At 41.3% G+C, this 60,948-nt stretch overlaps 7 protein-coding genes across 10 annotated transcripts; 3 read left to right on the forward strand and 4 right to left on the reverse strand.

Annotated features, from left to right (window-relative positions):
- The first annotated feature begins 1,996 nt into the window (after nt 1-1,996).
- Nucleotides 1,997-4,514, forward strand: LOC116045662 (myocilin-like). The gene is made up of 3 exons (XM_031293439.1): nt 1,997-2,634; nt 3,148-3,252; nt 3,387-4,514. Exons 1-3 carry the CDS (start codon nt 2,142-2,144, stop codon nt 4,187-4,189), a joined length of 1,401 nt encoding a protein of 466 aa, XP_031149299.1. The 5' UTR covers nt 1,997-2,141; the 3' UTR covers nt 4,190-4,514.
- Nucleotides 4,515-7,999: 3,485 nt separating this feature from the next.
- On the reverse strand, nt 8,000-11,184 carry LOC116045679 (phospholipid phosphatase 6-like). Its single transcript, XM_031293491.2, has 2 exons — nt 10,348-11,184; nt 8,000-8,860 (listed from the first exon to the last, which is right to left on the reverse strand). The coding sequence occupies exons 1-2, from the start codon at nt 10,724-10,726 to the stop codon at nt 8,439-8,441; spliced, it is 801 nt and encodes a 266-aa protein (XP_031149351.1). The 5' UTR covers nt 10,727-11,184; the 3' UTR covers nt 8,000-8,438.
- A 118-nt stretch (nt 11,185-11,302) lies between these two features.
- On the forward strand, nt 11,303-13,849 carry LOC116045692 (peroxiredoxin-6-like). Its single transcript, XM_031293506.2, has 5 exons — nt 11,303-11,432; nt 12,080-12,236; nt 13,070-13,219; nt 13,353-13,499; nt 13,639-13,849. Exons 1-5 carry the CDS (start codon nt 11,341-11,343, stop codon nt 13,765-13,767), a joined length of 675 nt encoding a protein of 224 aa, XP_031149366.1. The 5' UTR covers nt 11,303-11,340; the 3' UTR covers nt 13,768-13,849.
- A 1,315-nt stretch (nt 13,850-15,164) lies between these two features.
- fggy (FGGY carbohydrate kinase domain containing) lies at nt 15,165-31,049 on the reverse strand. 4 transcript variants are annotated; one of them, XM_031293474.2, is made up of 16 exons: nt 30,925-31,049; nt 30,404-30,597; nt 29,005-29,116; nt 28,282-28,433; nt 27,942-28,030; nt 26,619-26,734; nt 26,373-26,501; nt 24,825-24,928; nt 22,329-22,436; nt 20,612-20,673; nt 20,070-20,232; nt 18,233-18,307; nt 17,982-18,102; nt 17,651-17,745; nt 15,918-15,979; nt 15,165-15,391 (listed from the first exon to the last, which is right to left on the reverse strand). In XM_031293474.2, exons 2-16 carry the CDS (start codon nt 30,584-30,586, stop codon nt 15,310-15,312), a joined length of 1,653 nt encoding a protein of 550 aa, XP_031149334.1. In that variant the 5' UTR covers nt 30,587-30,597; nt 30,925-31,049; the 3' UTR covers nt 15,165-15,309. The 4 variants fall into 4 exon arrangements, with proteins under 4 accessions (XP_031149334.1, XP_031149314.1, XP_035861145.1 ...); XM_031293454.2 differs by having other exon boundaries at nt 30,987-31,025; XM_036005252.1 differs by lacking the exons at nt 29,005-29,116; nt 30,404-30,597; nt 30,925-31,049 and having other exon boundaries at nt 28,275-28,420.
- Nucleotides 31,050-34,178: 3,129 nt separating this feature from the next.
- LOC116045703 (transcription factor AP-1) lies at nt 34,179-36,300 on the forward strand. The gene has a single exon (XM_031293533.2). It carries the CDS (start codon nt 34,562-34,564, stop codon nt 35,522-35,524), a length of 963 nt encoding a protein of 320 aa, XP_031149393.1. The 5' UTR covers nt 34,179-34,561; the 3' UTR covers nt 35,525-36,300.
- Nucleotides 36,301-36,663: 363 nt separating this feature from the next.
- On the reverse strand, nt 36,664-45,639 carry tada1 (transcriptional adaptor 1). The gene is made up of 8 exons (XM_031293518.2): nt 45,509-45,639; nt 44,309-44,400; nt 44,152-44,217; nt 43,780-43,874; nt 43,366-43,578; nt 41,095-41,246; nt 40,779-40,935; nt 36,664-37,983 (listed from the first exon to the last, which is right to left on the reverse strand). Exons 1-8 carry the CDS (start codon nt 45,580-45,582, stop codon nt 37,831-37,833), a joined length of 1,002 nt encoding a protein of 333 aa, XP_031149378.1. The 5' UTR covers nt 45,583-45,639; the 3' UTR covers nt 36,664-37,830.
- Nucleotides 45,640-50,016: 4,377 nt separating this feature from the next.
- Nucleotides 50,017-60,648, reverse strand: angptl1b (angiopoietin-like 1b). The gene is made up of 5 exons (XM_031293564.2): nt 60,429-60,648; nt 56,147-56,985; nt 54,201-54,394; nt 52,832-53,102; nt 50,017-52,455 (listed from the first exon to the last, which is right to left on the reverse strand). Exons 2-5 carry the CDS (start codon nt 56,946-56,948, stop codon nt 52,268-52,270), a joined length of 1,455 nt encoding a protein of 484 aa, XP_031149424.1. The 5' UTR covers nt 56,949-56,985; nt 60,429-60,648; the 3' UTR covers nt 50,017-52,267.
- Nucleotides 60,649-60,948: the final 300 nt, after the last annotated feature.

The following is a 60,948-nucleotide window of genomic DNA, read 5'->3' on the forward strand; positions in this document are numbered from 1 at the left end:
TTTTGCATCTTTAAAATTCGGCGTATTGCATTATGGGATTGTTTGCAGTAAGTAGTGTACATGCCATGGACACAACTTTGTTTCATTCTATTGTGGAACTGTTGAAGGCACTATATAGTGGATATGTTTACACTTTGAGACTTCGGACACTCAAACAAAAGGTGCTTTCCGACCGGATAGTACTTGTACTTTTACAGGAAAAGTACACTTCTAAGCAGTTCTAAGAACTACTCTCCCCCAAAATCTTTTTTTCCCGTTTGCATTCCCACTGGCCAAGTGACCATAGGGACTGGTAGGAGGGGTAAGGGAGCGACGCAAGCACGGCAACGGCTTTTATAGCATCGTCACTAGACCTTAGCGTCACATACTACAACAACAAATGATACTAATACTTGTGTACTTTTCCTATATTAAATGCACGTCCATTCTCGTAGTAATTCACGTAATGTTTTGCTCAACACAGACGGGCTTTATTATACTCGGAACAGACCCCGCCTCTGTGTGTGTGTGTGACTGTGTGTGTGTGTGTGTGTGTGTGTGTGTGTGTGTGTGTGTGTGTGTGTGTGTGTGTGTGTGTGTGTGTGTGTGTGTGTGTGTGTGTGTGTGTGTGTGTGTGTGTGTGTGACAGCCGGCGAGCTGCAGGACACGCTTGTGGAGTTTAACTCCGAAAAGACAGTCAACCACAGGTTCCCGTTAATCTTATGATGGACATGTGTTGTGATATTTAAACAAACGAACCGTCAACGGCGAAATAAAAGCCTCTTATTTACGAGAGCGGTCTGAGAGACCTCCAGCTTACCGCGAGGTGTCTGAGCATGACTGGCCGAGCGACGAGCTAGAAGCCGGGGCAGGCGCTTGCTGGTTGTCGCCTCACTTGATGGAGCTTCTGAACTCCGAAAACTTTGAAGCAAATTGTCAATTCGGCATCAATTTTTGCAAGACTGCCTATATTCGAAATCTAAACAGTTAATTTCTCGCCTAAAACGTTGTCAGAAGTGAATTTAATGATGAATAAGATGGTGAAAATTGTTAAAAATGTCCCATTGTTGGTTGTTGCAAGTTCCGAGTTGGCAGTGGGCGTGACTTATAAGTTCGACCAATCAAGTACAACTAGGAAAAGGGAAAAGACCCTGCTCTGAAGTAGGAGCTAAAAAAGTACGCTACTGAGGCCAGAGGAACTTAAAAATCCCCAAATTTTTCCTGTCGGAACACGGCGAAAAAAATGTTCTAGGAACGTTTAGTTCTAAGAACTGCAAAAATCCCTCCGGTCGGAAAGCCCCTAAAATGGCCAACAGTAAACATAGTGCACAATGTAGTAAGTATCCCCATGTGGGGATGGCAAAATGTGGGGTTTATGTAGGTTTGGTAAGAAGTAAGGAAGAGTAACGACACCGCGTCTCCATTCCTAGCCAGACTGCCAGCCTATCCTCCTGTTCCAGACATCCAGACCAGCTGTGGAGAGGAGAGATGAGTACCAGTGTCCTCTGAAGGCCTTGCCTTGCTCTTGGGCCTGGTAGGCAAATGGTGGCTTCGGATTCCCAGACTTCTACACACTTGCCCTCGAGCCCAAATTTCACCCCGTACCCAGGTCATAAACGGTAAATGTGGTGAAATGGTGGTTTAATAGCAAAACTATCAGTTACGGAGGAAGTAAACAGCTCTGCAGCTGACAGCCAGTAGACACATAAAGAGATGCTGTCAAGTCAAAACAACCTGCAGAGACACAATGAAATAATTATCTACAGGAAAAAACATCGTGTACTTTCCACTGATACCGAGTGATTTTCACATCGTTTGTCGCTTTCAGCGCACCTCACCCTGCTACCACCAAAAAGTAGACACACATGGGCCATTACACACACACTCCACACCCCCCTGGCTGTTTCCCTCCCTGCCACACTCCTCATCTCCTCCCACTCTCTGACAGTTATTGGTATAAATATCCTACTCTCAGCATTGCTTAGATTCAGACACTGAACTGCTACTCAGGTGGGAAGAGACCAGCCAAAAGAGAGAAAGAAAGAAAGAAAAAATATAAATTAAGTGGAGACAGTGTCCACTGAAAAGACCAGGATAAACAGTTGCATCCCTGCAAAATTTCCCTAAACCACAAGATCATTTACTCAGTCTGACCCTCCAGAATGTGGCTCCGGGTGTCTCTCCTCTGTCTGTCCTGCTTAAGTCTGCCCAGCCGAAGCCAGGCCCAAGACCGAGCCGTCCTCCGCCGATCCAATGACCACGGCGGCCGCTGCCACTACACCTTCACCGTGGCCAGTCCAGAGGAGTCCAGCTGCTCCGGAAGCAGCATGAAACCAGAGATGGATGGAGTCTTGTCCCGACTCACCCTGCTCGAGGCTTTAGTCAGCCGTCTGATAGCAGGAGTGGATGCCGGTGCCGGGAGTGCCGGGACTGGGGTGAGGGCTAGCGGTGAAGAGGGTTTCCCGGAGGATTACTCCCAGGTAACAAGGGAAAGAAACCAGCTGCAGCAGGACAAGGAGCGTCTGAACGGGCAGGTCCAGGAGCTGCAGAGGAGGCTGGCCGAGCTGAGCCAGGAGGCAGAGAGCCTCAGGCAGAAACCCTGCCAGCAGACACACACCTCGGGGGGGACCCAGCATGAAAACAGACCTGCCAGTGGTATGTACATCAGCAAGTAAAGGGAAAACACACACAAATCAGAATGTGAATGTGTTTTGGCCTTCAACAAGTTCCTGATCGGAAAACAAAGATATTTGGCTGCTCTTCTGTGTTGATGTGTTTTAGTTTTTCTAATACATGCCTTTGTGGTTGACTTATAGGCTTTGAAAAGTCTCCCAGGGCAACAGGTCAGGTTGCAGTTAGCTATCCCAGGTTGAGTAAAGGGATTGGAATTTATAACACAGACTCCACTTTTATGGCTTTGTCACTCATGCATTTCTGTTTATGTGCATGTGATCATTTTCAGGAGAGCAACAGCAGGGTTATAGGGGGAACCTACTGTGCTCTGAGGCCAATAAATGAGACACTTAGACTTTGATGTTGTCTGTGGTCTATGGTTTAACATAGATTACTACTCATATATACATAGATTGTCATTTTGTTGTCATGTTCTACTTAAAATTCCTTCTGAGCCAGAACACACATATTTCTCCTTCACTCTGTCTCTCCCAGACCCTGCATATGATTTTGGGAAAGGTGCATACCAGGAGATGAAGGCTGAGGTTACGGAGGTTGCAGCATCCCGCCTCATTCCTGAAGGAAATCACAACTTCACAGGTAAATTTTGGGTTTTACTGATGCCAATGTAGCTGCTCAAAACGGCCTAGTGGTGGAGTGTTGGTGCAAATGAATGTCATTGGAATCATTGTGAATAAATACCATGATGTTTAACTCTCTTTTTTTTCCAACAGGCTGTGAAGAGCTGCAGTCAGTGGAAGATCCTGTGTTGCACAGGAAGGCTGACAGTATTACAGGAAAGTATGGAGTGTGGCTGCAGGATCCCGAGCCTCAGGGCCCTCTTTACACAAACAAGACTGTGTGGCGTATCGACACAGTTGGTAAAGATGTCCGTCAGCTCTTTGCATATGAAGACATGGATCAATTATCCCAAGGCTTCCCTATGAAGGTCCTGATCCTGCCAGAGCCTATGGAGAGCACAGGGGCGACCATGTACCGTGGCTCCCTTTACTACCAGCGCAAACGCAGTCGCACCCTGATCCGTTATGACCTGACGTCTGAGAGCCTGGCATCACACCTGGAGCTGCCTCATGCTGGCTTCCATGGCCAGCACCCTTACTCTTGGGGCGGCTACACTGACATCGACCTGGCGGCGGACGAACAGGGCCTGTGGGCTATCTACAGCACAAGCAAGGCAAAGGGTGCAATTGTGATTTCCCAGCTGGACCCCGAGAGCCTGGAGGTGAAGAGGAGCTGGGAGACCAACATCAGGAAGAACACAGTGGCCAATGCTTTCATAATGTGTGGACGCCTGTACACGGTAGCCAGCTACACTGCACCCAACACCACCATCAACTACGTGTTTGACACGGCCACCGGCATGGGGCGGGCTGTTGCTGTGCCCTTCAAGAACAAGTACCGTTACAACAGCATGGTTGACTACAACCACGCTCAGAGGAAGCTGTACGCTTGGGACAACTTCCACATGGTCACCTATGACATAAAACTGGGCAGGGCGACCCAAGGCAGCATCTAAAGAAGACACAGACAGAGAGAAACGGCTGTTTACAGGACTGTGCTGACGCAAGAGCAAGTGAATGAGATAAAACATATAATAATTTGCATTGTACTGAGGTTATTGCAAGTCTATATGTTTTCGCATTATTAAAACCTTTTTTTTTAATACTATTTTATAACTATTGTAAATAAGATCTATTATGGCAATGTAGTTATGATAGAGCCCTTTATGATCTCAGTGGTCATTACAAACAGTAATCATGGTTTAAAGTTGTGAAATATTTTTGTTATCTGTTTAAAAATATGGACGTTGTTTAAGTTCTCAATAAAGAGACATTGTGTCATAGGCCTAATTTGGTTTCCAATTCAATTAAAAAAAATATTCACTTTTATTCAATGTGTGTGTGTAGGCTACACTCCGCTGATAAGAGTGAAAAAGTGATATAATGGTAACTATATACAGATGTATTTAGTGTGTTTAGTATATTCTCCACATACAGTGAGATTCCTGTTGTATGCTGTAATATGTATGAAATTAAATATGTATACAATTTGCTTTGGGTTTTTATGTAAAACAGGTTCCATAAAAATTAGGTTATTTATAACAAACATGGTCTCAATTGGCTACATGGGGGCACCAAATTGTATCTAACAACATTATTGCTAAATACAGGAAGGATACTAAACTAATAATATGTGATAAGGGGACCAGATTTCTGAGACAAAATCCGGGGAAATTTTCAGCTCAGAAGCGTAAATACCTCCAAAAAAGGTAATGTTTTTATCTTTGTAAAACTTAAAATGGGGACACTGCCCCAGGGGCATCACAAGACCTAGAGCTGCACTGGGGCACAAGCCCCCCTAGGGGGGTCCATGGGCATGCTCCCCTGTAAGAACATTTTGTCTATTTTAACGTTTAAATGCATCAATCTGGTGCACTTTGAAGAAAAATTCAGAGGTAAGACTTGATTATTATCTATGGATGGAAATACTGCATTTGTGCTGTAGCCTGAACTGTTTTGCACTTTAGAATTTTAACCATGCACACACAGGTTGAATAGTTTTTTCTTCATATTTTTGCATTAATGTCACTAGGAAGCATACCAGTATAAATATATATTCATATTTGTAAGTGGGATATATATATATATATAAGTAAATGGGATTGTCTGGAATCTGGCAATATAATAACCATTATGGTGGGATACACTGGCTAAGCAATTTACAAAAATGTCTGTGCTGACATAAATAGTTTACATGAGAATACATTATAATTTTGGCCCGAAGTTGGAGACCATGTAGAAATTTTGTTGCAATTTCAAAACCAGATTACCCGGGAACCGCTTGTTGTACCGATGCATGTGTTGAGTGAGATATTTCACAGAGAGTAATGGGTGTGCAGAGATTTATGCAGAATGCAAATATGATAACATTTCATGTAAGTTCAATGTTAATTTTCTCGCAAACCATTTGTCACAGCAACTGGCGCAAATCTCATTGGAAAGCTTAGATTCTGGTTGAGGCGGTTGTGCCAGACTCACGCCTTTGGCTGAGTCTCTATCTGTCAGAGGGAGAGCAGGAGTGCGGTTGTGAAGAAGTTGGTAATTTCATGGCGCAGATGAACACTTTTGCATGCGCTATATCTGTGTCACATTCTCATTAGGGGCTGAGCCCCCCTAAAGGTCTGATCCTAGAATCGCCCCTGCTGCTACTTCATACTTGTACTCCACTACACCTCAGAGGGAAATGTTGTAATGTTTACTGCACTACATTTATCTGACAGCTTTTGCTTTATTGCTTCATGCTAGGCTTGTTTCTGCAACAGGCTCATTGAGTATCGGATACAGTTAAAACTATTGAGGAAATATTTTCCTTTGACATTGGTCCAGTATTAAACGAGATCACTGCAGTCGGCAACAGCGAAACAAGCTACAATGTAAGTTAATAGGACAATTGTCCAGTTTGTATTTACGTTCATAAAAGTGCTCGTTTTGCCACTGACGGGCTCAGATTAATATTATAAGTGTCTGACAATATTATGGAAAGGATTTCTAAGGAGGATCTTTCTGTTAGAGTAAGATCCTTTTTTTAAGGATAAAAAGTCCGCGAAATTGCGTTCGCTAAACCCACCAGACTCCATGTAAATAAACAGTAATTTTAGCATCGTAAAATATGGACATTCTAGAACATCTCTGAGGTCTGAGCAGCGCTTGCTCTGGCTTGAGTTTGCGTGTGTAGGGTCAATGTTTTCTTTCTTTCATTCCAACTTCGGGTCTGTCAGTCACAGTGAAAACCGGGGACAGGTCACCGCAACCGGGGACTGTCCCCGGAAACCGGAAGTGATCAAGAGTGTCACTGACCTTCCGGTTTGCACCATAGACTGTAAAACTTCACCGAAACTCTAGAGGCACTATAAGCTTACCTACCTACATATTCAGATTCATCCACAGGTGGCGACATTAAACATGTGCTCCTCTATCATTGCTCCAGAAGGTCATGAAATCTAGTACACATGGAGCAGGCGCCTAGCTAAAATTTGCTTAAAAAGTGGCAAGTTTTCACAGGTCGTTCTTTATTCCGATGTTATCCGTCGCACAAATGACGCACCTGTGGTGCTGTAGAAAAAGGCTCGAGTGTGCTCACCAATGAGCCATTTAATCACCATGACAAAGACGTACCTATGCAGAGTTGACCGAAAGTAGTGTACTGTTAAATTAACTGTTAAGAGACTGTTATGTGGTTATGTTCGTTTGTGTATCACCTCATTGCCTGTTTTGGTAGTTAGCTAGCCTATATGCTAATTTGAGTTTTGGCTAAATGTTGTTGTTAAATGTAAGTTAGCAATTAAGCTGTATAGACGTTGCTGGGTCTCGTAACGCTAGCTAATTAGTTTTTTTTACAAAAACTAAACAAAACTTTAGCCAGTATTGTTGGTGGGAGATTTTTCTTCAGCATGTGTGAAAGCTCACTCACTGTTAACCTACTGAAGTGTAGTTGCTAAGTTAAGGTTAGTTGTTATTTCACATTACTCTTGGAGTTTGGATTTGGGCTTGTATTTCTTGTTTACTGCACACATGCACATACACACCTCACCTGCATTGTGGCTGACAGATGGATACGATTTGGGGCATAGATATAGAACAATATGATTTTGGGTCTGTGAGCAATAGTGTGCCTCTAAGCACGCGTCCAGTGTTTGTGTTCTGACCCCACATCCTATAGCCTATTGGTGGAAAACTCCTGAACCAGCTACACTCTCATATACAAGCTCCCATGTTGCCATTTGCAACTACAGTATATGCTTGTTATGCACTGCCCTCTGTGGACAAACATTTGAATCTGCCAGAGTTCATTCTACTTCTGTCATACACTGGCAAAAGGACTTGTCTGCTCTCTGGTTTCTCAGTTTAAAGGCAAAATCACATAAAAATAAAATGAATGTACCATGTATTTGTAAAGTTTACTTTGGAAATGACAATAGTAGGCTTATGAAGATGGCTAAAGATGGTGGTTGCATAGTAGTAGCAACAACACTGTAAGAGGAGATGGGATGTAATATAATGACAGTCAGGAGACTCAGCAGCAGCTGATGGAAAATTGGATGAGTGTAAGTTAAATTCCCCCCACCACACAACAGTAAACCCACTGGGTTTGTTTTAGCTAAAACCACATACCCACTCATTGTGCCACCACATGTATGTTGAGATGAAATTCTCACTTTCCCAGGAACCAGCGTACCACTGTCATTTCCATAGTTTAAGCGTTCATACTCAGCCACAAACCACTGTGTCAGCAAGACACAAAACTACATCTGTAAAACGGTACACAGTTTATTTTAATTGTCTTTTTATTAAAAAAGCCCTAATTAAATTCAGCTTTGGTTTTAGCATTCAAAGATTAAGTCCATGCGTCATCAACAAGACTGTGCAAACAAGTTGCATGTGCATCTCCATGGGATATGCTACAACCTAAAAGAGCAGTAGTGGTAGTGTGCACATCCCCACCGGTAAGGTGCAGGGCAAAAAGGGGCTGAATACAACTTAAAAGAATGAGGTGCCCGCACTCTGCTGATATGCTACAACCTGCCACTTAATTATTTTTGATGAATTTAAACAAAACACAAATATACATAAAATAGATATAGATAAACAAAATATAAGCATACAAAGTATTTTTTATATAATCCAATAAATAATAAAGAAGACACAATTACACACTCATGCTGCACATTTCCCCCACATAGGCTGACACACACAGTTACACCGAACTTAATGTTTCCAATCTGCCAGCCAGAGTCCATCATAAGCCCTGTTGAATCTCTCTGTCAGTCGCATGAGCAGTAGGTCCTGCAGGCAGTCCCAGGTCACCCACAGCCTTTCCACTAGACTATATTGGCAGTAACCCATAGCCAAGCCAAAGCACACATCTGTTACATAGTGTCTGGCAAGCAACAGCCGGGACAGGCTCACCAGAGCGGCCCAACCCACCACTAGGACCCACATGGACGCTGTGTCCACAAGCTGGGCGAGCAGGAACCGGGCACACATGGCCGCCCGTGTGGCGTGGCCTGAGGGGAAGGAGTAGCGTTCCACGAAGAAGGTGGAGAGGATGTCAGAGCGGTTCTGAGCAGGCATGCGACGTCTGACCAGAGTCTTCACAACTCTGACCAACAGCAGGTCCAATATCAGAGCTGTGAGAAGGAGAAATACAACATTGTTTTTTAGTTTGCTTTACAGGCTGAACTCACCTATTAAAAAAAGTAAAAGCTTTTTCTTGTTAAACATTTCCCCTCACAGCAATTGCTTTTTATAGTAATCCATTCTAGGTTATCACTCTGCAACTCAGTTTCTTCTCTGCCTCTCTTCCTGCCATCTTCTTAATTGAGCAGTTATCTAACCCTCTGATTTACTTATCTAGAACTCTATGTGTCACGCTATACCCTTTAAAAATGGTTCATAAATATTAACGACTATGTTTTTTAATGGTTAATAAATCACTTACTAATGCTTTCAGATAAAAACAAAGTTTTTGTGGGAAAATCCCCTTGGCTGGTGTCTATCCTTTCTGTAATAATGCAGTTAGAAATGTTGATACTCATTAATATACGCATTAATAAATGCTCATGAGGTTGTCACTTTCGAATAAGCCTTCAAATCTGCAGTTATAAATTTTGATAATACATTTTTCAATGTGTTTTTTTTTCCACAACCCGGCAACCCCAAAGTTGTTAAAGTTGTTCCTATTAATGGCTTATAACCACTAATAACATTAGTTACAAAGTGATACCAAACTCAAGTTAAGCTTTAAGTTTTTGAAGAACTCTTTATACTGTATGTGACTTTAGACAAGATTATGTAAATAGTAACATTACCATACTAATTTAATTGTTTATGTTCTCTCCTATCAAATTATATTAAATGAAACCTTTGACCTCAATAATTTCTCAGCCACAGTATTTCCAAAACACAGTGGCATCCTATGTGCCAAAAATATCACTGGTATTTCACCACAGCACAATACAGTATAACTGACTTGATCTCAAAGCTGTCAGTCAAGATACATAATCTACACGTGCAAATAAAGCATCAGCCATGACTCTCAGATGCTATCAGCTGCGGCTCAAAAGAGGAAACTTTCCATGGCTGCGCTGATGCGGGTTCTATAGCTCTACTAATGCATTATTGGACACATGGGTGGACTGATGCGCCTTCTGCCTGTTATGTTGTGCTATTTCAGTAGCCTATAACTTTATTTAGCTCAACTAAACCACTTACGACTACCAAAGGCTTCACTTTGGAGATGGCATAAATGTGCGTAATAACGCACCGGCTTTACCCGCAGCTAATGGTGCGTAAACAGACACCTAAATGATAGCAGGTTGATACATTAACCTATAAGACTATATGCTGCGTCCAGGGAAGTAGGTTTCGCAAATAAAGACGTGTTTCTTTGAAGACTAAAAATATCCAAACTGGCGTGCCAGTTTTGTTACAGCCCAAATGTGCATTTTAAGTATACGAAGTTGGTCTGTTGGTCATGGCAGTTTTAAGAAGCGGCTACTTGACTGAATAAAGCATAGAATTAATTCCTAATTGGACTGCAGAAATCCAAACCAAAGCCTACTGGAGTCATTCTTGATGAGCCAAAAATCCAAACAATCAACACACATTCGCTCACCCAGGGCCAGATTCAACATGATCTCCTGCTCCGCCACACTCTCTCCACGGAGCAGAGTGTACACAGTACCGATGAGCCACGGGATTACATGCCCAGAGAACTCCACCAGCCGCACCAAGGGCCGTATGCTGCCACATGGAGAATCTTCACAGGCGCACACTCCGAGCCGCTTGGACAGCCACAGATCTATCGCCAACAAAAACCGGAGCGTTATAGTGAATATCGGCTGGCTCAGACGGACGGAGAAGTCTCCAGGTTGCGCTCCAGAGGAAAAGTAAGAACAGTTTGAGCCCCTGCGGCGGACATGGCACTCAGATGATGCCCGGCTTCCACGCACAACTCCACGGCAACTATTCCGTCTGGACGTTGGTGAGGACATTTTCGTGTGTGCAGAGTAATCTATCCGCCCTTCTTTATCGACCACCTGTGTCCAGTAAACACTTTAATCCTGCTGCGCCACGACGCAAAACATCCTGGAGAGTCTGGATACATACAGGGGTTACGATCTCACCAGCTCAGAACTGGGCTGCTCTGGTCACGCGGCTTCATGGTCCTTCCAATAAACATGTAATCATACTAGCATGGAGTTTAAAAGGAACTTATTTTTTGAAGTGTAACTTCAAAAACAAATGCACTGCTCTATGTATGTTGTCGATTTTATGATTACATTGCTTAATATACATTAGCATATTATCGTGGAGAAGTGTTTCAGTGCTGCACTTATGAATAAATAATAAATAATAATAAACTATGTAAATCCTCGGTAGGACACCGGGCCATACGCGTGCCTAAATTGGTCATTTGGAAACACTGAGACAGCTGCGCCAATCAAAACGCGACCTGAACGCACCGCATTGTATGAATCAGGACGTGGTCTATTATATGCTGCCCTGTGCAGTTCACAGTGTATGCTTGTGTAAATAGAGTAGCTGGTTCAGAGGGAAGTTTCCGCCTCCTCTTTATCTTAATCTGTCCTTCACGGTCACACTGAACATGCCGGGACTGCTGCTCGGAGATGCATTTCCTGATTTTGAGGCGGAGACCACCAATGGCAAAATTAAATTCCACGAATTTCTCGGTGATTCGTAAGTAGGCTTCCTGAATGGATATTTTTGGTAATTGATTCGCAGGCTTATCGAGAATTCAGTTCACGAGAGGGAGGGAGAGAGAGATCGGTTCCTGATTTCTGACTTCTGCTTTACACCTTTGCTTACGATTTATACATATAGGATCTAACCATGTAAACCTATAACGGTGGTATTGTTGCCTATAAGTGCTAATGCCATTACAAATATTAATCTATAATGTGGTGGACAAAAAGACAAATTAATTAACAACTTAAGCTGTTTGTGACCAGGTCACGGGGTACTTGATCAGAGAGTGAGATGATCCAAATCAAAAGCATCAGTAAGCTGACCAGGTCAGAAGTCAATCATGGTGCACAATCACATTGCTGACCTCATGAGAAAAGTCCCTTCTCTCGTCGTTTCACAAACGACGAGATTTGAGTGATACAGAGGTCACATCCTGTCGGTTTGCTGGCAGGTGCATCATTCAGCTTAGCCTATTGTGCAACCTAACAAGCAACAACAGTCACCACAATATTAGACATTTATGTCAGATGAAAGGAAATGGAGTCAGATTGAAACCTGTTTGTGAAACCCCAGATTGCAGAAGCACTGACCCTGACATTCACCTGACAATAACTCACCCATCTCTGTTCCCATTCTAGATGGGGAATCCTGTTCTCCCACCCCAGAGACTACACCCCGGTGTGCACCACAGAGCTGGGTCGAATTGCAAGACTGAGCAGCGAGTTCAGTAAACGCAACATTAAAATAATCGCCCTGTCCATCGACAGCCTGGAGGATCACCACGGCTGGACCAAGGTGTGAGCACTACCACATACAGAAGGGTGTGTTCAAGACATAGTGAGCATCAAGGTTTTGACTTCCAAGCTGGTAAAACTTATGTAGTGAGCTCTGTATTTAGGGTGAGTAATCCAGTGAGCAAAGGTTTTTGCAGGTCAAAAGAAGTATTCCAATTTTTTTTTTTTTTTTTTTTAGGAACTAGGCAGGTTACACATAACCCTTGTTTTAACAGTGGATTCAATGACTACTGGTACTTTATTTTAATGTCGCAGGTCCTAACTACACTCTGAAATGCAGTCATGTTAATGCTGTTGAAACTACGCTTATATATAACCTAGATCTAAAAAACTTTTACTTTTGAATCAAAGTTAACCTAGTGTTAACATGGACAGCTTGACGTGTTGTGAACCGTTGTGAAATTTCCCATGCCTACTAGGAAAGCACCCAGAAGGTTCTGAATGAGAAATATCATTCATATATATCTTCCAATGTTTTTTACATACATAAAACCTTACAATGTTGCAGGACTAACTGGGTTTGGTTCTACTGGATTATTTCACGATTTCGGTGGAAAACTGGATAAGATTCTATAGTCAAACGTAATTATGAAAGCAGTTTGAATATATTTATTCCAGACTGTATTAGTTGCAGTTATGGGTTGTTAGGAAAGTTCAAATTAGCATACTGCGTATCTTACCTATTTTATCTGTGTGTGCTGCGCTACATGGGTTTCCTTTAAATTGTTTTTATCATAACCTATAGATGTTTATAAGAGACAACAGAGCTCCATCAGTGTAGCACCAATTTGGTTTAAATAACTTACTGAGGGCTTGTGTTTCTGTACTAACTAGGATATCCTGGCATACAACTGTGAGGAGTCTGCTTGCTGCTCGCTGCCCTTTTCCATTATAGCGGACAGTAAACGCGAGCTGGCAGTGGCCCTGGGCATGTTGGACCCAGATGAGAAGGACAAAGATGGCCTGCCGCTTACTGCCCGCTGTGTAAGAGTCTTCACAATCACAATTTCCATATTTTAGAGGCAGCATTCCAACTTAATATCTTATCTACTCTCATGCCTATAGAATACATATTAACCTTATCAGGCTCTATCTCTCTGTCTGTGTTTGTGTGTAGGTGTTTATTATTGGCCCTGACAAAAGACTGAAACTGTCACTTCTCTACCCGGCCACCACCGGACGCAACTTTGATGAGATCTTGCGAGCGGTGGACTCACTCCAGATCACAGCAGGAAAGCGAGTGGCAACACCTGCCGACTGGAGGGTATGTCACACCTTTGAAAGTGACCTCAGTTTGTATCAATCATTTCAGCAGCTGACTACGGAGATAATAGATACAGGAATTGACCTGCAGCTGCCATGCAGAATAACCTAGTTTCTTTTCTGTGCTGGTCTTCCTCCAGCCTGGAGACTGTGTGATGGTCCCTCCCAACATGTCTGAGGAGGAGGCTGCCTCTTTGTTCCCAGCTGGCGTCTACACCAAAGACCTGCCCTCTGGCAAGAAGTACCTGCGCTACACACCCCAGCAATAAGCACGGGTAGAGACAGTACTGATATTCAACACTCACTTATGTCACACTTAATAAAGCAGCTGGCAATCATGGACCTTCAGGACCTTGAGTTACTGCTAGTTTTTGTCCCTACCAGGTAGATAAACAAGTCAGCGGGCATCCCAGTTATGACAAAATGGATAGAATAAAAATTAATGCCTTAAGGAATATGTAGGACTTTTCTAAATTAGAGATTTTACAGTATTTATAACTCCCAATAATAAAAGCTACTATGTTCAGCCCACTTTTCTAAAGCGGGATTGTTTTTGGAAACATATGGGGTTGAGATGGGAACACATTTTTAATTTAAAGATATAGCAAACTGTTTATTATATACAGTGCTATACTATCAGGGTTAAAATATTTGGGATCATATATGTATTGTCTACCTATGCACATCTTTTTGGATGCAAGAGGAAGTGGTGTATGTTGCTAATTACACAAAGGATGCAAACAATGTTATTTCCATGCCTGTGTACTCATTTTATCTGACAGGTGTACTTCATTAAACACAGTTAGTTACACATGTTTAAACTGTTTATTACATAACTGATTAGTTTAACTAGTTTAACTTTGCAGTGGGTTTGCCGGGCCAAACTATACATTTCACTAAAAGTCTTATTGATTTACTGTATCTATACGCTGAGGGTTGAGTGTTTGATGTAAAAAAATGTCACCTGTGGGGGACAATAAAAGGATTAAAGTTAATTTTTTTTGCCTAAAGAATGATTTAGAAGCACCTGCATGAGTTTTTTAGCTCTGGCCAGCAGCACTCTCCATGACCCTTCTCTATCATAAGGTAGTTCTGTTTGAAGGTGGCTGTTAACTCAGCTGTCTGGGATTTGGCGTTCCCTCTCACCGTGTCCACAGCATCAGTGATGAGCTTATCAACTTTGATCCTGGGAACTGCCGGCAACAGAAATAGAAGAATAAGATGAAATGCAGTGAAGACAGAACAAAGGACAAGCTGTTTAAAAATGTATGAGTTGGAGCACACTAAATTATATATCATTAGGTTGGAGTGACAGTGAAAGGCATGAGCACAGTTCTGTTCTGTCTGAATAATTTTAATTATTAAGAATAGGTGAAGGTGACAGTACATGACGGTATTTGACTTTGGATGGAGCGGAGGGGCCACTCAATCTGTTGATGTCACCGCATGCACTCCTGCATCCTCCTTTTAATTTTGGGCAGAACAGCAGCAGTGGATCTAAAAGGCAGACAGCCATGGAAAGCTCCAACAGCTTGTCTAATAGAGGTCTCCTCTACTGTCATCTGCCAGGTGGTTTGAATTCCTGCATGTGTGAAGTCTTAACTCTGGCACCACTCACCAACTCGGAATCAACTAAACCTGCTGACAGATATTAACCTCAGAAAGCTGTTGTCCTTCAAGTTATGTTAATTGAGACGAAAAGTAAAAGCAGCAGGGCTAAGACTTCTGTTCCCGTTTTCAGTGTGTGGATTTGTCATCACTATTACGTCAGAGAGAGTCAGTTCCAGCTCGGCCGCCTCCCACCAGCAGTGTCATCTCTGGTTCATGAGGGCCTGGTACTCCCTCTGGTGGGCAAACAGTCGCAGAAACACTTTGTACTTTCTCTCATAGAAGCTGAGAAAAGTAAGACGTGCAGAAAATTAATAACACAAATGTGTTGCATAGAACTGTAGGTTTCACATTTCATTGTAATAATAAAACATGCAGACGTCTTACATAGTGAAGTTCCCTCACAACCTAACCTTGACTGTGCTAGTCCAATGTTATACATTTTGGTTACTTGTAACTCAAGCAATCTTTATTTGTATATGCCACTTTGCACATTCAAATGCAATGCAATTTGCTTCACATTAGAAATAAAATCATAAGCATAAAATATATATTTTTTAAATTGCATATATGTATAGGACATTACATGAATAGTCGGAATAAGGTAGAAACTATTTTTTTTTAAAGTGGTTCCTATGAAAAGGTGAGTTGTTGAAGAAGCCAACATTTGTTTGGATAAAAAATGTTGATATGATGTATTCTTATTGAATTGAGCATCACATATATTTCATACATTTATGTTACTATCCCACAGACCATTACAACAACCATAACTTTAACCAAATACTAAAAGAAAATCTCTCTGTCTCACCTCTGGAGCTCATAGTCAGGCTGAACAACTTTCCCCACTTTAGCCATTCCCTTCATTGCCTCCTAAAACATAAATAGCAAAGACAAATATCACTCAATAAATCACGTTATGCACATTCCGTTTCAGGCCTGCCGTGACCCAGTTATATTAACACCAGCCAACTGCAGTGGTTTTGTTGTGGTTAGGTTTATGACTAATGCAGTGCAGGGCCTCTCTGCTGTCTGAACCTACCTACAAAATCCAGCCGGTTGACTGTGTGCAGCCAAGAGGATCAGACACAACAATTGCCTGCAGAAGTTATGGCTGAATATGGGTCGACAGGTGCTGCCTAGTCCAAACAATGTCTTATTTTTAGTATATCTGGCTTAAAGGCTTGTCATTCTCTTGTGCTCCAAGCTCTGGTACTGAGACACCAAGGGATGATAGCTTGACCTCGCAAAAGATGTAATAATCACTTTACATCTTAAACACGCTATGCGCAAATCTTCTCTGTGACTGAAGCAAGCAGAGCCATGCACTTTATACTTTGTGTTTTGGTTCCACCCAGCAGATGGAGGCATTGAGCCAGTGATGAGATATGTGCTGTGTGCCTAATGGCTTGGCATTTCACGTTTTTGAGGTCCATTTTATTAGACTACAAAACAAGAAGATTGGATCGCAAACTGCTAAATATATTACAAAATAAACACTTTTTTTTAAAAGGGACACGCCACTGATTTCGCACATGAAGTTCGGTTTGCTCTTCGTGAGGAGTACTACAGACTGTGGAAACAACTGTATAATGTCTGCTGTGTCTCTGGAAAAAAAAAAAAAAAAAAAATTATTTTGGGTTTGGCTTGAGACAATTTTACAATAATAAGACTGCATTACAAACAGGAGGTGTGTGGTTTGCAAGAAGTGGGCATTTAGGAGGTAGGGGGGATTTAATTAAAGATGCTATCCAGTTGGGAGATAAATGATCTAGTGTTTTGAACATATACAAACATTGTATTTTTGGGAACCAAGCTGTAACACACACACACACACACACACACACACACACACACACACACACACAGCAGTGCATTTAGGAGTATACACACACACACACACACACAGCAGTGCTTTAGGAGTACACAAACACACACACACACACACACACACAGCAGTGCATTTAGGAGTGTACACACACACACACACACACACACACACACACACACACACACACACACACACACACACACAGCAGTGCATTTAGGAGTACAAAACCACATACAGTACCTCCTCTCTTATGCAATATTCAGCATGAGGATACTGGTTTATACTATTTTTCCCACTTGCATAAAGTAGCAAACGCAAATTCCCACTGTGGGTATTCATGATGTGAAGTGTATTACCATTGGAACACTACTACATGTACACCACATTTCCAGGTCCAAGTTCCAAGACTAATTACATATTTTTGACAATCTGTGTGATTTTGTGTGGTGTTTTTGTAAGAAAAAAATCAAATGTATCTTGTAATCTAGTAAAAACCAAAAAAACAACTGTACTTTTTCCAGGCATTTTTCATAACATGACTCACCAGCAATGGTGTGAATATTGGTACATTCATTAAGAACCTGTGTTTAAAAGCACACAAGGACACTACAAATTGAACCCAACAAATGAAGTCTTAAAAGCCTTTTCTGCCTAAGCCCCTATCCATTTTATGCCCTAGTTATGATACTGTATGTGTCTGTGTGCCACTCCACCTGTATAGTGCTGTAGTCCTGTGATGCACATGCACCCAGGATTGCTGCACCTAATAACACCGCCTCCGTCTGGTCAGGCAACACCACAGGCAATCCTGAAAAGGACAACATTGAAAAAAAGTGGATTTGGCTAAAGCCTCCATGGACAATATAACAAAAGTTTTCATAACAATGTGTACAATTTAGTTAAAATTGTAGAGAACCTAAACGTTTTTGTGTTACCATTATTTAATATTTTTGGGTACAATGTCTATTTAGTTAAATTGTCATTCACAATATCAAAGCTTTCTCCAAAGCTATCATCGTCCCTTAGTTAGTTAGGATTTTATACCTGTAGCGTTGGCGTGAATCTGGACAAACAGGGCATTTTTGCTCAACCCGCCACACAGGAAGAGGGTTCTGATGTCATGTCCTGCTTCTTTCATGGCCTCCAGAATATGAAGAGTACCAAGCTGAAACCAGATACGAAGATAAAAGGGGAATCAGGTTACAAGTAAACAAATACAACCTACCTTCACACTTTAAGGTACTAGGTTGTCAGACTGAGGCTCAGAGTCAGTCATCTGAACACAGAAGACTCACAGCGAGGGCTTGTATAGTGGCCAAATAGAGCAGGGCCAAGTCATCCAAGGTTTGGGAGAGTGGCAGTCCGATCACCTGAAAAACAGTAATGTGTCATTCGAAAATGTCTCAGCGCTCAATAACAGGAGTCACCGGATGGGTGCATTCACCAACAAAGTGTTACGGGAAAGCAGAGCTGTCATTGAGGGTCTGGTATCTCAAATCACCAGTGATTCAGTCGAAACAATATTCAACAGTTCTCTGCTTCCTGGCTTCCTGCTTCCTGGAACGACAGATATGGTCTGGAAACAATAATTAGCTTACTGAACACAGAAATCATTTCAGTGGCTCAACTGTGACGCACTTTCATTTTAAGTTTTATTCTTTGCACTGACAAAATCATAATACGTCTGTGAAATCCTTTAAAGTGAATGTAAACTGTTGTCAATGCAATGTTAAAAAAAATGAAAGGCGATATCTGTACACCAAGAAATTCAGATATTTTGGTATGCAATGAGGATTGACCCTGAGCCTGACTGTGGTGCTTTGTGCACATAACTGCTTTAATTAGCTGCTAGCTAACTGTTTGGTGAAATTATTTTGTTTAAAAGAGTAGTTCAACATTTTGGGAAATACAGTTATTTAGTTTAATTTCTAACATTTAGATGAGAACAATATCAGAGTGGTATCAATGTTCTCATCTAACTCTCAAAAAGAAAGCAAATGACCTTTTTTTCCCAAAATGTTAAATTAAACGAATTTCATAATACATTCAACAAGCAGCTTCTTGGGAGGACATACGACTAACACCACATTATTTCTATCCTTAAAGTGAATATATGTAACTTTTTAATGTTTCTGAAGCTCTGTCATTTATACATACAATGATCTTAAATGACCTGTAACAGCAAACGAGGCTAACAGTGAAAAGAACGCTATTTGTATATAGTTTTTAGTAAGGCCTCTGCCTGGGTCCGTTTTTCCCACGCAAAGTCACAGAATGATTTGTGGCAGGTAGATGGCGCTACAGTAACACATTCTGATGGGTCACAGATTTCTTTGTAACACTGGAAAAGTCTGTGTTAGCGTATCCAGCCAGGTAAAAGGCAGCAGGAGATTTCTTTATATAGGCCTAATTGTATTTTAATGTTATTTTATCTGTTGTAGTTATGGCTGATACTGGGGCAGGACCATTCACAGGAAAGGAGGAAATTAAACAAAGAACAAATAAAATCTAAAAGGGAAAGTGAAAGACAAGAGTCAACTTCAGTCAGGCTTTTAAAAGATGGAGAGAATTAAGGGATTGTTAATGATTCAAAACCCACCCGAATAGGCCCTCAGGTATGAAATATGTCTATTTCATTAATAAAATAACTTTACATTGCGCAATGTGGTTGTACGTCAGTAGCAGACATTAAATTATGTCCTCCTTCCATTTAGTGTGGACGTTTTATTCATTTAGTCCGTGTTTGTGTTGGCATACTATTTTCTTTTCCCCTGTCTTAGCAAAACATTCATCGTGACTATATGACCTCCCAGTAACACTAACTCAGTAATCTACAGGGAGCAATACAGCACCGTAAAGAAAAGACCTTTACGACAGAAGATATGGTAAAAACACTACCGCTTTTGTCCAAAGCGGCCACTAGAATCAACACAAACTGAAAGTTACATATTGTCACTTTAACTAATTAAAATTCTTCATTTACTAAAATGATACGATTGGACCACTGAAGCATACTTTAAAAGTATGCCTCTGTTAGTAGGTTAGTGCAGTAAATAAACTAAAAAACCCGTGCTTTGATCAATAACATATTGTGTAATAAGTCACATGAAGATGTGACTCATGTTTCCTCACCATGCCTTTCAAGGTGGGGTCAGCCAGGGGTGATCTATTCCCATGGAAGTCCGGCCACACATGAAGACTGGAGGCCAGCAGGTCAACAGTAATACGGGAGTTAGCCATTGAACTCAGATGGCTGTTCAGATAGCTGTAGATGTTCACGCCAGTGAAGGGAACTCTGGGGGGAAATAACAGTAAGCAAATACAGAGCCCAGTCTGATGAAAAAACATTAAAGATGTTGTATGGACAATCATTTATTTAGAAAATGCTGCAGGCTTTTACCACTGAAGACATTTTAAAATGACATAGCAGAACAAGCACAGGTGTTACTCATAACATCTCTTTAAGTGTTGCAGTAAGCCAAGTCGGTGGGCGAGCATGGTCAGGGCATTTTTTATTTAATTCTAAGTAAATGTTAAGAAAAACAAACAATTAAAAATTATATCACTTTATTTGCAACGTCCACATTATAGTCAAGTTGTAAAGAATACTTAACCTTATTAAACTTGTTATCTTCCCAAAAAGCTTACTAAAACATTATTTAACGTCAGCTGACCTCTGCTGAGCCTCTTCCTGGAGCTGCGTGTAGGCGGCGTGGCCCTTCACCATGTGCTCGATCTGAGGGAGGAGAGAGCAACACAGTTTAACGGAAAGGATTACAGATGACACGATACATTTAAAAAACAATTACAAAATCCCATGTAAAGTCACTGGAGCTTACAGTGATGTTATAGAACAGACAGACTGCTTTTAAACGTTGTTTATGTGGCTCACGTCCGGGTGTCTTTTAGGTACATTTACACATTGATTGTATACATTTTGTCTCAACTTGCATTTAGGCCTGGCAAACTTGATTCCTTTTAAGGATTCGGGTTATTCTGAGTCACTCACTAAACCGATCCGGGTTGTGCGAGTCACTTGAGTCAGTATTGATCTATAGGGGAGCCGAGGCGAGCTTACAATGTTTCGGACTGTCTGCTGCTCGACCTAATTGCATTTTAACATACTACATTTATACACCAAAACCTACAGTAGGCCTAGCTAGGCTACGTGGAGAACATTGTATGTTATTTCAGAAGTGAAAGAATGGCTTTTGTTGTTGATTTGCGTTACCCTGAGCTCGATGAGAGGCTTCACTCGCTCGTTTGCTACAGATCCACTCATAGCCGGCTGATTCGCGCAATTGATTGACTCGCGCGAGCATCGACAACTCATGAGTCATCACCCTGAGCTCGAGTGAAGTTCACTCGCTCGTCTGCTACAGAATGATCCACTCATGACAACGTAGCCGGCTGATTCGCGCGACTGACTGACTCGCACGGGAGCTCACGGGTCGTCGAGGACTCGTGAGTCATCGAGGACTCGTGGGTCGTCGAGGGCTCGTGTGTTCTCGAGTGGTCTGTGAGCTTGCAATGTTTCCGGCTCTGAGTCTGCAGGTCGGGAAGTTGTGTCTCGGACTGTCTCTCTGCTCACTCAGTCGAGTTGACTTGTGATTGCTTACGAAATTGTAAGTTATAAAGCTTTTGGCAGCTGAGATGGCTAGGACTAGTAGTAGCTAATGTTGCAAGAGGTTTGTGTGTGGCGCTGTTATCATTTTAGATTGAATTGTAGTAGGACTCAACTGATCCGAGTTAATGATACTAGAGACTCGCGGCTCGTGAGTTAATTTAAGAGTCGGGTTAAATATCCAAGTGAATCACGACTCAAACGGGTTTGCATTAGAGCTGTAACAATTCCAAATTTTGCTGTACAATTAATTGTCTCAGAATAATAATAATGACAGGACAGGTAGGTGAGAAAGGGGAGAGAGAGGGGGAAGACATGCAGGAAATCGTCAGAGGTCGGACTCGAACCCTGGATCTCTGCGTCGAGGCATAAACCTCTCAGTATATGTGCGCCTGCTCTACTCACTGAACCAACCCGGCCACCACCCTTTTCATTTTTGTTGCTATGAACATGTATAGGGTCAAGTGCCAACAACTAACAATTGAAATAATAAAAAGATATAGTCCGAGCAATAATCACTTAGCCTATATAATTACAATTTGGCATATCTAAACAAAATGAACAATTACCAGTCATACACCTTAAGACCTTAGCTAACTTCAGCAATTAATTGCTGTTAAACAAAGAAACCGCGATTATGTAAAAATATTGACAATTAGACAAATATGTAATAACTGTTACAGGCCTGACTTGCATACAGTTTTCTGTTGCTGCACAGCAAAAAGCGGCTCAGTGAAATCCTGCATATAGCTTGACGGAGGACTGACCAGCCTTCCTGTAGCACTCTGTCCTCCCTCGTTGAGCCACATGCCCGGCACCATGGCAGACAGGCAGGGCCCCCACACTCCTGGCACAAACAGAGGCTGCTCGCTGATCTGATACATATGAATGAAAAATGTCATGTTTCAGTTAGCACTGTATATCACACTTACAATCTACAAAGAGATAGTTATGGCTGTAGTAAAAAGCTAACAGAAATACTGTAATGGAAACCCATTTTAGATTAACAAAAGAAGAAGTGCAACTTGCACAAACATAGGTTTACTTACATCTTTATAAATACTATTTAAGTAGTTGCACATTGTTTTTCCCAACTTGTAAATACGTATGTACATTCTTTCATTTGTATATATACAGTGAGGAAAATAAGTATTTGAACACCCTGCTATTTTGCAAGTTCTCCCACTTAGAAATCATGGAGGGGTCTGAAATTGTCATCGTAGGTGCATGTCCACTGTGAGAGACATAATCTAAAAAAAAGAAATCCAGAAATCACAATATATGATTTTTTAACTATTTATTTGTATGATACAGCTGCAAATAAGTATTTGAACACCTGTCTATCAGCTAGAATTCTGACCCTCAAAGACCTGTTAGTCTGCCTTTAAAATGTCCACCTCCACTCCATTTATTATCCTAAATTAGATGCACCTTTTTCAGGTGTCTTTAGCTGCATAAAGACACCTGTCCACCCCATACAATCAGTAAGAATCCAACTACTAACATGGCCAAGACCAAAGAGCTGTCCAAAGACACTAGAGACAAAATTGTACACCTCCACAAGGCTGGAAAGGGCTACGGGGAAATTGCCAAGCAGCTTGGTGAAAAAAGGTCCACTGTTGGAGCAATCATTAGAAAATGGAAGAAGCTAAACATGACTGTCAGTCTCCCTCGGACTGGGGCTCCATGCAAGATCTCACCTCGTGGGGTCTCAATGATCCTAAGAAAGGTGAGAAATCAGCCCAGAACTACACGGAAGGAGCTGGTCAATGACCTGAAAAGAGCTGGGACCACCGTTTCCAAGGTTACTGTTGGTAATACACTAAGACGTCATGGTTTGAAATCATGCATGGCACGGAAGGTTCCCCTGCTTAAACCAGCACATGTCAAGGCCCGTCTTAAGTTTGCCAATGACCATTTGGATGATCCAGAGGAGTCATGGGAGAAAGTCATGTGGTCAGATGAGACCAAAATAGAACTTTTTGGTCATAATTCCACTAACTGTGTTTGGAGGAAGAAGAATGATGAGTACCATCCCAAGAACACCATCCCTACTGTGAAGCATGGGGGTGGTAGCATCATGCTTTGGGGGTGTTTTTCTGCACATGGGACAGGGCGACTGCACTGTATTAAGGGGAGGATGACCGGGGCCATGTATTGCGAGAGTTTGGGGAACAACCTCCTTCCCTCAGTTAGAGCATTGAAGATGGGTCGAGGCTGGGTCTTCCAACATGACAATGACCCGAAGCACACAGCCAGGATAACCAAGGAGTGGCTCTGTAAGAAGCATATCAAGGTTCTGGCGTGGCCTAGCCAGTCTCCAGACCTAAACCCAATAGAGAATCTTTGGAGGGAGCTCAAACTCCGTGTTTCTCAGCGACAGCCCAGAAACCTGACTGATCTAGAGAAGATCTGTGTGGAGGAGTGGGCCAAAATCCCTCCTGCAGTGTGTGCAAACCTGGTGAAAAACTACAGGAAACGTTTGACCTCTGTAATTGCGAACAAAGGCTACTGTACCAAATATTAACATTGATTTTCTCAGGTGTTCAAATACTTACTTGCAGCTGTATCATACAAATAAATTGTTAAAAAATCATACATTGTGATTTCTGGATTTTTTTTTTAGATTATGTCTCTCACAGTGGACATGCACCTACGATGACAATTTCAGACCCCTCCATGATTTCTAAGTGGGAGAACTTGCAAAATAGCAGGGTGTTCAAATACTTATTTTCCTCACTGTATATATATATTTTTTTATCTTTTTGAATATTTGTTCTCTTCCTATTTATTATTTCTTGTATATTCTGTATGTGTGCTGTGTGTCTGATATTTTGCTGCTGTAGCACTGTAATTTCCCAATTTGGGATCAAGAAAAGTCTGTCTAATCTAATGTGTCGACAATTTGCTTCACTACTCACAGTTACTGCTATTAACTGTGCAGACAGGATCATTTAAGTCTCCATACAATAAAAAAAAAAAATAAATAAATAAATCAATAAACATATGATGCGTGTAAAAATGACACATGAGACGGAAACATTCAGGGTGGTCCTGCTATCAGCATGAATGGGAAAGGTTATTTATTATAACATTACTTTTGATAGATCGCATAGTATTAGCTATGTTTTAAACCACCTCCAAGTTCAGAAAAAGTGTGCAAGTGTCATCATGGAGTTCACACCATATCTATACTATACTATATTCAAGAGCATTTTTCAAAAAGTCACACAGCAGGTGGAATGTAGCTGTAAACCGCTCACCGCCATGTGACAGGTTGACGTCCCACAGATCATCGCCATGCGGGAGGTAATTGGCTGGTCCTCACAGGGCAAGTAAAAGCCTTTTACATCTGCACCCATCACACCTGGAAAGAGTAAAATTACACATTTTAAATTTATTTTGCGGGGGGAAAAATACACACTGTATTATATTATTATAATATTACATACATTATATTATTTTTTTTTATTCACAAAACTCCTGTCAGAGCATCGGTCAGGGACATATCCCAATGATTAGCAAATGAAAAGCTTTAAATCCTTTTGTGTGTTTTTAAAGTGTTTTTTCTAACTTTCACATGGAATTCAGCAGTGACACTAACTGCTGGAATAATGTTTGTCAAGCTGGTTTGAGTTTAAGGTGGAAGATTCTTCTAGGCGCGGGGGTAGGGGGTGTACATCAATGTGACATGCATGACAACTAAAAGTGCAGAGTGTTTTAGCCTCTGACTGATACGACAACGTGTGATAGGCAGAGGTCAGAGGGCAGAGTTCATGAGCAGTTTATCTCCCAGAACAAAACCAGATGGTTAGGATTTCTGAACCAGAGGAATTGTCGACTGCTGCTCACAGATACAATAGCTAACCATTTTAAACAGACATCTGTTTGTTGCATTTAATTAAAATGTTTGTAAGTTACCGCAACATCCCAGCTTCAAATCTAATCAGGGATCTTATTACACGTCATCCCCATCTTCTATCACCTCTACTGTCGGCTATCTAACAAGGCAAAAATGCAAAAACAAATTAAACAAATATTATTTTTTTATCTTGACTGAACTATTGGCTCAGAGTGTCGTCAACATTCTGTAGGATGATATTCAGGTTCCCTAGAGCCCTGGCCTTTCATCTAGCACCACAGACCACAATTTGTGCACAAGAAATCTAAAAATCCACTTGACAGATTGCTTTAAAACGTACCGTCATTTACCCCAGAGAATGAGCCCTTTGCTGTTGGGACATTTTATTGTCTTGTCTCAGGTTCCGGACTCAGGTTTTCAGCTTACACGAGATTCTGAAACTATTCCAAGAACGTGCAGTGGATATTTACATTCCCCTAAGATTGAAATATAGTGTTGACGAGCCCCTGACATTCTCTATCACCACAAGTATGCTAAACCTAATACTTGTGCATAATAAATATTAATATGTAACCAGTAATGTTGTTTGTTAAGTTTATTTATGCTCCCTAGTGGATGGACATTTTCATTTTTGACACTCCAAGAGATTGGTCTTATACCCACCCAAAACTTGAACTTTACAGTAGATATAAACATGAAATCTTCTGCCTCCCTCCTCCCTTTGGCGTCTTTTTGAAGTCTTAAGGTCTGGCAAGATTGGTAAACATAAATTTGCCCTGTACATCTTCCTGATGACGTTACAGATGATGTTACAGTTATGAGAGGTTATATTTTAAAAACTATTAACTCTCAAAGCTATGTGGAACATGCAAAGCTACCGACAGCTTAGAAAAAAATAGATGTATTTGGAGAGGAGACTGGTTCAATAAACAGGTTTAGAATGTAATACCAAGGCCTCCAGCATGAGCATCAATGACAGAAGCACCAACTGCAGTTCCTGGCTCTAAACCCAAATCTGCTGCTGCCTCCTGGGTGAGTCCGTCTCCCAACGGGATCCCTGGAGAACATGTCGTGCTGCCTGGTGTTTGAAAAGATCGGAACATAAACGCTCTGTGAAATTTCTTAGCAATATTTTCAGGTGTTCTTAAAATCTCACGTGCAATTAATAAGAAGCGTGTTTGTTCATGTCTTTTACCTATTTTGGAAAAGTTGTTTTCGAGGATATCCTCCATTCCAATGCTAGTCCAAAAACCAGCATCCCATCCTTCTGGAGGGCAATACGTCCATTTACACAACAGAGTACATAAAGACCTGTGAAACAACGCCAAATACTACTGTAAAATTGAAGTACAACACGGGGTCACATTAACTGTAGCGGCCTCCGTTTTGAAGCTAGAGAGAAGGGGGCTGCATAACGCTCTATATTTAGGGTATTTATGGCTAGGAGAAAAACTGGCATGACCATTTTCAAATGGGTCCCTTGACCTCTCACCTCAGGATATCTGAATGAAAATTGGATCTATAATTACCCACAAGTCTCCCCTTTACAGGTCCCCTAAACAGTCTTAGAAATGCATGCATTGGGTATGACTGGAAAGCAGAGAATCTTGTGGATTCAAAGAGCCCTATTTCATTCATGTGTGAGGATGTTAGTCCCCATAGGAGCCATTTCATTGTATGGGAGACCACCTTTTGAAACTTAGGATAATAATAATAATAGGATAATCACAGCCTCATGAAACTTTACAAACACAAACTAGAGAACTAGGGCATCCAGATGATGTATGAAGAACAGACATGCTGGCCATCCAATTGCCAAAAAATACAATTCTGTTAGAAATCTCCAAATGTCAAAAGTTTTTGATACCAAATCACAGCTTGATTTTCCGGTGGTGTTCCTCAGGGTCTTGGTGTCTTAATGTGGTTTGTTTTTTTAACCATTTTTTTGTTGAATACGTTTTTTTGAGTGGTAAGAAATTACAATAATATAACAACAATAACAATGATTTATGACTAGAACTAAACTTGACACACAGGGCTGAGCTGCATCTGAAATTCATTTTCAGGTTCCAGACAGCTTTCAGATTATGTAAACTACTTATATGTGTATACTCTGTTAATCTTTTATTTAACCCTGAACATCTGCCCCCCGCCCCACCCCCCTCTACAAAATGGGGGCGGACTGCTAAGAGATTTTCAGAATCTGGTGAAGGCCACAGTATCAAAAACAGTTTGTCCATGATAAAAGACATATTTCTTGGAACTTTGCCTGCTTTATAGGACAACCCTATCCTTTCTTTTAAACAGACATTTGATGAAAAGGATAATGTTTCATCAGCTTATCTTCCCCTTATTATAATACTGTAGTCAACAATTTGTAGGTCACCGTAAATGGTAAACCCATTTCAATCCCACTCTGAAATTTGTGTATTAAACACTTTTACACATGTAAACAGATGGTAAACAGATGCTTTAAACAATCAAACAGTCACAATGACCATCATCGAACAAAGCTCACCGTGTCAAAGAGCCTGTTGCCTTCCAAGACAGGAAGTCTGGAAGGTCGAAAAAGTGTCCAGCTTTGTTCCAGCAGCTTTCTCTCAGATTCTGATTAAAAGACAAGAGAAATGTGTGCTAGTGAACCCCATGATCAGTGAGCAGTAACAGCACATGCACGTACTAACAGACCATAAAACCACCTTCAGGAAGCGTTCATCTATCAGACGCTTCCCCGAAAAACGGTGGATAAGGCTGAAAAACTAAAACACCACCACACACATGCTGACAAACCAATACAGAGAGCGACAATAAAACATATAGAGATCAGTGGTCCTGTGGTGACCTCGCTCACCTCTCACCTCTTTGAGCCAGAGCAGCTTAGGGGGTTGCATCTCTGGTGACATGACCCCTCCCACCCTGCTCAGGACTCTGTGGCCTGTGTTGGTTATACGAGCGGCCTGCTCTTCAGCGCGATGGTCCATCCACATCACCACGTTCCTTTGTCTGTCACCTGGGAAAGAAGAGAAAAGAGGAAGGGGGTAGAATGCAAAATGTAAATAAAATATACCAAATAGCCAATACTGCATGGACTGAACCCAGATGGAATTCTAAGATTGAATTGTTCTATTAGGAGATGATAAACAAAACTCTGACTGTGATATATATGTAATATCTACGTAGCATATAATCATTAATTTAGTCATTTAACCTCAATATCTGGGCCCTGACCCCTGCATCCATTTTGACTAATTTTCAATAATTGACAAATCCGTAGCTTACCCTGACCTTTAACCTTAAGGGTTTTACCTTCTGGGATCAATAAAGTATCCTATTACATTAGACTAAAACAACACTTGTCCAAGCAAAACTCAACAACTGAAAGGTTTCATGCCAAAACGCTCCAAAGATCCATTCTAGTAACATTTTACAATCAACATTTTAAAAACATTATTAAGTCCACTCTTAATAACCACAGTGTGTACTTACTTAGGTGTAAATGGTGCTTTCCTGAAGCAAAAAATATGAGTGATGTGTGAGGTACAAGGGTCAGGCTATAAAAGGGAGAAAAATGTTTCACTTACCATCCTGACAGACTGGCACAGGCTGGAAACTTTGGTCCAAAACCACTAGAGAGCAGGTGGCATCAAAGCCGATCCCTCGTATTTGACTCCTCTTCACACTTTGGGTAACTCGCTGGAACAGATACAAATATGGTCTGAGACATTATGTCAATGCTTTTACAGATTAATAATATCTGTGGAGTGACTGTAATATGGTATGTATGAATACATTAGCAGGCACTGCATCATAGTTCAATATACATTGTGTGTTACAGTGACATAATTATAAAAATGGATTTATTTTCACAAATGATCAACGTTTTTGAATGGATAAACAGTAGCAATACTACAAACAGTAATAGATAAAAGCTTGCAATATTAGTTCAAGTTAAAAGTAATGGATAAACAGTTGCAATATTAGCTAAAAGTAATCGCTAAATTAGCGGGAATGCAAAGTTCACCAAAACCAACCTAAACAGTGACAATTCAATTGTATGAAAAGAATAATCTGACAATATCCATATTTATGTCGTGTTACTTCACATCCACTTTAAAATCATTTGAAATGAACACATTTGGAACATGACGAGTACATTTTTACTATTAAAGCCATATAGGATATTTAATTCATAGCTTTTCAAGCTTCAAAAACAAAACATTGTGCAGTGCTCTAATACTAAATAAACTGGATATATAAAACTACAGCACTGAGCACATGGCACATGTGTGCAAAACATAACAGAATATGAAAACAGAATGGTTGTTAGGCACACATTAAATTATAAACAGAAATAATCGATTATGGCCCGGCCGATTATCGATGCAGCATCGTCCATGTCCATGAGTCGATGCATCGATTATTTGATTAATTTCAACACCTCTAGTCTACAGTAGTTTACAGCAGGGATATTCAACAGGGGGTCCGGGACCCCTAGGCGGTCCTCAGAGTCAATGCAAAGGGGCCTCCAAATGATTATTAATTTCTTCATGTTAAAAGTCTTAACATGAATCCAACATATTATTAGCAAATATAAATCCCCACTGAGGATAGGCTTACTGGCCTAAAGGACAGGTGGTCACTAAGGTAGCCATCCACAGATACACTTCATCCTGAGGATTTACTGTGCCACGTTTTAAAATGAAAACATGTTTATAAAAGCATTCCAACAATTATAAGGCTATTTTAAAAGCTTAGTATTCTATGCAAAAAATGTATATAAAGGCTTTAGGCCACCCTACACGTTATTGTAGGCCCAGTTAAATATGCACCTTTATTTATACAATATATGTAGTAGATCCATTTCTCTTTCAGTTAAGAGGTCCTTGGCTTAAAAGTCGTTGAAGACACCTGGTCTACAGTATGGATGAGTTTATCTGATAGGATTGGGGGGGTGCCACTGCACTGAAGAGGCCACCCTACCTTGACAACTGTGCAGCATTTCTCCCAGATCTCAGTGGAGGACTGGACATAGTAGTCAGACTGGGGCTCCCAGATGCTGATGGGCTCCTCTGCAGTGCTCTTTATCAGACCAGCTCTGGTCACCAGTGCAGCCCTCACACTGGCAGTGCCCACGTCCACCCCAACATAATAGACCTCCGCCATGAGGAGACGAGCTGAATATAGAGGACCCAGGGGGTTAATTATTGACCAGGTTACACTGCCAATGTCAACATTTAATGGACTGCTTCAAAACAGATGGAAGTAAAAAACAGATATCAACGCATGTATATAGTACATTTGCTTTTCACTAATGATTTATTGTGTATGTTTTGAAACATCATCGTCCTCAAATGAATATGATAACGCTGTGCAGCAACATAGATTTTCTACCAATGATTTCCACAGAATAAACTTTTTTAAATGCTCACAACATACGTTATTAAACATAGAGGACATTTGTACACGAGCTAGAACAACTATCTCCTAATCTCCGAACTTACCGGCAGATCAAAATCTCATTTCAGCGAAGGAAACATCACTTCTAAGTTTCTGATAAGCGTACCTTTGTGCTGGAGATGGTGGCTGCGACGGAACGCGAAACCGGCCAAAAAGGGCAAAGTCGATTTTTTTTCAACGCTGAGCCGTGTAAAGTCCATCTAGACTAGGGATCTCCGAACTATGTTCATCTGAGGGCTACTTTAAAAAACGAAAGTGGACGAGGGCTACTTGCATCTCATCGCTTACATTTATTTACATAACACATATACGATTGAATGAAGCTACTGTTTGTACACGTGTATGAAACCAAAGGTCCTAAGCAAGTCAAGTAAGCACCATGAATGGGTTATTTTAATGTCTCTCCCTGCCTTTCCATCATTGTTGTTTTAGATGTTTTTAGATGACACCCTTTTTTTTTGCAGGATTTTATAAAATGTAACATGTCTGTCATTATTATTTTATTATTCCGTCAACAGACCTTGTTTACAGCAGACATCTTGACTTGTTATAGCAGGAGAAGCACAGGTGTAACTAATAGGCTAACCTTAACGATGACTCTGCTCCTATTAAGGGTTACAGTAAGTCATGCCATTGAGCCAGCATGCACAATGCAAGGACTCCGGAACTAGCTAAACTAAATGTTATGCAGCCATTGGGGAAGTTATTAAGTAGGCTACACATGTGCTTTTCCTGCTATGACATGTCAAAATGTCTTTTGTCAAAAAAGTCTATGAAAATACTTAATTACATAAATTACTAACCACTCATATGTGAGCAGAAGGACATCATTTAGGCTACTGTAATAGGTAATAGCCTAATCTGTTACAGTAGTGTAGTGTTCGGGCTGTATAGTTGCAAAAAGACATTAACCTGCCATCAAAAACACTGGCTCTGACTAAGAATTGTCAACCCTTCCAGTCTGCATCCCACATGGTCACTTTCCTCTATTGTATTCTTTTCTTAGAGTAGATCAACAGCTGTCTAAAGGAAGTGGTACTGGCTGTGATCTGCGTGTTTGGACCAGGAATGATCAGCAGAGATAGAGTACTGAGAAAAACCAAGCAGCGGGACAGGAAGAAACAGATGGTCTTCAATAAACACTGCATGGACAGTGTTTGAAATCTCATCTATCTCCCTTACTGCTCGGTGTGTGTGTCAGTGTGTGTGTGTGTGTGTGTGTGTGTGTCAGAGTGTGTGTGTGTGTGTGTGTGTGTGTGTGTGTGTGTGTGTGTGTGTGTGTGTGTGTGTGTGTGTGTGTGTGTGTCCCTCTGGTCCACGCCTGAAGGTAATCAAAACTTTGCTCTGTTGATATATCAACACATGTATATAGTCTTTCTCTGTGTTTTGCTCTTATGAAGGGAGGGGGGGGGGGGGGGGGGGGTTTCCATGGACCCTGGACTGTCCCACCTCTGTACAACAAAAGCAGGCCTGTTGGGAGGCAGGCAGGACCGGCTCCTGATTAGAAAACTGCATGCAGTGGAAACAGCTGGACCGGGCAGGGAGGAGGAAAGCGCAGTTATCTAAGAGCGAGCCCGTCAGGCCAGCAGAGAGGAAAAGCTGACAGAGAAACAGGAAGCACAGCCGGGGCACAGCGGTAGTTTGATATAGAAAATAGTCCTCAGTGGGGCTTAACACAGGTGTTCAGAGAGAGACACACAGAGCAAAGTGGCTCATTAAGTTATTGTTACATTAAAAGCTGCTCTGTCACGCTAAAAGAAAAGAAGAAAGAAAAAGCTGAGGCCTTGTTTGCCTTCATTACCACTGTGGTATTAGACACAAAAGTTTCTGAAGCATTCCAGCGCTGGATTTCTACTTCAGGGTGTCAAATACTTCCAAATGGGCGTTGCACTGCCGTGTTGTGAAGACAACATGTCATCTCAAGAGTGTTGACCTCAGGCAGCTCTGGTTCTCTCAGGCTGTCTGGGGCTGTTAACTTATTTATAGTTGGTTTGAGGAGAACACGTTGAATAATACAATGGGGGAGGCCAGACAGACTGAACTGCAGCTGTACAGAGCCTTCAGTCTTCAGTAACTTCACATTTACCTGTGAGAGTCAATCACAGAATATAACTAATATATTTACGACACAGTATCATGCGACTTAAATATGTGCTCTTGAGCACAAATGTCCTTTTGGTTTTCGGGCTAAAATCGATATCATGATACATTCACCTTGATTACAATAAATGCAGTGAGTGAGTTTTTAGCCTACTTCCATTTGATGGCTCAGTTCTGATGTTTGTCCTTATTACAGGTTACGATTCTGGACATGTGGACTATACTGTGAGTTGATTGGTGGATTACGGTTTTTTTTATACACACACACACAGTAAAATGTCACTATGTTACCAGTTTGGTACAAATGACAAGACATAGACATAAAAATATTGTTTTCTTAAGCTATTACCACTTTGATTAAATTCATATTGTCTGTAGTTATTCAGATTCATCTTATTGTTTCGCTCTATAAGTAAATATTAATTGTACTTCTTATCAAGTATACCACAACCCAATGCAGTACAGTTTAAAGTAACAATTTTACTTATATAATGTTGCTTGCCCATGTTAGATAGATACTTTATTCATCCCGAAGGAAATTTTAGAATTGTTGGTTATTATCTATATTTCTGTATACTGTTAGTATATTGAGAGCTACAAAAAGTCATCTTTGTATGCTTCATTCTTGACTATTAAAGTTGATTGTGTTTCTGAAAACACGTGTTCTCCTCCTCTCTTGCAAGAAATAAGAAACATACCTTAAACGCGCACTGTTGTAGAAATTAATTTTTGTTGTTACAACAAAAGAGCTCTTGGTGCAAGTGTGACCTCATTTTCTTTCTTCGCTTGTTAACCCACTCACCTTCTGAATTTATGACAATGTATGTCACTGCATTTTGATAATGAAGTAATCATTTGAATATGCTCTTATCTAGTGGCCTGTGATTCTTATCAAAAACATCTTTTTTTTGGAAAGAATATTAATTTGCTTTTATGTGTTAATTAAGGTGAAACCACATAGACCGTATGGAACAGCCCTCACTTCAGGATGGGTAACTAATAATTGAGCGGGTAACTAAATATTCAAAAACACTACGTAATCCCAGAGTACATTGCTCTACCGTTTGCATGACCTAATCCCATAAACCATCGCGGGGGGGCGGGGATATGGCTAGTTGTCAGAGCAACCTGCATGTCATTAGATATACCCCACCCACTAAACCATCTCCAGCCAATCATAGGCCGTAGAAATGACATCATTGTTATTTTCAGTAGAGCTGCAGCTTAGAGGTGGATAAAGTTCGTCTCCACGTTGGAAGTGATAGAAAGTATTATCCCTTTTCAGGCACTGTTTCTTCTTTTTGGGAAGGAGGATCAATCAAAGAGGATACTTGAGGTGTGAAACACGGAGGCTCGGCCGCCGGGGAACGACGGTTTTTGTTGATCATCGCGCGGTTCACAAGAGAAAAGTTTTCTCAGGACACGAAGTTGTCAAGTGAGTTGAACTTCAACAATAGGCGGACTCTATCACAAAACAGTCGAGAGATAGGGAGTCACGGGACACATGTAAACAGTCGTTCTTTGACTTTTTTAAGAAGGAGAATAGACCTCCCTAAAGGTGATTAAAAAAAAAAAAACTTTATGTCCAGAAAAATGGAAGCGACGTTCTACGACGAAGCCGTGAATGCCTCCAGCTCTCAGCATGACGGGCCGACGGTGTATGGGTTCAACCCGAAAACCCTCAAACAGACCATGACTCTAAACCTGAACGACCCGAAAAACTTCAAGCCCCAGCTGAGCGCCAAGGCCCTGGACATCCTGACGTCCCCTGATGTCGGCTTGCTGAAGCTGGCCTCGCCTGAACTGGAAAGACTAATCATCCAGTCCTGCACCGGGCTAACGACTCCCACCCCGACCCAGTTTGTCTGTTCCAAGAACATCACTGACGAGCAGGAGGGGTTTGCGGAAGGGTTTGTGAGGGCACTGGCTGAACTCCACTACCACCAGCAGACACCCGCCGTCCACGCTGACGCACAGACCGGCGCGACCAACAGCATGGCATCCGGCTCTGCTGCGTCCGAGAGCGGCGGGATTCCCTACAGCTGCACGGTGCGCACCGACCCGCCGGAGTACACAAACTTGGGGGCTTTCGGCCGGGCTGTGGGCTCTGCGTCTGCACCTGCCAACGAGAGGCACCAACCTTACCCAGCCGCCCCACAGCCGACCCACGACCACATGGACCACCACCTGGCGGCAGCGCAGCAATCGCGGCGACACGCGCTTAAAGAGGAGCCGCAGACGGTGCCCGAGATGTCCGGAGACACCCCGCCGCTCTCCCCTATCAACATGGAGAACCAGGAGCGCATCAAAGCGGAGAGGAAGCGCATGCGGAACAGGGTGGCCGCGTCCAAATGCCGGAAAAGGAAGCTGGAGAGGATCTCCAGGCTGGAGGACAGGGTCAAAAACCTGAAGAACCAAAACACGGAGTTGGTTTCCTCTGCCAACGTCCTCCGGGACGAGCTGGCTCTGCTCAAACAAAAGGTCATGGACCACGTTAACAGTGGCTGCCAGCTCATTTTGACGCAGCAGCTCCAAGCTTACTAGACTGCCAAGGGAAAAGAACCAAGGGACATTTCTTGGGGACCAAATGCAGCTTAAAGTGGCCCGTTCAGCTTTGCGGGGCAGTGACTTTTTTCCACTATAAGTTTATGCAGACAAAAAGCAAGAATGGAGACTGGCCAGATACGTGTAATTGATCAGTGCGATGCATTATTACAGAGCAGAGGCCACCAAACCTATTGCACAGACGGACAAAGCTCAGAGGAAGCATTTGCTCCAAATACCCCTCTGATGTGACTTGTTAGATGTTTCTGGCAATTTTGCCTTTGTTTTATTATTTTGTTTTCACTACAAAAGTACAAAATGAAATTTGTATTCAGTCAAGCCAAGGGTAATATGGCAAGGGTCATACTTTAAGCTAATTTTAAATTGATTAAGTTCAGCCTTGCGTCCTGACAGACCCCCAGAGCCGGTGTGGGATCGAATTGCAAATAGACAGAATGCGTTGTCCTGTAAATCTCCCACTATGTCAAGTAGCAATTTATGCATATAGACTTAAGTCAAGCACTGAGTATCCCACCAGCGACTATTCAGTATGTACAGAGTAACACTTAACAAAAAAAAATATCTCGCACCTTTACGCAAGGTGTGTGTGTAGCGTTTACTGACAAAACAGCCTTACTTTCTTAACCCTTATGTTCATACAACTTTGTGATAAAGGTGTTATTGTTAGACCTGAAATAACACTTTGTAATATTTGTACGCTGTCTTTAGAGCACTTCAGAACTGTAAATATGACTAAATAAAATGTTGGAACACGTGTGATGTGTGAGTACTTAAGGGTCTACTGAATAATTAATTATTGAATACAGTCAATGCTTTTATGTGAAGTGTTTGATATTGAAGGAACTGGGGCGGACGGGATATTGAGTCACCACGGTGCTTGTAATGGTTGGTGAATCTACACGGCCTCTCATTGGACAGCGAAATGTCGGAAGTGAGCAGCAAGCAGCCAAATATGGCAAGGGGTCCTCAATGCGCAATGGGACGGGTGTATGCGTGCGTCACAGCCCTCCAACTACAGCTGGTGACTCGAGGAAATCTATAAAGCACAAGGAGATTTGTTTACACACTTTGGAAGTGTGTTGAGGTTATTCTCAGTCTATATACTAGTGAACGTCTTGTACAGAAAAATGCATTTTTATTTATTTTCTGAACTACTTTCTGTAATAGAAATTACAAAACAAAGTTTGTGTAGAAAAAAAAAAAAAAAAGTCAAAATTTACACTTTTCAACCTGAACTAGATGCTGCACACAAACATGATGAACAGATATTGAAGTGCACTGAGACATAAAAAAAAAAAAAAAAAAAAAAGATTAGCTTAATCTGTACACACATTGTGGACCACCAACACTGATGGATGCTCGCCAGCCTTTAAACCAAACACCAGTAAATGTTTTAGGAATACTTTGGAGAAAATGTCAAGGTATGTTCATGAGGGGCGTGATGACATACGTAGGGGGCAGCTGCCAGATACATTGTAAGGACCCTACGCAGCCACAGTAAAACCACACAGGTGTTTCCACTTATTGCTTGATCAGACCTCTCTCTCTCAGATCTTGTGCTGGCAGCACTTGATTGACATTTCTGTTAAGGCGGGACAATTTCCATCTTCCTCATTTTTAGTTGTGCGTCGAGTTAGAATCGATGACCTCACCTCACGTAATTCTTATCATGGCGATGCCTTCAACTTCAACCTGAGACGATGTCTAATCAGCCAGACTAAGTAAAAACACCTGTGTGTAATGTACACAGGTGTTTGCATAAATTATTTTATTTTTTTTAATCTTTGCTAGCTGGTCATGTTCACAATGCTACATGGTTAAATATTGACTGTTCTGTGGTGCAAATCGGACATTGAAACATTAACACTGTACAACCTGGCCTGATAAGAACCTTATTTTCCTGTCCAGCGCTCATAGCTGCTGGTATATTCCAAAATTAAATTATCACCAAATTATTTTCTCACTATACAACAGAAGTTCCAAACGATGGTTGGTCGACTGCCACAATGGCCTGTGGAACAGACAAAAATAATTAGCCAGCTATTGGCTGGAGTTGACTACCCACTCTGTGTCCACTGTCCAACTGTTTTGTTTCATCTCGCTCCACGTATGCTTTATCTCTTTGTGCAACGGGGATGGGATTTAACAGGTATTATATTAAAAAAAAAAAAAAAAAAAAAAAAGGTATTCAGACACACTGTTCCCCGTCCATTTCCCTGTGGGGAATCATTTGTTTGGTTCCTGATGATAGCCGCAGTTCACATACAGTCCTGCATCAGTGGTTCTCAGCTGACGAGCATGCGCTCTTTCGCAGTGAGGCGCTGCCGGTGTACGTGGTCCTGCTCTAGTTCTTCGTGGCTGGGGTGCCAGAGCCGTGACAGGATGCGCTCCATGTTCAGGGCATACATAGTGTGGGAGGGCATCACACTGTGGTGAACCTACGTCAGACAAATGTTTCAGGAAGACATGTCAGAAAACAAACCTCTGATGGTGGCATGAGGGCAGGCCCGAATTACTAATGTCAACAGATTCAGTGATTAACAGCAATCATAGAGGCCCGAGCACAGTTCACCAATACGACCAATGAAAACATTTTAAAATATCTGGCAACCACAAAGCATATACTTACTGTATATATTGTTGAAATATTTACTCCTAATAATGAATACACTTTTAGGGTAAATTGATGCACTCAGTGTTGTGTATTTTAAGTGTAAATACAATAACTTTTTGTGTGACCAGTAATTTAGTTCTGGGTCATTACTTATAAACCTCTTTTTTAAAAGCCTACATCTAAGTTACAAGTAGGGTTGCACGAAATTGACAAAATGTGATATTAAGATATTGATTATGAATATAGATATTAATTTCGATATTTTTAAACATACAGTGGCTTGCATAAGTTTACACACCCATGCTGAATAAAAAAAATCATCTTTTGGAAATTGATCTTAATGCCTTAATTAAAAGAAATTGGAAAAATCCAACCTATAAGGACACCAATTTTCTTTGTGAATGAATAATGTATCGTAAATAAATACATTTTCTTCCTTAAAATACAGAGGGCATAAGTATACATACCCCTATGTTAAATTCTCATAGAGGCAGGCAGAGTTGTATTTTTAAAGGCCAGTTATTTCATGGATCCAGGATACTATGCATCCTGATAAAGTTCCCTTGGCCTTTGGAATTAAAGTAGCCCCACATCATCACATAGCCTTCACCATACCTAGAGATTGGCATGGTTTTATTTCAGTTAGCCTAATAGCTGGTTTGATTTGCATTGAGAGATGATCTTATGGAAAGTACCCCATGCCAATCTCTAGATATGGTGAACGGTATGTGATGATGTGGGGCTATTTTAATTCCAAAGGCCAAGGGAATTTTATCAGGATGCATAGTATCCTGGATCCATGAAATAACTGGCCTTTAAAAATAAAAATCTGCCGGCCTCTATGGTAATTTAACATAGGGGTGTACTTACTTATGCCCCCTATATTTTAAGGAAGAACATTTATTCATTCACAAAGAAAACTGGTGTCCTTAAAGGTTGGATTTTTTCCTAATTTTTTCCAAAAGATGTTTTTTTTATTCCTCTTTTTAGTCAACTTTAGCATCAGTGTGTAAACTTATGCAAGCCGCTGTATGTAAAATTACAAAAGTTATGGGAAAACGCATCAAAATAGATTCATAACAAGGTATATTTCCACTGACAGTCATATTGGACTGGTCCAACATGAATAAATAAATAACGACCATGTTTACAGAACAGGACATGTTTTACTGGTTGTACAGTATAAAATATATAAACAAAGAGAACAGGACACAACTCTTCTTTCGCTTCTCTGATTCGTTTTGTTGTCTCTATCTATTTCTTCACTTACACTGTCACTCAAATATGCACACACATGGTACACTACATAGTGTTTGTCACGTAGTGGACCTGTGCACTGACGTGTACTAACATGTGCAAGTGGCACGGTAACTGGCCAATGAAACATGATTATAGCGTTTCAAGCGGGCTCTAAATCTAACACAACTAAGCCACACAGCCAACGGAAGGAACGCAGCGCTCTACAATATAAACAAAATATTGCAAATATTGCAACCCCTTTCGATATAATATTGCACAACGTGATATCGCGATAACGATATTGAGTCAATATCTCATGCACCCCTAGTTACAAGTTACACCTATGTCCAGTCGTAAGTGAAAGAACATAGCAATATATGGGAAAAAAACTGATTGTAATATTCAAGTGTCATACTTTTGTATTGTCTTTCAGTTTGTTAGAAAGTGTCTCAAGGTGGAAATCTTATTTTGCGTGGAGGACTTGATTGCGCCTTTGACAGCTCTGGACTTGTGCTACGGACTGCTGACATAAGACTATGTCCTTCAGCCATTTGAAGTCCAAAAATCCAGTGTTTTCACGCAAACATTAGCAAAACACTCCAGCTTCTTTGAAAGAATTGTGTGGTAAGGTTTGCTACTTTATAGTGTCGACGCTCGCCGCCACTATTCTCTCCCTCCGCTGCCTAGTAAAGTGCCAGGCAGTCACATAGTAGGCCCATTAATCCAATTTCAGTAAGATATTTTCCTCTAACAAAACCAAATGAAAACCTGTCAACATAGCCTAGTTAGTCAGCTAGCAGCTGGCTAATTTCCACTGGGCTTCTCTGAGAATTTCTCTCGCTCCTCTGGAAAAAACAGACTCGGCGCCGAAATGATCGCTGCAAGTCCGTTCTGCTTTGTGTCTGGTAAACCGGCTTTGAAGTCATACCGTGCAGCATATCCTACCAACAGTTGTGTTTCAAACAAAATACGCACCTACTGTAGGTTTACGTAGTCGAATGAGGGGCTAAAATACATTTAACATTTTCCAGGACAACATAGAATATTTCCAGGATATCTGGTCTTTTTTTTTTAAAGATTTTTTTATTGGCATTTCCGCCTTCAATGATAGGACAACTCAGACATGAAAGGGGAGAGAGAAGGGGAAGACAAGCAGGAAAACCGTCACAGGTCGGATTCAAACCCTGGACCTTCTGCATCGAGGATTAAACTGTATATATGTGCGCCTGCTCTACCAACTGAGCTAAACGGCCACGATATCTGGTAATTTTATTCAATTCCCAGGGGTTTCCATAACTGGAAAACTAGTCTCTAAAGTTCCTGAAACTAGGCGCCAAATCTGTTGAAGGTCCTGGGACCAGGGACATACACGTCTCTTACCTGTAAAGCCTCCAGGAGATCAAACATGCTGATCGGAGGGAGGGGTGCGGGGAGACTGTCAGCAGAACAAGCCAATAGGTGAACAGCTCGTTGCTCGGCCTCATCAGGTGACACCTGAGGTGGTGGGCCTGCAGGGAGAGAAGCACTTGGAGGGGGACTGAAAGGAAGAAAAAGCAAAAATCTAAATGTGAGCAATATTACTACTGGCCTTTAATTACAGAACCTACAGTTTATGTAGTATTTATGTCTACATTAACTTCTAACTCTTAATTAAAACCTGCACATGTTTATCAGCTAGTAACAAAGTTGTCCCTACCATTCAGTAACACTATGGTAAGCAGCCAGGCTGTTTTTCAGATAAGGCTGCAGCGTGACATCACTGCCAAAGGCATAGAGGAAGCGGCCATCTCGTAACCTGTACGCCTTCCTCCGGGTGATGACAGCAGTCAGGACGTCTTTCAAGTGGTGCTGAAATACATCAGAGCAGTAAGTCAAGCTTTGCTCAATCTCCTGGGTAAACACAGCTGTCAGTCATACTCAATAAGCAGTACAGAAAATAAATCTCTCCATTCATTTTAAGCTTCTGCATGGATGTTAAATACAGAATGCCATTATGTCAATGGAAAGTTAAGTCCTAGGAGTTTGCAATTAAGAGATCGTTAAAGACATTTGCTTACAACATTATTCATTTCTTGAGGACAGAATCGATTATATATTTTTTATGAATTTCAAGAACAAACATGATACATAGAGTTTTGGAAAGGAAACTGCTTAAAAAAAAAAACGATCCACTGCCCTGTGAGTGTCTCGTACAACCTTGTATGAAAGATCAACTCTGACATAAAAGTGAAATATGGATACTTGCTTCCAGTGTTGGGCAAGAATACTTTTTTTTTGTGCAAATAACTTTTTATTTTTTTATTCCGTGTCTTTTATTGTTTTACTGCCAGCATGTTTTAAAGCTAAACATATGAATACTTTTTGTTTTTCTTTATCTACACATACAAATTCATGAAACGTATTAATGTTTCTGTGTGTGCGGATACTTTCACATCTATATTTTTGCAACATAGAAAATGAGTCACTGGCTCAGTTTTGTTGGAGATGCAAAATCAGGTTTTGGCATTGTTGTCAATTTCACTGTACTTTTATGCTTTTTATTAGACAATTTATAATAATTGTATGCACAAATTAAAGAATTCTGTTGGTCCAGTATGTGCATGGTAATCAGTACTAGACCATCTGTATAGAACTATAGGTTGAGTAAGTAATCCAGCATTATTAAAAAGAACTGTGGACCCACTGCCCTGTTACACACAAACACACAAAACCATTTACACACAATTACTCATACATATTACTCTGATATGCTAGCCTGGGAAAACCCTGACGAACTTCCGGAAAATTTGAGATTTCCTCTGCAAGTCAGTCTGGCAAAGAGCCCATTCAAGCCCATTTCCAATTTTTCCAAATCGAGACACCAATCACAACCGTTGAGGCGGGCTTTACACGATGATGATAGCGCAGCGACGGCAAGCAGCTTTTTGTTTACATTCAACATAACGGCCACCAAAGCGCAGCAACCCGTTGATGCCGCTGTAGCTGCTACGTCACCCGATCGTTGGTCTGATTGGTTGAAGGACTATCCAATTGCGCCCAGAGGCATTTGAGCGGCGTCCTTTGGAAATGAGCTGTGAATGAACGTTCCCCAGACCCACTCTCAGTTACAACTGAGAAGGGTCTGGTGTCAACCAGGCTACTGATATGCCATATAGATTGCAGAGTCCTTTGAGGCAATTTTTTTACTAAAAAATGTACTTGACTTAACACTGCTGGCGGACAGTTGCTACAAACTAGGGCTGTCCCGATCCAATCTGATTTTTTTAAATATTGAATATCTGCCAATACAAATACATCCCGATCTGATACTTGTATTTGCTCAGATAAGCTGCACACAGTTTTTGTTTACAAAAAACTAAGTAAAGAAAGAAATATTTCTTAAGCATAATACATTTAACTTAGTGCAGCAAATGAGTCTTTTCTCTCAACACCAAAACAGTTCTCCTTAGGATCCCAGCAAACCCCCAACCAAAAAATAAACCGTTCCAAGTTCCCCACTGGACACAATAGTGAATCTTTGATAAAAGTAAACGTAGTGATGCCTTTTGTGCTTAATAGTCCATATTTTATTTTCTTCTCGTGTTCTGATGCCGGCTACAGGGAATACCAGCCTGTAAGCGTGGTTAGGAAGTGTGGAAAATTGGAGTAATCCGGTCTTTAAAAATGGATGACTAAGAAAGACGGACTTTTTTACGTGTTGCCAAGGGCTGGCAAGCTACGAGACAGACACTGGTGAGTGGCAGCGAGCCATCTTGGTTTGAAAGTGCCGGCATCCAGGCGGTCAGGGTGTGTGTGTGTGTGTGTGTGTGTGTGTGTGTGTGATTAAAGGCAGTGATCACTACAAGTTGATGTAAATGATCGGAGAAAGGTAATCAAGGTAAATGCCGATCCCCGATCAGTTAAAAAAATGCCCCTATAGGCTCAGATCCAATATTGCGATCGGGATCAGGACATCCCTATTACAAACCTCAACAGCATAGATCATGCTGCCGACAGCATCTTCTGTGATGTTATCCAGTCCCAGCTCAAATGCCGTCACCATCATGCGGGCCTCCAGCTGGCCCCGCGTGGGCAACATCAGAGTGTGGGCACTGAGACGCAGCTCCTCCTCCTCACCTCCCACCTCCCGAGGGCTGAAAGGCTGGGCGGCACTCAGAGGGTTCTGTGGCTGGAAACGATGCTGAAGGCGCAAACACCACATACAAACATACACATTATACAGACAGTTGTTCCAGAACCAAGTGGTTCATTAGATGCCACTAACCTTAAATAAACATTCACACCCAGTCATTATTTGAGCAATTACCTTATTGAAAATTTGGCAGGGCTGCAGTTAACTTACCAAGCCTCTGCAGGGATGAATATGAGAATAAGTACTTACATCAAATTTCTGTCTAGAAGAACATTTCTTCTTCCCTTTTGGTTTGCCAGGCTTTGAAGCAGAGCCACTTTGCCACTGTAATGGCCCTGCGCCATCTAGAGGACAGTTGAAGAACACAAGATGCATTAAAGAAACATATTTCCTTTATTTAAATGTTACAACTTTTTAATAGTGATAACCTCTATCTGGCTTTAGAAAAATTTCACACTTAACAACGTTGCCATTGTTTCAAAGTGTCTGGAAACTACAATCAATGTAACAAAACACAGCTAATAAATGTACAAGAGATTATGGTACTGCAAGTTTCAATAGCACATAACATAAACACAAGTTCACATGCACTTTCAGGGAAAAGAAATGAAACAATCTTACCTGGTGTGGAGACAATGATCTGGCAGCGTGTGAGAATGGCCAGGAGAAAATCATTGTGAACATGGACTGTCGAGGAAGGAGGAAAACACAAAATTAGTTAGTTAGCATCGTTTTTTCAACATAAACATTGTATGAAGTATTTTTCTTGCTCACTTACCATTCTCCTGTGCCAACAGACGACGTGCCTCAATGTCAAACTCCTCCTTGCTGATCTTTTGTTTGAACCATAGCTTCAGGTTTGCCCAGTAACTGCGTAGAAAGGCAACAAACAGAAAACATCAAGACAAACCTTAGGCTACTCCAAGAGATAAGGTGCATTCACAAGATTGTTTTCATTTCATAAACAAACCTATGTTAGAAATGATGAAGCTTCTCATCTCATTGTCTCCAAGTGTTCAGACTTAATTTTTAATTTATCGAAAGGACAGCCCCTTGAGATGTAGCATCTCATTTTCTTGGGGGGTCCTATAAACACAATACACTTAAGAGCATCAACAAGTACCTATAATGAAAATAAATGCAAAACCTTCGCTCTTTTCTTTTCACTGAACGCTGCATTCACTGAAAGCTGTGTTCATCAAACTAAAAAACAGTACACTACACCAGGGATCTTCAACAGGGGGTCCGGGACCCCTAAGGGGTCCTCAGAGTCAATGGAGGGGGGCCTCCAAATGAGTGTTAATTGTTGTAGTCTTAAGTCTTAACATGAATCTAACATATTATTAGCAAATATGACTCCCCACTGATGATAAGGTTACTGGCCTATACTGTAGGTAAGGTAGTCACTAAGGTCGTCATCCACAGATACAGGTACATAAATCATGGCAACAATGTTTAGGGTATTTTAATAGCTTAATATTATATGCAAAAAATGTATGTATAAAGGTTTTAGGCCGCCCTACATGTTATTTTAGGCCCAGCTTTATATGCAATTTAATTTTATAGAATATACAGTATGTAGTAGGGGGTCCCTGCTCTGTCTCTCTTTCAGTTAAGGGGTCATTGGCTTAAAAAACGTTGAAGACCTCTACACTACACTACAAAATGTTAAAATAACGTTAGATGAAATTAAACACTTGTAGATAATACCATCATACTTCACGTTCGCTAATTGTATCATTACCTTCTGAGAGCACATCATAAATACTGTACAACTGCAAACATATTAGCTCATCGTGACAATAACCACTGCTCATAGGACTGTTGCTGAGGAGAAATGCTGCAAACATTAGCAAGCAGCTAATTTAAACATGGCTAGCCAATGGCAACATTACTTTGTATTTATGCGGCAAACCAGCAAAATGGCAGAAAACCGACACCACAAACAGAAAACACACACAAAGGACGTTTTACTTACTGTTTGACATTATCGCCAATTGCATCAGTTAAATTTTTCTTTGCAATCTCAAGCTCGCTAGCATGAGCTGCCATGGCGTTCAAAGTCCTACAAGTACGTCATCATCCGGCGACACCAAGTGAAGTTACCCTTTTTTGTCTATAAACTTTATTGAAGCAGGTAAGTTGGTAAGTTTTCATAAACAGGACGAAAAATATTACCTATTACTTGCCGTATCTCTACCTACCTTCTCTACTCTACCTAATACCTTAAATAGTACGTATTCAATAAAAATATGTACATAAAAAAGAATGACAGATAAAGAATAGCTAGGGGGCGCTGTATAATTCAAACAGATATGGCTTCTTTCTACATAGAATACAATGCTTATAAAGGGGCAGGCATGCGTACAAGTGCTTTTCATCAATGCCAAACCACTCCTCCAAAGTCTGCTGTACCTGTCCTGTCATCCGTCACGGTGAAGACTATTGGGATAGATGCTAGATCGGATCCGCTAGACGTGTCGACGTCAAAGGACGTGCCTCGTGGTCAGCCTTATTCTGTCTCTGATTGGCTTACCCTGGTATTCTTGCCAGTCTAGCAGATCCGATTTAGGATTTACCAGACTAGGTAGTAAAACTACTCCACCACTAGATGGTATCATAGTATGTTTAAATTATGCAAAACCCAGTCCAGTTAAGGGGAGAGCTGAGTAAAAAGAGGAATGAGACCAGGGCATTTGAAATTGGACATGCTTAATCAAAGTGTCAACAGAGATCACTAGCAAGGTCAAGATGCATTTTACCCCCCTAAAAAGTAGTGCAGTAACAAGTTCCATTCCGAGGCAGAAAGGTCTTATCTGCCTTTTGCAAGAAGTTCAGCATGAGTTGTTGCTCATTATTTTTTGAGATTGAGCATGTTTAGTTCCAAAACATGAACTGATATGACTCGCTGGAGCCTGAGAAGATGTGTATAAAGTGTGGGTGTAGAGTAATGTGCCTGTCTGATCAATGTCAAGAATGCCATTCTTCAGTCAAGAAAAAAAGATTATCTCCTGGACATTAAGCAGTGTTGCAACTTCTTGCATTAGTGTAAGAATAAATCTTAATTTGTCCCCCTTCCCAGCTCTAGGAATATATTGTTAATATGATCTTCCAGCTTTTTACTGCTCAGTAACGTCAGTGTAAAGTGGAATTTTTTTTTTGGTCCACTAACTCCAGAAATACTAGTTTTAATGATCTCAGTAACCTCCTTCCAACAAAAATTGTGCTACCAGAATCGGAGTAGTTTTAATAAAATTGGAGAAAGCTGTCATTTAAAAAAAAGTATAAATCCAATTTTAACCACAGAAATTCCTGCCCCATTTAAAAGCCCCTCACATCTGCAGTTACTTTAGAATGCAGCAGCTAAAATGCAAACTACTGTTAAATGAATAGTTCAGACAGCGTATTTCCTGTTCTGTCATCTGAACTTAATAGAAGAGTTACCAGATAAATTCAGAACTGGCGGAAAAAAAATGTAGTAATCACATTGAAGGCACATCCAGGGATGGCCATAGCGGGATTTTAATTTAATTTGACTATCCTTTAGTGTGGGCTCAATTTAGCTTGAGACATCAAGTCGTGAATATCTTTCTTTAATTTATGTAAACATTTGCTATCTTCCTCTTTTTGTATAATTTTAAGTGCTATTTTCTTTATATTTCTAATTTGCGCTGTTGACTTTTTATTTCTTTATTTCAGCATCGATAAAACTGATGCTGCAAACTATTTTCTTTGTTAGTTATATGTAGACATTATTGTTAGCAGCTAAAAGAAAAAAGATCAGAAAAAACACCTACAACTACTGCTGTAAGTGCCAGTGGAGTCTCCACTGGACTGGATGTAAAACATTTCTGTGGTTCATTCTGTTGTGTTTAGTGGCTCTTTGGCTCATGCCGCTCTTGAGCCGGTTTAGGCTGGGAGGCCCTTTTGTTTTTCATTGATTTAGCTATGGTATAAAAACAGTTGAGTAGGTAGGGCGATGGCTCCTTTGGCTCTGTCTCCCCAGGCGGTCGTGAAGCCTAAAACAGACCTCCATGACTCACGCCATTTATCACAAGAAGTGAAATTGTATATCCAGAAACCCATACAGCTAACAGTCATACTGTTAGTGGGTCCTCCAGTTCAGTGACTAATGGTGACTCCACAGTGTTCTGAGGTAATGTGTCTTTACAAAGGAGATCCATTTGAAAAAAGTTTCAAGATTTGAGTCTAGAATGAACAAGCTGTTCACACCAACCACATGAACAATGAAAACCATCTGAATTTTTGTTCACTAGTAGATGTATTTAACAGTCTACCTATCGATTAGTAGACAGCTGACACTCAAGGAGCACACTTCTCATGGCTCAAATGTCCCTTTGTTTGTTATCTCTGGGTTGCGATCAGTGCTTAGATTGACTTTTCTCTATAAAAAAAAAAAATGCATTAAAATAAATCTCTTTTTCACAATCTCAGCACTCGCTTGTATGCTTCACAGCTAAATGAAATATCACTCTACTTTATGTTTTAGACCAATAAGGAAGAGTGGAAACTGCAGCTCAGTGAGCCTTCCCAGATCCCTCCAAATGATCATCCATCTTAAACAAGTGTCTGTTAAGCTTTAAATCAAAAGGGCACTTAGGAACGGACTTAGCTATGGAGTTGTTTAACTATCCCAGTTAGGGCAAAAATTAGTCATGGTGCTTATTTTCAAAGAAAACAGCTCCACTTCCTGTCTGTTGATTTTCTGGTTGACACTAACTGAGCTTTTGAGGGCTAATGAGTCACTCTCATGGACATTCCCCCCTCAGCAGATGTCTTTCAGCAAACAGCAGTAGAGCCAGCTTCTTCCACAAATCTTCCGAGCCTGGTGCCATCTTGGTGGTGAAATTCGTAGACAGTGAAGCTTCACTCAGTGACAAAGAGGGCTTTCACCTCTGAAACCTGCAGTGGTTCTCAGAGGACCACACTGCAGTAGCGCTCGGCCATCCCCAGTCAGTTGGCCAGGTATTCGAGGTGGTACAGGTCTGAGTGTGGTCCCCTCACCAGAGCCAAGGATGTCACCTTCTCTGTACCAACGACTGACTGTGCAGGAGTTTAGTTTTTGTGGGCTAATCATGCATTTCCATACCCCCATGAGGCTGTTTAAAATGTAAGGGTTCAGTGTGTGGTGGCTGGTGGGCAGAGTTATTGGAAGACTTCAGTTACAGCTCCTGTAGTGATGGAGCATCCCACACTGGCAGCCTCTGGGGTAGTTGTAGGCTCGATGTCTGAGAGGCACACTTGTGACAGGAAGGCATGTCACAAAACAGTGTTGGATAACTGTTCAAAAACTCACTTGCCTGCACTCGATCTTTTCAACAGTGGTGTACACCCTAAAGGGTTCGTATGGGTTGATGGGGCGCAACTATCAGCTTTCATGCATGATTGAATTTGTGCTTAAAGGAATAGTTTGACATTTTGTGAAATGCATTTATTTGCTCTCTTTCCGAGAGGGAGATGAAAAGATCGGTGTCACTCTAATGTCTATACACTAAATGTGAAGCCCGCGGGCAGTTAGCTTGCATTAGCATAAATACTGAAAACAGGTTGAAACAGCTAGCCTGGCTCTGTCCAAAGTAAAAGAAAATCCACCAACCACCACCTCTAAAGCTCACTAATTAACACACTATTTCTTGTTTGTTAAATCTGTACAAAAACAGACGATTTCTTGGCAAACAATAACTGGGCGCAGTGACATAGGTCTGTAGTTCCAGCACGTAACTACCCTTAAAACCACCACTTTTTTTTGTACATTTTATTTTCTGTACAAATAAATCAAGCGAGATAACATGTTAAATAGGGAGTTTTAGTTAGGTAACTTTAGACAGAGGCAGGCTAGCTGGATCTGCTTCTAGTCTTTATTCTAACATAGGCTAGCTGCCTACAGATATGAGAGCAGACATCCAATTTTACTCTAAGAAAATAAGTAGTTTTTATCAAAATGTGAAACAATTCCTCCAAGCAAAGTGTATGCGCATGAGCAGGGATTACTCTTTCAGTTTTTTTGGCCAAGCTATGCTAATTGCCTGGTGGCTGTAGCATCATATTTACCATACAAACATACTAGAGTGGTATCAATCTTCTCATCTAACTTTGAAAAAAAAGTCAAAAGCGTATTTCCCAAAATGTTAAATTATTCTTTTAAATTTAAAATAACTATAATCTGTATGTATTTAGACACAAACTCTATTAATGAAAGCATTACCCTCACAAAATAAGTTAGGTGCTTTAATGTGACAGACAAAAGTATGCATTGTGCGGGTGCCTGGGTAGCTCACGTGGCAGAGCGTGCGCTCATATACAGAGGCTTAGTCCTCGATGCTGGTTCGATTCCGACCTGCGGCCCTTTGCTGCATTTCGTTCCCCCCCCTCTCTCCCCTTTCATGTCTAAAGATGTCCTATCTAATAAAGGCCTAAAAATGCCACAAAAAATCTTAAAAAAAAAAAAAAAAAAAAAAAAAAATGTATGCATTGTGCTTTGTTTGACAGTGGAACAAAAAGAATACACAGTGAAAAAGAGTAATGTAGTTTAGGTTGGGAGCCAGACTTGATTAGATGTCAACCACAGAAATTGTGTCACCACTTGAAATGAAATGTCTCTGCGATGTATTCATCTATCTCCTCATGACTTTTTCACGCCAACACAAGGCACACAGCCACACATGGACATTTAATACAAGTCTTATTACTGTTAAATGCAATTATGCCTAATCTGTAAAGACTTAAAGTATCTGTTTGAATCTGCTGGAAAAACATTTCATCTGTGAGACTCACACTGACAAGATAAGTTTGGAATGGACATGTAATCTTAACAATGACTAAAAACTAACATGTCAAGCATTAATAAGAACTTGGTTAATAGTATAAATCAGCATGACACGAAAGGAGTTAATTTGAATCCAAAAGAACAAGAACATCCCTTGGAGGGACATCTAAATGTTCTCTGTTTATTGGCCATTAGTTGTGTAATATTGTTCTGCCAAGTATTGTGACTCATTGGTTTCAGCTTTTTTTTTTGCTGTTTCATTTTAACATTATGATGTTGTTTTTATTGGACGCTGTTTTCTTTTTTACATGTTCATAAACATGTTTCCATGTCCATCTGGGTTTGACTGGTCTCCCTGCTTTGTGTTTTGTTGCTTTATAAAAGTCTGTTAAAGAGATGGGTGTGAGGGCCATTGTGGTCAAAAAGAAAAAAAACAGCTCAATATGAGGATCTATTTTTGGATATGAGACCAAAGGCTATTGGATGCAGCACTGTTGTTCAAAGACCAACCAATAAAAAAAATAAAAAAAAACATGGCTCCCCTTTACTCTGGTATGGTTTCCCCAAAAGGATAGTGTTTTCCTTCCATACCGGTGATTACAGAGTGCAGGCACCCGTGACTTTGTCAATGAAAGATATTTTACGAAAACATACAGTTCAAGCACTTTTGTGTGGAAAGAATGTAAATTTCTCTGTATTTAAATGGGAAAAGGGGGGGACGGGGGGGTGGAATAACTTTGGAAATTTGGACCGATTCCATCCCAGTTCATCCCACTCCCCTCCCTCCTTTCTTTTTCTTTCTTCATCCTGTCTGGCTTTCAGCAATGTGTTTCTCGTTGTCTGTCCCATTGCCTATAACTCTCAACACGCTTGGTCGGCATATTTTTCCGTGCTTGAAAACCACTAAAAACACAACGTAATTCAAACTTTTTTTTCCCCTAACAATGCTTGTTTTTCTCAGAGTCATACTGAAATTTAATCAACAGCCAAATGAGAAAAACATATTACAGCAATTTCCATACGTGCAAGCACACTTTGAGAATGATTGTCATTTATACAGTGGAGGAAATTAGTTTTTTTTTCTTTCTTTTGCTGTAGGATCATTTACTGTTCCCTCAGGACACCTGGCCCTTTTCACTGTTATGATAAGTTAATTGAACACATAAATTATCGTTTCTGGTCATCTGCACTTGGACAAAGTAGTTTAACATACAGTATAAAGGTCATTTTAAGTGTAGGGGAAAAAAAAATTAAACCAATACTGTTTGTGTAACGAAAGTACATAAAACAGGTAAAGTATTTAAACCACCTTCCTTTCTCTGACTCCTTGAGGTGTTCGTTTTTTCAGCTCTTAAAGTGGATATAGAGTCTAAATAAATTTATATAGGTATAAACACAATTTATTTTCCAGCTCCCAACAACTAAAGCACAAGTTAAATAACATGTATGAGTGTTTCCATCACATGTTTATCTTGGCGAGGTAGGAAGAGCTACATTTAGATCCTGTGATGCAAAAGCTTATGAATTAAATACCAATGAAGTTCTGTTAGGATGTGGCGCCTCGTCTCCACGGGGTGACCTACTAATGACGGAAACACTGCGGTCTCTTAATCAGATAGACAGCTTGCATTATTTAGCTTCAAAACTCTTAATTTCCCTTTACCATAATATGTATTGGGTGGTTAAAGGAGCTGTACGGCTTTAAATAGTCATGTCCCCTAAATCCCTCTATGTGTGCATCTACAGTATTATCATATAAAGAGAACAATGTTCACGCAGAGTCCTTGTCTGTTACAGGAGGCAGTTCAAGTCACTACTGATAGTTGGTAAACTCCATTGGTGTAGTTCTTTTATCAAGGATCAACCAGTTGCTGGTGACATACAGTCACATTTCAAGTTTGCCCTGGCCTCCATAGCTGCCCCTGGACCGGCCTGGCTTACAGTATCTCCTCAGTCTATGGGCCTGATCAACATACGTACAGACTTCATAGAATAGAAGCCTCCGCCATAGTCGGCCCAGAACATCCCATCTTGGAATTTGCTGCGGTAGACGCCTCCGGTGTACCAGACACCGTTAAGATTGGCTTGGCCGCAAGCGTTGTACCACCAGCCTCCTTTATGGAAATGGGCACAGTTACCTGTTGTAGTGAAACAGGAAGGGTGATTATTAGCTCTCTGAGGAAGTGTGTTTTCCACAGAGAAAATTATTCAAATACATTTGGTTTTGTCTCCCGAAAACATCTACATGTTATGCATTGCTTTTTGTTTTGCCTTTCAAGTTAGACCCACTGGAAGGAAACACAATTTCATTTCAAGAAGGTGTTTGATTTGCTGTATGTCAGTTTTGCTTAATGGGATGTGAAAACTTTAAAGCTTAATATCCACTCAGATCACAGGTAAAACCTCAACATCACACCATTGAAAGAGAGGCTTGAAGTTTCAATAAAACTTCATGATGCAGTTCAAAGGAGACTGCAGGCTACAAGAGCACAAAGGGACCCTATGTTCATCTACCTGAGAATGCATCCTTGTCTCGATCCAGAGTGGTGAACTGTTTTCCGTTGTGGCTGCTCAGAGAGTCCCCGGCATTGCCCTGGTAGATGCCTAGACGCAGGCGGTAACCCTCGCTCTCAGGCTCTAGATGGAAACTGCTGTACTGAGCGTAGACCTTCTTGTTCATCCAGTCCTCCAGCTCCACAAGCAGCTTGTAGTCCCCCTGCCTCCCTAGGTTGTAGATGCCTTCCAGACCAAGCCAGTATTCACCATCTATGTTGCCAAAGCCACTCTGAGTCAAAGGAAGATTAAAAGGAAGGTTACAGGAAGATTACAGAAAATAATGAGCATTGTTTTTTTTTATGTGGTAGCCTGAGGAGTTTAGAAACATGAGAACTGTTTGGGAACATAAAACCCCCTTTGTGGATGAGGCTTTGGGATTGTAACAGAACAAATGAGAATTTTCTTTTTGATGACATTCTGGTCGTGCTTCTGTAGTTAACTACAAAACTTCAAAAGAAAAAAGCTGTGGCAAAAGAATGCCAGCTTGTCTTTGACATTTCTAAGTAAGACATGTTGTAGGGTTTAGGCAGGAAAATAAGCATCCATCCTCAGAATGCTGGTCCGTCCCACAGAGCTCTTGGATCACGGCTAATGGCGAAACTGGCCATGGCGCTTGATTTGAATAACCACGAGCAATCTACGTCTGGCCATGTGTCTCCAGAACACTTCACTTAGTAGAGGAGGTTGAGGTTTGTGATTGTGGATTAGCTGGGTGAGCCAGCAGATGATAAATGATGTAGGGTTTCAGTCCAGGGGCCTCCTCTCTGGTGCTGTGTGTGTGTACATGTGGTGGCTTTGTATGAGAGCACAGAGGCAAATCAATGTTAAAGAGAGCAATTTAGCTTCCAGTTACACATGCACAATGGAACAGGAACGGCTGAATGGAACAGTAGATCGCCGAGGCTGCCAGCTGCGATGTCATTCTCACAGAGCTCTGATGAGAGGGTCTATACGGTGTGGTGTAGTAAGCCAACCAACCATCCATCCAGGAAGGCACCATAGTAGTAGCGGTTTTGGAAAGAAATGCCTGCAGATTGAGCTGCGGAACATACCTTCCTAGCGGGCCATCTAATGTTTCATAATGGGAATCTCAAACCAAATGACCTCGGAAGAATAGTGCTGCTGACGAGGCGTTATATTTTACAGTAAGTGAAAACACAAGGATTTTGGCCCAGGAAATAGTCCCAAAGACCCCAGATGGTGCCTCTAGATGGGTCATATAACGGCACCCCTGTTGTCTCTGGATGACAGAAATATTCAGGTTGGCTCAGGAGAGGAGAGACAAAAATAAGACCGACAGGGCAGAGGAAGTGTCATATGTCATCACCTTGTAGTTATCCCAGTTCCTGAAGAAGTTAACGGATCCGTCTCGCCTGCACTGGATAACAGTCCAGCCCCCGTTGTCTATATCCTGTTCACACCAGGCCTGAACAGGCCTCTCTGCTTCATCTGGTCTGATCAGGTACATGCCACTGGTGCTATGGCCAGCTTCCTGCGCTGCGAGACAGTCTCTGAACGGGCCTGAATCAAAGTGCATCAAGACAGGGAGGCAGGTGGTAAGAAAAACAAGTGTGTGACAAAGTGTGTAACAGCTAAATAGTTGTAAAACCTTAACTTGAGGTATTTTTTTGGATAATTTAGGATAAACCCTACACCCCCCACTCTTTGTTAAGATAATATAACTCATGCCAACTGTCCTGTCCAGTGGTTCCTTTAGTCTCTTTTTAAACACTTTTATTCTTCTTAATTACTTTTTAAAAAACCAAACCAGGCTTTTTAAGGAGTTTTAAGTGACCTTCTGCATGGGTGGTCCCCTCGTAGCGCCCATTACGTACCCTACGTTTTAACCCTAACCTAACCCTAGGGCATCTGAGCTTGGCTAGTTAGCTTTTAGCAGGACTACTTTATCTGGTGTTACCCTTTCCTCCATTATGATTAGCCTACATTTAGCTTCTGCCAGTACAACAATCTCAATTACTAAGATGTTGGAGCATCAAAATAGATTTTTCAATTACAGGAAATAGATTGGGAAAAAAGTTGGTAAATTAGCTTTAGCTAAGTTTAGCTGTGACTGCCCTCCGTCTAGCCTAGCTAGGGTGCATAAACAATTTATATTAAACATATATCAAAAAGTCTGATTCTGGTCTCAGTTTTGACGAAGTATGTAGTTACTGCATTTTGGCTTTGTCAGGCAGTTTTAGCCACTTTTGGTGCCAGAGCACTGAGACAACAACATGAGTACCATGAGTTTACATGATGAGCAGGCATTAAAGTCAATGTCTGACAGAGGCCAAAATAAGTACAAAAAAACAGTAAACAAGAACAAAATCACATAAGCACACAGAGTTATACGAAACACATTGATCTAGGTCCGAAAAGATGTTTACTATGTCCTCCTAGAACAGCAGAGGGCACTAGGGCAAATTAAGTCACTTTAATAAGAAATTACTTTACTACCTTACTACCTTTATTTAAGGTCGAAAAACCAAAATATATATCTTGTTAACCCACGATAAGTGACTAACATCTGCCTTTTTTTCAAGGTAATTCACAATTCTCATTACACAATTTTAAATTAATACCACTTGTAGCAGTGAGCAGTTTATTTAAAGAGCGAGTAACCCTCTCCCGGCTAATAAAATAATAATAATAATAATAATAATGTAAAGGTAGCCCATTCACTTCATGAAGTATACCAGAAGTGCCTCTACTTTGTGGTTTGCAGGAGCCTATCATGCCAGCCTGGGTTTTGTATACGTCTCACATGCAATGGAACAGTCTTGTAAGGGATCATTATCATACACAGCTTCACTGAAATCCAACACACTTTATTATTCTTGGACGAGAGCAATCTAAATGTGTCAGGAACTTCTGTTGATGAGCAAAATCGCACGGGTTAGGTCTTTCATTGCTTTGCTTTAGGTCCCCTGCCTCAATCGAGACATTACAACATTTTTATTTCCATCCTGGTTTGTGTTCTTTCTGTTGAGCAGGGAGCAGAGATCCAGCTGAATTTGCAAATCTTTAACCTTTCAAAATGAGGCCACTGGCCCACCTGCAGCTGTATTCAAACTCAGTGATTATTATTTTGTAATGGTTGGCAGGCAAAGTCGTGACTGCCCTACATTTTACCATGATTTAATTGTTTTGGATTTCCTGAATCAATTAATAAATTATTGTATGGATGGATGGATAGATGGATGGATGAATGGATCCCTCACTCACTCACCCACTCACTCACTCACTCACTCACTCACTCACTCACTCACTCACCTTCAGCACTGAAGTTTCTATTTGGAGGTTTCTGAACTTCCAGGGTGCCACTTGTGGGAGACGGCCCAGAGCGCGAGCCCCTTTCTCGGGCAAAGCCTCGGGTGTTGTCCCTCTGGATCTCATTGGTGAATCGTGGCACATTAACAGGAATGTTCTCAGGCACTACCTGCACAAGTGGAGGTCCCAAGGGTGACTGATCATGCCTGCGGCTGTACACCTGCATACAACGCTCCTCCAGTGCTCCAATCAGCACAGACTGGTTGTTCACTACTGCAGACAGGGCTGCGTATTTGGCCTCTAGTTCCCTGTACCGGGATGCCAGGCGCAGTGACTCTGTGGTGGCGTTGAGGACGTTTGTCTCCAGCTGCGCCAGCTCCAGTGAGTTGTCCCTCTTCCTGATGATCTCGTGCAGCAGCTGCATGTACAGCTGGGTTACTCTGGAGTTCATGTTCCTGCTCTCTTTCCTCAACAGCTTCATCTCATTCACCAAGTTGCCATCCACATCCACCACCAGCTTCAAAGTTTCCATCTCCCTACGCTGCTTCGACAGGAGGTCGCGCACCGCAGCCACATCCAGGCGTGTCACTCGGTCCTTGTCAGTTGAATAACCGCGGGCAGCACAGATGGGTCCTGTGATCTTCTGCTCAGGGACCAGGAAGGTGTAGGAGCACTTCTTGCTTTCTCCATTGGCCTCTGGAGCCCTTCGTATCCGGGAGAGGATGGGGTTCCTTTTGAAGGCTTGGCTGTTGCCCCAGAAAGACAGACCAAACAGAATAAATATGCTCCATGTTTTAGGTCCCATGGTTCCTCCTCTCTTTATCACCAAACAAGCTAAAGATCTATGAAAAGGAAAGAGAGGTGGAGATCCCATAAATCCCATAATAAGACCAAAATCAACAATGTATTAGTCCATTGCTCAATACTTTCCAATTTCCCCTGTCTTTGGCACTCAGCCCAAACTCCATTGGTTCCTACTGAAGACGTGAATCATTAAAACACAAATTATAGTTTCATTTTTTGCAATGCTAGCAGGATGACAATGTCGGTCAGTGGGTCAGTCGGTCCACCACTTTGGAGTGAACACAAGGATATATTGCCATTAAATTTGGTACACACATTCATGTCACCCTCAGAGTGAACTGTGATCCCCTGACCTTTTATCTAGTGCCATCACCAGGGCCAAATCTGTCCAATACTTTGTGTTTAGTGTTAATAAGCAAGTGTTAGCATGAAAATATGCAAAACTATGATGTTCAACTTGGTAATCATTGTTCTTACAGCATGTTAACATTGCTATTGTGAGCATGTTAACATGCTGATGTTAGCATTTAGCTAAAAACACCACTGTGCCAAAGTGTAGCCTCACATAGCTGCTGGTATGGCTGTAATCTCTTAGTCTCTTTTAAAAAAGCAACAGTTTTCTAAAACAGCTAAGCACTGTAGCAAATGTTACTCAAAGAGAAGTAAATTGTGCATTTGTTGAGGACTACTTTCAGCCACAGATTAGTATGCATTTGGTGGACTAGGAGTATTGACAGCCCTAGAATAAACTGCAGTGCAATGTTCATTGTTCATTGGGTTTTTAGTATAGTTTTTGGACGACAGTGGAGGTATGGCACAGAGGATTACGCTATGTCAAGCTTTGGCTACCTGAATGATGAATTCATGTAGAATATTCCCTGACATATTCTTTAATTTAGTAGTATTTACAACGAAGTTTCCTCTTTCTGTCTCATTTCGTACTTTTGTACAATTTCCTACCAGATGTTTTCTTTTCTCCTCTAATCCAATATAATCCCATTAAACCACTGTGCATCTCTTGGCATGAAACACGAAACAGCTTCCAGTCAAGACTCAGCATGAGAGTCTTGCTTAATTATGAAGTAAGTTAGCATTAAAACGTAGTGAAGTGAAAACTAGCAGACTGAGGCAAAGACACGGCTGGTTTCACATATCGACTATTGCAGACAGTCTTGCCCCTGGCAAGATGTGCCTTCTGGCACGTTTGTGGTAGCGTAAGAGCAGTGTCTCCCACCCACCACAAATCTGTTATCGTTACTTGGATTTTCAATGCATTCCCTCATGGGCTCTCTTTCATTACGGCCCTACCACATCTGTATCAGGTGTCTGGGTGTGGGCAAGTGCTGGGATCTGTTTTTCATATTTCTGTAGATCTCAGACCTTCCATGAACCTCCCCTATAGCCTTTCAGTGTACCTGCACTGTAGAGAATTGTCATGTGTCTGAAAAAAGATTTGACTGAAAATGAAAATATTTTTGGTAGAAAATTGAGTTATTTTGGCCACAGATGACATGAATATATCACTTTTAAGATGTATCATCTGCTGCCAGGATTCATGAGGTATATCAGTAATGAGCAAAATCCTACAAGTCAGCAGGTGGTTATCATGGGCCTCACTGACTCACTTTAACTTCTGCCATTTCTGCCTGGCTGGTACAAACAGATACATTTGAATTTGGTAAGGAATAAAATAAATTGATGTGTTTAAGGAGCAGCAGGGGGAGCAGGAATCCCTGATTTATGAGTAATGTTTTCTGGAGTCTATTTTTGGAAGGAAAGCTTGTGCTTTAATCTTATTGGTTTTGACAGCACAACGAATGGAGCAGGGGAGGGTGATGTTCAAAAATGCATGCTAAGTGAAAGAGCCTTCCTTTCATATTCAATAGCAAGGCTTGGCTCTGGAAGTAGAGCTAATGGTGAGCCAACTTCAGGCTGATTTAGGGCTGTATCCAACCAGAGGCCAGTCTGGTTGGATATGGCCAAGAAGGTTAAGCAACCTTCATCTAACACCTCTGACAGGCACACAATATGACCCACTTCATATCGGCGCTCATCAAAACAGATGTGCTGAGGGTTTGACAGAAAAATAAAGCTGAATAAATCAAGTCCAAGACAGAGACAGCAGGGGCTTTGAATCATTTCTGTGGTCTCCTCTGGATGTTTATTTGCACTGAAGAGTCCTGACCACAGCTAATGGGACAGATCCCAGAGCATTACCTAAGCTCAAACTGCTGCTGTGGCAACATAGTACCCTTTTATCATTGCCTAAGGAAAAAAATATGCCTCAAGGGAAATATATAACATCAAGTTTTTGTGTAAAGCACGATTTATTGACAGAAAGAAAGTGCCTGAGCCAACATTCATTTTAAAACGCTTAAAAGTTGAGAAGCTTTAACATATGGAACAAGCTGCAGTTTGTTTTGTCATAGATGATAAACCATCTGAGGGCAAAGGAAAAGGCACTTTAAGGAAAAGGCCATGTGTCAGAGCTCAGAAACACCTTGGCACTGTCAGTCAGTTATTATTACCCGTTGAGTACTTTTTCCTGTCTTTCCGTAATCACAGGTCATCCCCTTCAATAGCTCGTTCTCAGCAATTGGCCCGTCTGCACGTCTCCAACCCCACAATATGAATCTCACAGGCTCCGGCCTGACAGGAGTGACAGTGTTTACACAGAGGCTCCTCAGCCAGGGCTGTGAATCTCATCGGCAGTTTTTACCACCAGGTTTTTCTCTGTCGTTCACACCCTGCTGGTCTTCATCAAGTCAGCCGCAGCAGCCATGTTTTTGTGTTGACTTATTAAAAATTGTATTTTCTCCTACTTCTCGCTCAGAGCTAGACCTGACCAAATGAAGCCACCTCATCTATATTAATGCAGTCCTTGCAACCAGACAGGTCAAACTTTGCGGTGGATGGTTTTTCCCAGCCAAGAGGAACATAAGGATACTGCCAATCGGCTGACTCAAAGTGGTACCACTGAGCTCTGACTGTTTACTGGTAAGATCCCCAATTAAAAGATTAAAACCCTCAAAAAGCCCTGGGAATACCACATTTGCCTCCCCTAATTTCTTTCCAACTTTATTTCAACATACAGCATAAATATATTGCACATCAGAAAGTCTAACTTAATTGTGGGTTTTGGTCAGGGCCAGCTGATTTAAAGGACTGTGCCAATTAGCCCACAAGTTATTCTGATGGTGCCACTGATAAGGACTGTCAACATGAGCTCTGTACTACATGGTGACTATGATCATGGGCTTTGTTATGGGTTATTGTTAATTTCAGCATTTTAGAGTCACTCCACAGTTCTTCATGAAGTCTAGAGGAACCCACTTTCATCTAAACTTTCATTGCTCTATATTATCTTTAATCTCATCAGTAAATTGAAATGTTTTATGCATATAGATGACTTGGAAAATCCAAATGTTTAAGCAGTTTTCTAAAGCATAAAACATACAAATGTGAATTTAATGAATCTTACCTGTGTCAGTGAGTTCAGTCAGCAGTCCAGGAGGTGCAGGTAAAACCCAGCTTGGTGTCTCAGTTGTGTTTCCTATGCAGGTTCATGCTCTCCATTCTCCTCCTCTCACCCTCAGTCTCCCTCTGTCTTTGCTGTCATTGAGAATGAAGGCCTGCATACAGCTATGGCACAAGCAAACACCGTCCACTAGGAGAACAGTAGAGGGTGGTCCATGTACAAAAAGAGGGAGGCTGATGGTGTGATTTTTTTTCTGTAGTTTGAGCAGAGGGGAGCCTTGGCCCTGCCTTCTTTCTCTAATTTCGCATACAGTTTGGAAAGAAAAGACTCCTCCTAAGTTGGCTAGGAGTCAGCAAGAGTGGTGAAGACACTCACACTCAAAATCAGTCTAGCTGTTATCATGTAATACTTGTTTACAATGGTATATTGTCTCCCACACATGCTATTTGTCTGTCAGGCTTGTCGAAGTTGATGACATGCACATAAACTCTATTTTTCACACAGGCGCACACACACACACACA

The sequence above is a fragment of the Sander lucioperca genome, chromosome 9 (genome assembly GCF_008315115.2).
Source record: "Sander lucioperca isolate FBNREF2018 chromosome 9, SLUC_FBN_1.2, whole genome shotgun sequence".
Classification (NCBI taxonomy): Eukaryota; Metazoa; Chordata; class Actinopteri; order Perciformes; family Percidae; genus Sander; species Sander lucioperca.

Bases quoted from the DNA above. Each gene is read 5' to 3' on its own strand.
- fggy (XM_031293474.2), bottom strand. From the start codon at position 30,586: ATGGCGGAGGTCTATTATGTTGGGGTGGACGTGGGCACTGCCAGTGTG. The intron at 20,674-22,328 runs GTCAGTCCTCCG...CTCCTCCCTCAG, and splicing joins AGAGTGCTACAGGAAGGCTG to ATCGAGCACATGGTGAAGGG. The intron at 18,103-18,232 runs GTGAGTCTTCTG...ATCTGGTTTCAG, and splicing joins CCACTATACAAGCCCTCGCT to CTTGGTACTCTTCATATTCT.
- LOC116045679 (XM_031293491.2), bottom strand. From the start codon at position 10,726: ATGTCCTCACCAACGTCCAGACGGAATAGTTGCCGTGGAGTTGTGCGT. The intron at 8,861-10,347 runs GTGAGCGAATGT...TCCTTCTCACAG, and splicing joins CATGTTGAATCTGGCCCTGG to CTCTGATATTGGACCTGCTG.
- angptl1b (XM_031293564.2), bottom strand. From the start codon at position 56,948: ATGGGACCTAAAACATGGAGCATATTTATTCTGTTTGGTCTGTCTTTC. The intron at 53,103-54,200 runs GTGATGACATAT...CCTTTGACTCAG, and splicing joins GGAACTGGGATAACTACAAG to AGTGGCTTTGGCAACATAGA. The intron at 52,456-52,831 runs GTAGATGAACAT...TCACTACAACAG, and splicing joins AGACAAGGATGCATTCTCAG to GTAACTGTGCCCATTTCCAT.
- LOC116045692 (XM_031293506.2), top strand. From the start codon at position 11,341: ATGCCGGGACTGCTGCTCGGAGATGCATTTCCTGATTTTGAGGCGGAG. The intron at 11,433-12,079 runs GTAAGTAGGCTT...TTCCCATTCTAG, and splicing joins CACGAATTTCTCGGTGATTC to ATGGGGAATCCTGTTCTCCC. The intron at 12,237-13,069 runs GTGTGAGCACTA...TGTACTAACTAG, and splicing joins ATCACCACGGCTGGACCAAG to GATATCCTGGCATACAACTG.
- LOC116045662 (XM_031293439.1), top strand. From the start codon at position 2,142: ATGTGGCTCCGGGTGTCTCTCCTCTGTCTGTCCTGCTTAAGTCTGCCC. The intron at 2,635-3,147 runs GTATGTACATCA...TGTCTCTCCCAG, and splicing joins TGAAAACAGACCTGCCAGTG to ACCCTGCATATGATTTTGGG. The intron at 3,253-3,386 runs GTAAATTTTGGG...TTTTTCCAACAG, and splicing joins AGGAAATCACAACTTCACAG to GCTGTGAAGAGCTGCAGTCA.
- LOC116045703 (XM_031293533.2), top strand. From the start codon at position 34,562: ATGTCCAGAAAAATGGAAGCGACGTTCTACGACGAAGCCGTGAATGCC.
- tada1 (XM_031293518.2), bottom strand. From the start codon at position 45,582: ATGGCAGCTCATGCTAGCGAGCTTGAGATTGCAAAGAAAAATTTAACT. The intron at 44,218-44,308 runs GTAAGTGAGCAA...CTTCCTCGACAG, and splicing joins TCTGTTGGCACAGGAGAATG to TCCATGTTCACAATGATTTT. The intron at 40,936-41,094 runs GTAGGGACAACT...TCTTCCTTTCAG, and splicing joins TACCATAGTGTTACTGAATG to TCCCCCTCCAAGTGCTTCTC.